Genomic DNA, 71345 nt, shown 5'->3' with positions numbered 1-71345 from the left:
ATGTTGACTGAATCCAGAGAGTTCAATCACCCAACAAGTTTCTCTTCATCGTCACAGGACCTTCAGCCTCTCCCCATGCAAGGGTCTGTAGATATCTGCAAAGTTACAAGCTAACACAGCAAGTTATTTCAGCTGTGCAGGGGCGGGGTTGGCTTCAAACATGGGTGAATACTGCAAACACTAGGTTTTCACTAGTATCCGTTTCAGTGTGCAAGTTACTCAGGGTGACCAGATGTCCCCATTTAATAGGGACAGTCCCAACATTTGGGGCTTTTTCTTACATGGATGCCTATTACCTCCACCCTCCGTCCTGATTTTTCACACTTGCTATCTGGTCATCCTAAAGTTACTTCAGCTATGTGCGTGTAACAGGTGATGGGCGAAAGTTACATACAACCACTATTGCATTCCCCTTTCCTGGATCTCAGCTCTACTCTTTGCTGAAACACAGACTAGCAGTTCTGATCTCTCAGGAGTTTTTGGAAAGTCTCACACAGGTATTGCAGGGGGATTTTGTTCATGTCCCTGAATGTAAGTGTTAGAGAGAACTTCTGATCAGTTACCAGGAGACAGCATCATAGAACTGTTCACTGAACAAAGAGTTAATAGCACAAATGCGTTGCAAACAGTACGTGGAGTTCTTCTAAAATGCTTTCTAAAGCAATACCAATTAAGCAGTAAAGTTGCTGCTGTTCTTTCCTGTAGAGATTCCAACAACTCTGCCATTGGCTTTCAATATACATGCTGTCATGAAAATTTGGTTTCTAATATTTACATAACAATGAAAAGTTTTGGCATAACATTTACACAAAAGCCATTCCGCAGGGATCATTTCTGGGTCCAGTTCTGTTCAATATCTTCACCAATGATTTAGATAATGGCATAGAGAGAATACTTATAAAGTTTTTAGATGATACCAACCTGGGAAGGGTTGCAAGTGCTTTGGAGGATAGGATTAATATTCAAAATGATCTGGACAAACTGAAGAAATGGTCTGAAGTAAATAGACAAAATTCATTAAAAACAAATGCAAAGTACTCCATTTACGAAGGAACAATCAGTTTCGCATATACAAAATGGGAAGTGACTGCCTAGGAAGGAGTACTGAGGAAAGGGATCTGGAGGTCATAGTGGACCATATTAATCAAAAGTGTAACACTGTGGCAAAAACAGTAACAATCATTCCCAGATGCATGAACAGGAATGTTGAATGCAAGACACGAGAAGTAATTCTTCCATTCTACTCTGCGCTGATTCGGTCTCAACTGGAATATTGTGTCCACTTCTGGCCGCTACATTTCAGAAGAGAAGTGGACAAATTGGAAAAAGTCCAGAGAAGAGCAACAAAAATTATTCAAGGTCTAGAAAACATGACCTATGGGGGAAGATTGGAAAAAAATGGGTTTGTTTAGTCTGGAAAAGAGAAGACTGAGAGGGGAAATGATAACAGTTTTCAAGTACATAAAAGGTTGTTACAAGGAGGAGGGAGAAATATTCTTCTTAACGTCTGAGGATAGGACAAGAAGCAATGGGCTTAAATTGCAGCAAGGGCAGTTTAGGTTGGACATTAGGAAAAACTTCCTAACTTTCAGGGTGGTTAAGCACTGGAATAAATTGCCTAGGGAGGTTGTGGAATCTCCATCATTGGAGGTTTTTAAGAGCAGGTTAGACAAACACCTGTCAGGGATGGTCTAGATAGTGCTTGGTCCTGCCATGAGTGCAGGGGATTAGACTTCATGGCCTCTCGAGGTCCCTTCCGGTTCTCTGTTTCTATAATATTATGATAAAGTTGTAAAGTTACCACTGCTCCTTCCTGTACAGAGATTTCAACAAATTTGTTGTTGGCTTTCAATATATATGCCATGTCATCAGAGTTTGGTTTCTAATGTTTGCAGTACAATGAAATGTTTTGGCCTAACCTTTACACAACTCTACTTTAGTATACACATGTCAATCCGTTAGCTCCCCTCTCGTCTACTTTCAGAGATAATTTCTCATTTTAGAGCTGGACTTAAACTGTAGTGTCTGTCATCTGGATTTCTTCAGAACTTGAAAAGATCCCAACGTTTCAGCCCTCAGTCAATCACATGTCAGCAAACAAAAGTCTAGTATCCTCTCTCCCTAGGGTAATAGCTGACTGGGTCTCCTCAGATTCTGGTATTCTGACAGACAGAGCTGAGCTGGCATAGTGAATGTGTATGTTAAACTCAATTCTTGGGATGTTTGCGTAGAGCTATATTGGGTTAACTACTGGGGTGTTTATGTTATGGCTGTATTGGGTGAAACCAGTATGTATCGTCTCAGTTTAATAGCAGGCTGCTGGAAAACAAGCAGGAAGGGAAGCAACAGCTCAGGAAAAGCCATCGCTCAGTAACCACCCCAGGGAGATTGACAGACAACACCAGAGCTACTAGCTAGGAATAGCCTATTTTGGGGCTCCAGCCACATTACACAGCTTGCATTATCAGTGCTGGGAATCTCCTCAGATGTGGGCAATTGTTGCTGAGAAGCTCTTCAGACTGACAGAGACCGACAGCAGTAGGGAAGTCTGCCTGTGTCCCCGTCAGAGTGGGAGGGCTTGGGGTAAGAGACATGGACAGACTGTTGTTTGAAAACCCTTTAAATCTCCCATGTTATGCTTTATTCCTTGTGTTCAGAATTAAAGTATTTTGGTTCAAGTAGGCTGATTACTCACCTCACAGCTAGTCACAGACTCCCAAAGGGAAGAACCACAGGTGCCAAACCCACTGGGACGTACTGGGCAAGCACAGTCCCCCGCAGTGTGCTGTAGCCCAGAGGCCAGTCTGAGGGTGGGAGGACCGCAGGATTACACCCCATGAGAGGGCAGTGTCTGAGGTCTGACATCTGGCACTCAGAGACCAGAGAGGGGGCAGAGATTTCAGGAGTCCCATAACTCTGAGGGGTATCTAAAGGCTAGAAGTGCTGCAGCCCTCAGCCAGTCAGGAAACAGAAATATGCCCTATTGGGCCTGTTACCACAGAGCAACACAGCTCTGAATTCTTGCGTTCACAATCGAGCCAGACCATAAAAGCTTTGAAAATGCATTTGCTGATTAAATTTCCGGGACCAAATAAACAGGAGGTGATTTGGGAACTAGTCACTGATATTCCAGGGAGTCTCGTCTCACTCATCTCCTCGCAGGATTGGGCACACAGCACACACCACCACCACCATCCAAAAATCCTGACTCAGAGCATTGGAGTTTTAACACTCCGATCTCGCTTTGAATGTCAGATTTCTGTGTTGCTTGCACAGCTCACCGTAGAGCATGGGAAGATGTTGGGGAGAGGTTCCTAAGCTGCCTACTGCTGCCTGACCTCCATCCCCGTCACTGAGTCACCCCGACAGCCCATGTGAGTCCTCTGCTGCTGTCCAGAACATCTGCAAATGGAAACAGCTTACAGCCTTTCCCTTTCATTTCGAATTTTAAAGATAGTGAAACCTGCCAACGTACCCTATTCCTCCTTAGAAGGGGAGCTGCTGACACCAGAGGTCTTCATCCTAAAGGACAAAGAGTCATCAGAGAGGTTGCATGGGCAGCAGGCAGCATTTGTTGAGATAGGGAGGTAACTGTCTATATGAAGCATGTCTGCACATTTCCTTGGGGGCCACTTGGCCATCAGGGAACCTCAGCTGCTTGGCTTAGTGTGCACCAGCTTTAACCCCCATCATGGCCAATGGCAAACTTCAGAGGCCAAATCACAGAGGATATGTGGTGAACCTACCCAACCGGATGGCAGCGCTAGCCCAGCTGCAGGTTCTATTCCTGGAATCTGGGATTGTTATCACTGTTTGTATGGTTCTGATTAGTCACATGGCTACCTCCTGGGCAGCTGAGTGGTAACAATGATGCTGTCTCACCTGCGATCTTGCTGAAATAAAACAAAATAAAATGGAAAATTGATAATAATATAGGACCAGATTTCTCCCTGGCAGCCCACTGTCTTGCATTACAAACCCAGGGAACAGCCAGGGAAGGGAGATTCCACAAGGCTCCATACAAGGAAATTTCTCTTGGATCATTCCAGGAGGGAGGTTCCCTTCCCTTCTCCCCGAGGAAATGAAAAGGGGGACCCGGGATCCCCAAAGTTGTGCACAGATCTCAGTGATCCACTGCTAGCTAGGCCCATCCACCCCCTAATCTCTGGGCCTCCACAACTACAATAGGACACTCTCCAGCTCCCTGCTAGCACAGGTTCATCAGAGATGTGCTACCAGGGCTTGTCACTGTAGCCATTGCCCACAGGATCTGCTGAAGCGGCCTTGTACAGGGTGGTGGGGGCTGCACAGAGATGGGAAGGCTGGTTACAGTAGCAGATAGGCACAATACCCCAGCCACGGACTGGTCAGGAGGTATTGACCTTTCTACACCCAGAGTGCAGCCATAGACTCCGTCAGTGCCACCTTCATTTATGTTACGAGGGAGAGGCAGATCAAAAGCCTCCAATTTCTCTTGGGGATCCAGGCAGCTGCAGCTGGGCAACATCATGGCAGCTGAGCTTTCATAGAACAATGATCGATTTTCTATGAAAACTCACCCCAAAAAAGGATGCAAAGGAAACATTTTAGTTTGGGTCAAAATGTTGGGTATTTTCCAGCCCAGCTCCAGCTCAAACCATGAGCCTCTGTCTCTCATGCTACAGGACCACACCACTAAGTGGAAGTAGCCCTCCATTAGCCTCCCACACTGAGTAGCCCCTTAGGGTGACTACAATTCCCAAAGAGAAAACAGGAGACCCCCCAGAAGCTCACATTAAGCCTCCCACCCCCATGAAATGCTGTTGCCTATTGCTGTAACTCTGTAGGGGCCCTGTAGAAGAGCAGACTCACCCCTGTGGCGCCTCCTGCTGGTGATCAGGAATTAACACTTCTCCAGCCTCCAGGAGCACCCTCTGCAGGCCGCTGGTCCACCTGTCCTCTGGCCCCGTGTCCCTCCAGGACCCCAGTGCCCCTTTATCTGGGGTGCTGCCCCCTGGCACTAACCCCTTTCGCTCAGGGTCTCCCCCTCCCAGGGGGAACCCCCACCCACTATTCTCACCTCGCCTCAGTATATGGCTACTGCCAGTTATCGTCTAGCCCCCATGCCCTGGGGCAGACTGCAGTAACAGCCACTCATCACCAGCAAGGTTGGGTTTGGACCTGCTGCTTTGTCCTACCCCTGGGCTGTCCTCTGCAACCCCCAGTACCTGTAGCCCTGTGCTAGGCCGCAGCCTGGGGCTTTCCAGGTGGGAGCTGCCCAGCTCCTCTACCTTTCCCCAGCCCTGCTCCACTCAGGTACTCTGTCTCTAGCTCCCTGCAGCCAGGCCCTTCTCCCGCTGCAGGCAGAGGGAGACTGACTGGGTTCCTGGCTCCCAGCCTCTTTATACAGGCCAGCTGTGGCCTGATTGGGGCACGGCCCAGCTGCAACCACTTCCCAATCAGCCCCGCTTAGCAGCTCCCAGCCACAACCTTCCCCCAGGGCTGTTTTAAGCCCTTCAGGGCAGAAGCAGGGTAACCACCCTGCTACAGGCCCCCTCATCACCAATAAACTGTTACGTTTCTGGCTGCACTTTTCCCCTCACCTCCTTCTCCATGCACTCCCTATCCGTGGCCCCACAAAGTGGCGGGACCTCCTGGTCAACCTCCTCCTCGCCCTGGCTAAAAAGGCCATCCACGCGACCAGGGAGAGGAGGTTGGCCGATGGAGACTCCTGCGACTGTGGGGCTTGTTTCCGGTCCCTCGTCCGCTCACGTCTCCGGGCGGAGTTCCTCTGGGCGGCGTCCGCTGGCTCCCTTGACGCCTTCGAGGAACAGTGGGCGCTGTCCGGGGTTCTCTGCTCGGTGTCCCCATTAGGCTCCCTCCTTATGACCCTTTGACCTCACTCCTGTCCCTGTTCTTTTATTAGTTGTCCCCCGCACTTAGTGGGTTTCCGTGGCCCTGTGGATCCTCCCCTTAGGCTGGGGGGGGGCGGGGAATCCTTTAGCTTCCGTCCGCCCACTTCCTAGAAACCCAATAGGTACAGGCCCCCTCAGGTTTCAGGAGGCTGTTTCCCCCCCACACGGCTCTACCTCATCTCTTGCGGGGTGTGACATCTCCACTCACCTCCCCCAAACATTCCTCTGCTCTCCATTTCCCCACTTTTTTGACAGAAGTGGGCATTTGTCCTGTTTGCTGTTGCCAACTGATCAAGTCAGCAAGAGCAAACAGGACAAATGCCTCCTTTTGAAAAAAAAACAAGTCTGAGATGGGACTTAAAAAGGGGATTGTCCTGGCCAAAAAGATTATCGAAAATATGCATATGTCATCCTACCATGGACGGTGGCTACGCAAGCTCTATAACAGAGAGACCTCCTGGAAAAGGCTTGTCTGAATCAAACCACCCATCAGAGGAACAGTTTTAGAACATAAGAATGACCGTATGGATTTGTTGCCGGCCCAAAGGGCCCGAGGGGGGCAATAGCGGGGTTTGTTGCCCAGTGTGCGTCGCACTAATTAGCACACCAGGGTGGAGAAGCAAACCATAGAATCATAGAATAGAATCATAGAATCTCAGGGTTGGAAGGGACCTCAGGAGGTCATCTAGTCCAACCCCCTGCTCAAAGCAGGACCAAACCCAACTAAATCATCCCAGCCAGGGCTTTGTCAAGCCTGACCTTAAAAACCTCTAAGGATGGAGATTCCACCACCTCCCTAAGGAACCCAAACCAAGTTTAATTGAGATCTCAAATAAGGATGCCAGGAGACAGACACGTCTCAAATCAAGCACACCAAATACAAGCAAGTTCCCTTTTTATATCTTAAGCTGTTTGTGTAAGCCGTTTGTTCTGTTTTCCCCCTCACCCCTCCCTTCCCAACAGCAGTTACTTTAAGCATTACATTTTAGCATGTTAGAAAAGTTCCCGTCCGCATGCTTATCTTTGGCCTTGTCGGCCCAGACGCATGTAGACTTCCCCCCTTCCTCCCCACTACCGCTTTTGCTAGTTTGAGCGAAGCTACAGCTGTTAGCTGTCTGCTAGAAAAGCTGACTGTTACACATTTTGCTTTTAGGCTGTTAGCATTTAGGTTGGTTAAAGTTCACAAGATGGAGTTGCTTTGGCTCACGTAGACCCAGAGCAGGGGGGCTTCATTGACACTCATGGTCTTCCACCCCCCCGAGTTACCTGGTAGCTATGCCCAGTGACACCAACAGATTCAAACCAATGGTCCATCTAGCCCATGTCCTGTCTTCTGACAGTGGCTAGTGAAGATGCTTCAGAGGCAATTAACAGAACAGCACAATTATTGAGTGTTTTATCCTCCCTCGTCTGCTCCCATCCTCGGACAGTCAGTGGTTTACAGACACCCAGAGCATGTGGTTTCATTCCTCACTATCCTGGCTAATAGCCACTCCTCCATGATATTACCTGGACCCAATTATACATTTGGCCTTCACAACATCACTTGGTAATGAGTTCCACAGGCTGACTGGGCGTGGTGTGAAGAAATACTTCCTTTTGTTTCTTTTAAACCTGCTGCTCATTAACTTCACGGGTGACCCCTTGTGAAGGGGTAAATAGCTCTTCCTGATTCATTACCTCCACATCACTCATGATTTTATAGCTCTCTATCATATCCCCTCTGAGTCGTCTCTTTTCCAAGCTGAAAATTCCCAGTCTTTTTCTGTCCTCATCTGGAAGCTGTTCCATACCCCTAAAGATTTTTGTCACCCTTGTCTCTACATTTTCCAAGTCTAATATATCTTTTCTGAGATGGGGCGACCAGAACTACACAAATATTCAAGGTGTGGGCATACCACAGATTTAGAGATTCATATATTTCTGTCATATTCTTTATCCTTTTCCTAATGGTTTTGAAAATGGGTGACAGGTGGAGGCACCCTTCGGGAAGGCTAGCCCCCCAGCCTCACTCCTTCTGCACGAGGCACACCCTACACCCTGCAGCCAGAAGCTGAGTGCCTCCGCCCCCATCCTGGAGATACCCAGAGCCTCCACAGCCCTCTCCCCCAGCCATGCCGCACCACCTCTCTTGAGACCCGAAGTCAACCTGGGGAAAAGTTTGTCTTTTCCCAAAGAACCTGAGCTTGTTATATGCACCATGCAGGTTCCAGGGCAGCTGAGGAGGTGGTTGTGACACTGCCCCCATATTCATCACCGCAGTATCATTGTGATGTGATTATGACATCGTTATACTGCATCTTGTACAAAATGTGTCCTGTGAGGTGTCTATGAAAAAGTTATGGTTTTCAGAATATGATGATCATATTTATATGCATGTATCATTTTTATATCTGAACTTATGAACGTTGGCTATGTATCTGTAGATAGTAGAAGTAGAATGCTTCCATTGAAGACAGCTAGTTGTGAAGGGCCAGTTCAGGTTAATGGGCCATTAGAGGAAACAATATCTGTTAGGAGAAGTTTATCCCCCACCAGGTGAGCCTTCCTGAGAATGTTCCAGACAGCCTATCGGTAATGGCTGCTATGACTCAGTAGGGCATGCAAGGGCATGTGTGATAAATGAAGGTGAGGGGGTAACTCCCTTTCAGACTGTGAAATGCACCCGCTATATTCTCAGATTCATGGGCAACCACAGATGCGTCCGAGCATGGTGTAGGAGCAGTTTTAATGCAGTAAGGACCACATCAACAATTCCATCCTGTCGTGTTTATCAGCAAAACACTTTCTTAGAGGCAAAGCCACTGGTCAGTCTCAGAGAAAGAACGTTACGCCATTGTGTATTCTCTGAAAAAGCTACGTCCATACATTTGGTGACGGCGTTTCCACCTGTAGACTGACCATGCTGCACTGAAGTGGCTTCACACCGTCAAAGAGACTAACAAAAAACTTCTTCAGTGCAGTTTAGCTCTTCAACACTTTGATTTTGAAATACAACACATTTCAGGAGCCTCTAACAAAGTGGCTGATGCACTCTCCTGGGAAGGTTTCCCAGAATCAGCTGGGTAAAAATGTCCCTGCATTCTAAGTCATTGTAGTCCTTCAAATGTAAAAAGTTCTGTTTAGTTCTTCATGTAATTATTAGTAAAATTAGCAGTGCACGTAACTTATTAACTCTGTTTCCTAAACCTGCAGGAAGAAATCCCAGCCAGTGTGGACCCGACCTGAACCAGGCTGGCCAGCACCCTCTGTGATTTGGGGGGCATGCAATAAATGAAGTGGGGGGCGGGGGTAGCTCCCTTTTATGAACATCCATCCTGCCAGTTTGCTGTAAAATCCCTCTTAGTGTTTGTTCTCTGCCTCCTTTACCTGTAAAGGGTTAAGAGGCCCACAGGTAAAAGAAAAGGAGTGGGCACCTGACCAAAAGAGCCAATAGGAAGGCCTGAACTTTCAAAATTGAGAAAGAAACTTTCCCTTTGTCTGTTGTTCTCCAGAGAAGGAGACATGAGGCAGCAATGCTATAAGCTTTTCACAGTTAGGGGTCTGAGGAGGTCCTTAGTGCCCCCGCCCCCCTTGCTATGAGGCCACAGCCTCTGACTGGGGCAGGTGGAGGGTCTGGGGTTTACCAGAGCAGCACTTGCTCCCTGGGCTCCTCTTACAATGGCCCGTCTGTGACATCCAGCCTAGTCAGTGGGCGAGGCTTGGGGAAAGACAAGGAGCAGGAGGTGGGAATTTGGGAGGAAGAAGAGGGCCAGGGGTGAGGCCATGTGGGGGCAGGGCTCCTGCATGTGTCCTGCTTTTGGCTTTTGAAAAGGTGGTTACCCTACACTGAATGGGCTGGGCTGGGACAGGAGATGACCGTGACTCTGTTGGGGAGGTGAGGCCTGTTTCCACCCCTTTGTATTACTGGGAGAGCACAAACAGAGGGGAGGAGTAGGAGGGAATATGCTTCTGTGTGCTGAGCCATCAATAAGGGGTGCGGGGTGTTACCTGAACTGCTTCTCCTGGGGATCCTGTGTTAATCACGTCTCTGACAACACTCAGTCACAAGCACCTGGCTGAGGGCGTATGGGAAGAGTGGGTGACCGTGTCCCTTGAATAGCTCATGTCCACAGCTTGTGCAGCCCAATGGATTATGCAGCTCCCAGAGTGATCATTAAGGGCCAGAACTGTGACCACAGAACAGCTCTGCAGCTTTTTTCATGACCTGTGGATGTTTAAATAGAGACGGGACGGTGTGACAGGCCAGGTGTAATGAGAAACAACATTCACATCCCTTCTCTTTATTGACTGTATCAACAGGAATTCTGAGGTCGGAGTAGCCACTGATACTGCTCTTTATGGGCCAACATTCAACCGGTCCCTGGGCTCTCCACGAACACAGTGACTTTGTAAATGCCACTGCCTGCCTTGGTCTCCTTCCCCCAGTGCCCTGTCCTCCCTCAAAGCGGGTGGGAACAGCCCCACATCCATTGCTCCAGGTTTTACACCCCATTGGAACTTCTCTCTAAAGGGTGGAAATCAGTAGCTCGTGTAGTCTTAGACATAAGGGTCCAGGATGGAATAGGTAGCCATGGCCTGTTTTTCTTAACTCTTGTATCACCAACCTTGCAGATGGATGATGAGCTGACTATTCATTTAACAAACACCTTGATTATCCTCGCACGAAGGTGTTTGCTTTTCATGCTGTACACAATTGGATTAATCAGGGGTGGGCCCAGTAGGTAGATGTAGCCGAGGAGAATTTGAAGCAAGGGAGAAGAGCTCTTCCAGAATCTGTGTATGACAGTCAGGCTGAACTCTGGCATGTAGAAGACCAGGACAGCACAGAGGTGGGAGACGCAGGTGTTCAAGGCCCTGAGGCACTCCGCGTGGGATGTGATGCTCAGCACTGCTTTGAGGATCATCACATAAGAGAGGAAGATGAGCAGCGAGTCCAACCACACCGTTATGAGTGTAATAAATAAGCCATAGATGTTATTGACTGTGATGTCTGCACAAGCCAACTTCATGATGTCCTGGTGCAGGCAGTAGGAATGGGAAAGGACATTGGATCGACAGTATCGGAACCGTTTCAGGAGAAAGGGGAATGGTAATGCTACAGCCACCCCTCTTAGCACAAACACCAACCCCATCTTGGCTATTCTCGGCAGGGTTAAGATTGAAGCATATCTCAGTGGGTTACAGATCGCAATGAAACGGTCAAAGGCCATCATCAAGAGCATGGAGGATTCAATTTTTGCAAGAAAGTGGATAAAGAACAGCTGGGTAAAACAAGCACTGAGGCTGATCTCCCTAGAGTTAAACAAGTATATGCCCAGTATCGTCGGTATGGTGGTTATCGATATGCCAAGGTCTGTGACAGCCAACATGGAAAGGAAAATGTACATGGGCTCATGGAGGCTTGGATCTGTTTTTATAATGAATAGAATGACTGAATTTCCTACTATTGAAATAAAATACACTAAGCAAAAGGGGATAGAGATCCAGAGATGGACGTCTTCCTGCCCAGGCATCCCGGTGAGAAAGAAAATGTCAGGGTTCAATTTGGTTTCGTTGACAGCTGACATAATGGACTGAGAAGGTCCTATGAGTTTTGAACTTTCCTTCCTGATAGGAAAAAGAACAAGAGACTAGATTATATTTATCGAGACATCATTCTGCTCTGAGTGCAATTCTAGAGACTCCCCTGTAACAGGTAATGCATGTAAATTACATTGAAACCACTATTATGCTCCCCTGTCATGCACCTCTGCTCTACTCTTTACTGAAACACAGACCAGTGGTTTTATTCTCCAGGACTTTTTGGAAAGTCTTGCACAGGTATTACAAAATTGTTGAGTGCACGACCCTGCATTCCTGCATTCACAATCAAACCAGACAATAAAATTGTTGACAATGCATTTGCTGATTAAATTTCCAGGAGAAAATAAACCTGGCGCGATTGGGGAACTAGTAACTGCTATTCCCTGGGGTCTCCTCTTGCTCAGCCCAGAGCATTATAGGGCCCAGAGCACACTGCATCTATAGAAATGGGAGCCTTTGAGAAATCCTGACGTGTGGCATTGGGGTTTTAATTCTCTGAGCTCGCTTTGAATGTCAGATTTCTGTGTAGCTGAAATTATTCACTGTGCAGCATGGGCAGAAGTAGGGGAGCAGGTCCCAAACAACCTAGCGCTGCCCGCCCTCCAGCCCCATCACTGCATCCTCTGCTGCTTCAGACAATATCTGCAAATATGAACAGCTCACAGCCTTTACCCTTCACTTCACATTGTAAAGATCATGAAACCTGCCAACGTACCCAATTCCTGCTCGAAGGGGAGCCACTGAAACCAGAGGTCTTCACCGTAAAGGACAAGGAACCATCAGACAGGTTGCACAGGTAGCAGGCAGTATCTGTTCAGATAGGGAGGGAATTGACTTTATGAAGCATGTTTGCACATTCCCTTGGGGGCCACTTGGCCATCAGGGAATGTCTGCTGCTTGGTTAAGTGTGCACCAGCTTTAAACCCGTCACGGCCAATGGCAAACTGCTGACGGCCAACCCACAGGGGATGCGTGGTGATGCTACCCCAATGGATTGCAGCACCAGCCCTGCTGCAGGCTCTATTCCTGGAATCCGGGTTTGTTGTCACTGTTCATATGGTTCCGATTAGTCACATGGCTACAAGTGGTAACAATGTCACAGCTGTGATCTTGCTGAAATAAAATTAATAAATAAGCGAATTAATAATAAAAATATTATTAATATAGGATCAGATTTCTCCTCAGTAGCCCCCTGTCCTGTATTACAAACTCAGGGTGCAGGCCAGGGAAGGGAGATTCCACAAGGCTCCGTACATGGAAATTTCCCTCGGATCATTCCAGGAGGAGAGGTCCCTTCCTTTCTTCCTGAGGAATGAAAAGCAGGAGCGAAGATCCAGGGATCCCCAAAGTTATGCACAGATCTCATTGACTCACTGGTAGCTAGGCCCATCTGTAGCAAGATGAAGCCCAGAAACTTAAGCCCATGCATCAGAGGCTTGGAGTGAGGCCTGAACCAAAGTAGCCACAACTTTGTTAATATAAAGCAAAGTGAAGCTGTGAGCAAGAGGCAGGCCCTCGTCACAGAATCTGGGAAGAACAGGGCTGATGTTGCAGAAACCCACATACCTAATTGGTACTAGGCACAAGCCTGTAAACACATTCCAGGGTGGAACAAGAACACCCTGATTCCAGCACTCTAGACAGGATCCTAAAGACAGGGTCAGGATGACATGATGGATAGAGATGTTTTGATTGAACCAACCTGCACAAGGTAATGGGTGGTACCTTGATATGTAGAAGGGTCGCCTCAATACGTCAGGAGTGATGTGTAACTCGTTTGTATCTGTGTATAAAGATGTATCTCAGAGGGGCTGTCTTTGACCAGACTAAGGGGCAGTGGAAAGTCCTGCCACTGACGGAGATGAGTCCATTGTCAGGGGGCATTCATGTACTAGCAGAACTGTAGACATCTGATCCGGGGAGCTAGAGACCGTGCAATAAACCTGGCCAGGTGCCTTTGTACCTTATCGGAGTCTGTGGTCATTGAGGGTTCTCTCGGGGTCTGCTGTGCCAGCAACCTGCACAGAGCCAGGGCAGCACACAGGGAGCACATGCGCGCAACCGTACGGCTATCAACATTTGACAGAGCAGAGCACCACATTGGTGACGTCTGACGACACCACCTACCCAGAAAGTCTGTGTCTCCACTCCTGCTGTGGGACCTTCTCCAGCTCTCTGCTAGCACAGGCTGATCACAGATGTGCTACCAGGGCCTGTCATAGCAGCCACAGCCTGCAGGATCTGTTGAAGGGGCCTTGTACAGGGTGCAGGGGGCTGCACAGAGATGGGAGGGCTGGTTAGAGTAGATGATGGGCACAATACCCCAGCCACAGACTGGTTGGGAGGTTTCGAGCTTTCCATACCCAGAGTGCAGCCATAGACTCTGTCAGTGCAACCTTCATTTACGTTATGAGGGAGAGGCAGATAAAAACCCCGCAGTTTCTCTTGGGGATCCAGGCAGTTATAGCTGGGCAGCTTCATGGTAGCTGAGCTTTCAGAGAAAAATGATTCATTTTCTATGAAAACTCACCCCAGAAAATGGATGAGAAGGAAATATTTTAGTTTGGATCCAAATTTTTCATCAGGGGAAAAGCTTTCTGGTTTCCAGCCCAGCTCTAGCTCAAACCATGAGGCTCTGTTCCTCATGCAACAGGATCACACCCTTAGGTGGCAGCACTTGCTCCCCATGAGCCCGCCACTCTCAGGAGCCCCTGAATGTCTGCTAGGATGGCTATGATAACTATATAGCTGATTCATCCCCTGTCACCCATTCCCAGCTTCTGGCAAACAGAGGCTAGGGACACCATCCCTATCAATCCTGGCTAATAGCCATTGATGGACCTCTCCTCCAGGAATTTCTTTTTTGAAACCTGTTATGGTCTTGGTCTTTACAACATCCTCTGTCAAGGAGTTCCACAGGTTGACTATGTGTTGTGTGAAGAAATATTTCCTTTTGTTTCTTTTAAACCTGCTGCCTATTAATTTCATTTGGTGACCCCTAGTTCTTGTGTTATGAGAAGTAGTAAACAACACTTCCTTATCTACTTTCTCCACACCAGTCGTGATTTTACAGGCCTCAATCATATCTCTCCTTAGCCATCTCTTTTCCAAGCTGAAAAGTCCCAGTCTTACTAATTTCTCCTCATACGGAAGCCGTTCCATATCCCTAATCATTTTTGTTGCTCTTTTCTGAACTTTTTCTAATTCCAACATATCTTTTTTGAGATGGGACGACCACATCTGCACACAGTTTTTAAGATGTGGGTGTACCATGGATTTATATAGAGGCAATATGATATTTTCTGTCCTATTTTCTATCCCTTTCTTATTTATTCCCAGCATTCTGTTCGCTTTTTTGACTGCCCCTGCACATTGAGTGGATGTTTTCAGAGAACTATCCACAATGACCCTGAGATCTCATTCTTGAGTGGTAACAGCTAATTTAGACCCCATCATTTTATATGTGTAGTTGGGACTATGCTTTCCAATGTGCATTGCTTTGCATTTATCAACATTAAATTTCATCTGCCATTTTGTTGCCCAGTCACCCAATTTTGAGAGATCCTTTTGTAGTTCTTTGCAGTCTGCCTGGGTCTTAAATATCTTTAGTAATTTTGTATCATCTGAAAATGTTGCCACCTCACTGTTTACCCCTTTTTCCAGATCATTCATGAATATGGTGAATAGGACTGGTCCCAGAACAGACCAATATGGGACACCACTATTTACCTCTCTCCATTCTGAAAACTGACCATTTATACCTACCCTTTTATTCTTAACTTTTAAACCAGTTACCAACCCATGAGAGCACCTTCCCTCTTATCCCATGGCAGCTTACTTTGCTTAAGAGCCTTTGGTGAGGGACCTTGCCAAAGGCTTTCTGAAAATCTAAGTACACTATATCCACTGGATCCCCTTGGCCCACATGCTTGTTGACCCCCTCAAAGAATTCTAGTAGATTGGTGAGGCATGATTTCCCTTTACTAAAACCATGTTGACTCTTTCTCAACAAATTACGTTCATCTATATGTCTGACAATATTGTTCTTTATTATAGTTTCAGCCAGTTTTCCCGGTACTGAAGTCAGGCTTACAGGCCTGTAATTGCCAGGATCACCCATGGAGCCCTTTTTAAAAATTGGCATCACATTAGCTATCCTCCAGTCATCTGGTACAGAGGCTGATTTAAATGATAGGTTACATACCACAGTTAGTAGTTCTGCAATTTGATATTTGAGTTCCTTCAGAATCCCATCTGGCCCTGGTGACATATTGCTGTTTAATTTATCAGTTTGTTCCAAAACTCCTCTAATGACACCTCCATCTGGGACAGTTCCTCAGATCTGTCACCTAAAAAGAATGGCTCAGGTTTGGGAATCTCCCTCATATCCTCAGCCATGAAGACCGATGCAAAGAATTGATTTAGTCTTTCCACAACAGCATCATCTTACACGAATGATCCTTTAGCATTTCAGGCTGAGAGTAAGTCATTGCAAGGACCTTAGAGGGAAGGACAGGGCACCTGCAGGGCTACCTCTGGCCCCAAGGGGGCACTCCGGGTAGCACTGATCCTCAGGGACTTGGTCAGAGTAGGCTGGGCTCTTTGAAGGTGTTATTGGGGAGAGGTCAGCCCAGTCCTCAGGCTGCTCTAAACTCCACTGAGGCAGGGGGAGAACAGGCCATCGAATAAAATCACTGTAACTGGCTCCTTGCCATCCCCACTCTCTGTAGCTCAGGGGGTGGGGGAGCTCTGCTGACACAGCAGGAAATCCAGCTGCGCCTGTCAGTGCTCAGATGGCAGGAAGGCCTCGTCCTGTGGTCTGGACACTGCTCTGCGACCCAAGACAGCTGGGTTTGAGTCCATTGCCCTGTGTACATAGCAGAGGGGCATTGCTGGCATATGATGGCATATATTACATTGGTAATATACCAATGCATCCACCAAGCATTCTCAAGACTACAGTACCCACACGAGGAAATAAGGAAACAGATCAACAGAGCCAGACGTGTACCCAGAAGCCTCCTACTGGAAGACAAACCCAAGAAAGAAACCAACAGGACTCCACTGGCCATCACATACAGTCCCCAGCTAAAACCCCTACAACGCATCATCAGGGATCTACAACCCATCCTGGACAATGATCCCACACTTTCACAGGCCTTGGGTGGCAGACCAGTTCTCGCCCACAGACAACCTGCCAACCTGAAGCATATTCTCACCAGCAACTGTACACCGCACCATAGTAACTCTAGCTCAGGAACCAATCCATGCAACAAACCTCGATGCCAACTCTGCCCACATATCTACACCAGCAACACCATCACAGGACCAAACCAGATCAGCCACAACATCACCGGTTCATTCACCTGCACTTCCACCAATGTAATATATGCCATCATACGCCAGCAATGCCCCTCTGCTATGTACATCGGCCAAACTGGACAGTCTCTAAGGAAAAGGATAAATGGACACAAATCAGACATTAGGAATGGCAATATACAAAAACCTGTAGGAGAAAACTTCAACCTCCCTGGCCACACAATAGCAGATCTTAAGGTGGCCATCCTACAGCAAAAAAACTTTAGGACCAGACTTCAAAGAGAAACTGCTGAGCTCCAGTTCATCTGCAAATTTGACACCATCAGCTCAGGACTAAACAAAGACTGTGAATGGCTTGCCAATTACAGAACCAGTTTCTCCTCCTTTGGTTTTCACACCTCAACTGCTAGAACAGAGCCTCATCCACCCCGATTGATCTAACCTCGTTATCTCTAGCTTGCTTCTTGCTTGCTTATATATACACCTGCCCCAGGAAATTTCCACCACTTGCATCCGAAGAAGTGGGTATTCACCCACGAAAGCTCATGCTGCAAAACGTCTGTTAGTCTATAAGTTGCCACAGGATTCTTTGCTGCTTCTGAGTACTACGGTGACTCGCCCAGGCTCACACAGGTTTCAGCACAGGCTGCTTCCTCAAGAAAGGGGGCAAACAAATGGGAAGATGCTCTCAGAGACACAGGGAAACTAGGCTGGGTCCCAAGAGCTCCTTGGCATCCCAAAAGAATGTAATTTCGGCCAGTTCTGTTCCTCTATCTCCAGAGCAAAGCCTGTCTAACTTAGCTTGTAGTGAGATGTGAGATAGACAAGTATAGACGTGTGGCAGCTGCTTGTTATTTTAAAACCATTTTCTCTAATGCTTTGTGATATTTGGCAATAAAAATACTACTTTTAAGGAGGCTGGGGGTGACTGTATAGCTCTGGTCACAAGCACCCAAAGGGAAGAGATTGAGGTGTCCAATCGGACCTGCTTGGTGATAAGCATTTAGCATAGATGGGGTGTTGTTCCCAGTTGAGTGGGATAATTGTGAGACTCACTAAGACAGGAAAGTACTTGTTTTAGAAGGTAAAAAGGCCATATTTCCAGGTTTTACTCTGAAAGTCCCGATTATTCTTCACCAGTGTATATTACTGTTGAGTGCCTATTCACAGTAGAAATGTATTCATGTTGCATCCAAGATAATGAACCACTCAAGAAAATGATTCATAGAATTGAAGGCCAGAGGGGACCATTAGATCATCTAGTGTAGAGGTTCTCAAACTGGGGAGACAGGCACCCCTGGTAGGGGGGCAGAATGTATTTGGTTGGGGTAATGAGAACATTTAGGGGGAAAAAAACCTTCCTGTGCACATTTTCCTCACAGCTAAGCTGATTCCTCCAGACAGATCTGGTCCTCCTTCAGAGCTGTGCATTTGACTGTAGGTGGCGCTGTGCAGTTAGACGGGTTTCTGTTAAGCTCGCGCAGCATGATACAAAGTCGATGCCATCTGTACATGGATCCATTTGCTATGGTGCGGTGTGCACATTTCATTGTAAGCAGGGACCACATTTGCAGTTTTGCTTTTGCTCTTATTCCAGTGGATCATTGCCTCATTCGTACAACAACAACAAAAAATCAAGTGAAAAACAAAGAAGCCGAAACTGATTCAATTGAAGCCCCGCCCCTGCATTTGTCAGTATATGTATTTGTCTGGCTTGGAGTGGGGAGATACAAAGAAGGGGGGTATGATCAAAAGAGTTTGAGAACCACTGATCTACTCTAACCTCCTGTATAGCAAAGGCTGCAGAATTTCACCCATTAGCCCTGTATTGAGCCCAATGACTTGAGTTTGACTAACTCATAACTTGTGTCTCTCTAAAGTGTATTTTCCACATATGCATCCAGTCTTGGTTTGGAGGTATCAGGAGAAACAACCACCTCCCTTGGGTGTTTGTACCCCTGATTAACCACCCTCACTGTTAAAAATGTGTGTCTCATTTCCAAATTTAATTTGTCTGGCTTCAGTTTCCAGCCATTGGTTCATGTTACACTTTCCCCTGCTAGATTAAAGAGCCTGTGATTACCCGGTATTTCAACTCTGTGAAAGTGCTTGCACAGAGTCATCAAGTCAGTTCTCAATCTTCTCTACTTCTACTCACTACGTCCCAGTTCATACACTAAGGGTAAGTTGGAAACGAAAAGGGAGGAGAAGTAAATCTGTCAGCAGGACACCCACCCCAGAGTGTGTGGGGCAGTGTCTTCTGACTCATGTTCTTGAGTTTTACAACCAAAAGTTCTTTTACTCTGCTCCCCCACCACACCCCACTCACTGTGGTTGCCCTTGGTCAGTGAGGACCCAGGGTTCCGAGGTGTATCTGTGTGAGTTCACCTGGGAAAGAAGGCCCCTTGCTTACTCTGCCATCTGAGCACTCTCCCCTGGCCACTCCCCTAGCTGATATTGCTCTCCTCTAACTGCCCTGCCAGCCGTGGTGTCTCTCCGCTTGCCACCCCAACAGTCACAGTTCCTCTCCACTGGACAACCTGCCAACTGCTGCTCCTGCCAGCTGAGTGTCAGTTACCATCCACTACCACCTTCATCTCGGCAGTGATGTCTGCAGATCAGTCTCTTAGTCACTGTCCACTCTTAGTGATTGCCAGCTTGTAGCAGACGGGGAAGAAATGCTGTCATACCACCAGTGATTTCAGCTCCCCTTGGAGCATTTAAAATAACAAGAGGTTCCTAATGGAGACTATTTAGCTCTATCAGTGGGGAGGAACAGATTAAACCAGACTGGAGATCCTTAAGGAGAGTCCACACCTACTGGCTGGGATATCTATCTGCATCTCTCTTACTCTAACAGAGAGTCAGGCGTTTGAGCCTGTCATAGGGTTCACCCCCACTCTGAACCTTAGAGTATAGATGTGGGGACCTGCATGTGAACCTCCTAGCTTAATTACCAGCTTAGATCAATGGGCTGCCACCATCCAAATGTTTGAGTCATTTGGAAAACTCTGTCTTCCCCCAAAAAACCTTCCCATCCCTGGGTAGCCTTGAGAGACTCCTCCACCAATTCCTGGGTGAACACTGATCCAAACCCCTTGGATCTTAAAACAAGGAAGAATTACTCATTCCCCCTCCTTTCCCCACCCCGACCAATCCCTGGTGAGTCCAGATCCAATCCCCTTGGATCTAAAAAAAAAACCAGGGAAAAAATCAATTAGGTTCTTAAAAAGAAGGCTTTTAATTAAAGAAAAGAAAGGTAAAAGAAAAAAACCTCTGGGAGACAGCATACAAGCTGATCTCACAGACAAAAGATTCAAAACATAGAGGATGTTCCCCTGGGCAAAATTTAGTACACAAAACAATTCCCAATTTGATTATTCCTCTAACTGCACAAAGACAAAGTCACAAAAAGAAAATAAACATAAAACAATTTATTCTTTTCTAAAACTTACTACTCTGATAAGAGGCTGATTCCTTGATCTTTTCCACTCCAGCTGAAACTGAAACTGACTCTAAACAAAGGAAACTTCCCTCCTTCCTTTTGAAACATCTTGTTCCCCCATTGGTTCCTCTGGCCACTCCATGAGCAGTGAGAGCCACTCTAGCACTGGAGATAGACCTCACACCCTGCATCCAAATTTCCATCATCACTGAGTTTGGAGGGAGCTGAATCTGGGGGAGGAGATTGTTTGGGTCCAATGAAAAGCTAGCAGCAGGCATTTGGAGCTATGCTTGGGTCATACCCCTTTCTGTTAAGAATGTGTACTGTCTTGCTTATTCGGTATATGCATGTCTCATTCCTGAGAAAGGGGAGAAGACCCTCTGAGCTGTGCATAAGATACCCAGTAACTCTGCGAGTCAGTCACTCTTATGTCTGGTTGTCTGTGGCCCAACCGTATTCCTTACAACAGGAAGCTCTGTATCCCAGTGCAGATTCATTTTATTTCAGCAAGATCAAAGTGTGACAGCATCATCAATACCATTTGGTTACCATTCCCCCGAGGTAGCTAATCAGAACCATACGGACAGTGATGACAAGCCCGGATTCCAGGAATAGAGCCTGCATCAGGGATTGCACTACAGTCCAGATGGGTAAGATCACCACACATCACCTGTGATTTGCCCTCCTGCTGTTTGCCGTTGGTAGCAACAGGGGTTAAAGTTGGTGCACACTGTGCCAAGCAGCTGAGATTCCCTGGGGCCAAGTGGCCCCCAAGGAAATATGGAAGCATGCTTTATAAAGACAACTGCCTCCCTATCTGAACAGATTCTGCCTTTGCAACCTCTCCAATGACTCTTTGTCCTTTAGGGTGAAGATCTCTGGTGTCAGCAGCTCCTCTGTTAGCAGGAATTGGGTACGTTGGCAGGTTTCACCATCTTTAAAATGCGAAGTGAAGGGGAATTGGCTGCAAGCTGTTTATATTTGGAAATGTTCTGTGCTGGGGCAGAGGACTCAGCTGGGCTGTCGGGGTGACTCAGTGAAGGGGCTGGAGGACAGGCAGCACTAGGTAGCTTGGGAACCCCTCCCCTACATCTGCCCATGCTCCACAGTGAGCTACTCAATGTACACAGAAATCTGACATTCAAAGTGAGTTCAGAGTGTTAAAACCCCAATGCCCTGTGTCAGGATTTCTCCAAGGCTGTGGCTACACTTAGCACTTCAAAGCGCTGCTGCGGTAGCGCTGCCGCGGCAGCGCTTTGAAGCGCTAAGTGTAGTCAAAGCGCCAGCGCTGGGAGAGAGCTCTCCCAGCGCTGTCCATACTCCACCTCCCTGTGGGGAATAACGGACAGTGCTGGGAGCCGCGCTCCCAGCGCTGGGGCTTTGACCACACTGGCACTTTGCAGCGCCGCAATTTGCAGCACTGGAGAGGGTGTGTTTTCACACCCTGCTGCAGCGCTGCAAATTTGTAAGTGTAGACAAGCCCCAAGGGTCCTGTTTCTAGAAGTGCCGTGTGCTCTGGGCCCGATCCTGCTGGGGACTGAACTAAAGGAAACCCCCACATAGTATCAGTGACTTGTTCCTAAATTGCCTGAGGTTTATTTCTTCCTAGAAATTTAATCAGCAAATGTATTTTCATTTGAAAAGTTTTTATTCTTTGGATTGATTGTGAAGGCAGGAATTCAGAGCCATGTTGCTCTGTGGTAACAGGTCCGATAGGGCATATTTCTGTTTCCTGACCGGCTGAGTGCTCTAGAATCTCTGCACTGCAGAGACCCCTCAGAGTAACAGGGCAACCAGCATCGCTGCCCCCTCCCTGGTCTCTGAGTGCCAGGTGACCACCTTGTAGCCTTCCCTCTCATAGGGTGCAATCCCGTGATCTTCCCACCCTCAGACGGGGCCCTGGGCTACAGCACACGGCTTAATGACTGTGCTGCCGAGCAGGTCTGAGTGGGTTCGGCTCCTGTGGTTCTTCCCTTTGGGAGCCTGTGAGTAGTGGAGAGCCGAGTGACCAGCCAGCCTTCTAGACCCAAAATACTGTTGAGTCTGAAGAGTAGGAATAAAGCAGAACATATGAGAATAAGAAGGGTTTAAATAGGGCTGTCAGGCTAAAGGTCTGTCTAGCCCAGTTTCCTGTCTACCAAAAGTGGCCAATGTCAGATGCCGCAGAGGGAATTGACAAAACAGGCAATCATCCCCTGTCGCCCATTCCCAGCTTCTGGCAGACAGAGGCTAGGGACACCACCCCTGCCCATCTGAACTAATAACCATTGATGGACCTATCCTCCATGAATTTATCTATTTCTATTTTGAACCCACTTATAATCTTGGCCTTCATAACATCCTGTGGCAAAGATTTCCACAGGCTGACTGTGTGTTGTGTGAAGAAATACTGCCTTTGGTTTGTTTTAAACCTAGTGCCTATTAATTTCATTTGGTGACCCCTACTTCTTGTGTTTTGAGAAGGAGTAAATAACACTTCCTAATTCACTTTCTCCACACCAGTCATGATTTTATACACCTCGATCCTGTCCCCCCTTAGTCATTTCTTTTCCAAGCTAAAAAGTCCCAATCTTATTAATCTCTCTTCATGCGGAATCTGTTCCATATCCCTAATCATTTTTGTTGCCCTTTTCAGAACATTTTCAAATACCAATATATCTTTTTTGAGATTGAGTGACCACATCCGCACACAGTATTCAAAATGTGGGTGTACTATGGATTTATATAGAGGCAATATGATATTTTCTGGTTTATTATCTATCCCGTTCTTAATGATTCCAAACATTCTGTTAGCTTTTTTAACTACCGCTTCACATTCAATCGGTATTTTCAGAGAACTATCCACAATGACTCCAAGATCTCTCTTTTGCGTGGTAACAGCTAATTTAGACCCTATAATTTTATATGTACAGCTGGGATTATGTTTTCCAATGTATATTACTTTGCATTTATCAACATTGAATTTTATGTGCCATTTTGTTGCCCAGTCACCAAGTTTTGTGAGATCCCTTTGTAACTCTTCACAGCCTGCTTTGGACTTCACTATCTTGAGTAGTTTTGTATCATCTGCAAATTTTGACATGACACTGTTTACCCCTTTGTCCACATCACTTATGAATATGTTGAATAGTACTGGTCCCAGTACAGACTCTGGGGGACACCACTACTTACTTGTCTCCATTCTGAAAACTGACCGTTTATTCCTACCCTTTGTTTCCTATCTTTTAATCAGTTACTGATCCATGAGAGGACCTTCCCCCTTATCCCCCGACTGATTACTTTACTTAAGAGCCTTTGGTGAGGGACCTTGTCAAAGGCTTTCTGAAAATCTAAGTACACTATACCCACTGGTCCCCCTTGTCCCCATGCTTGTTGACCCCATCAAAGAATTCTAGTAGATTGCTGAGGCATGATTTTGTTGACTCTTCCCCATCAAATTATGTTCATCTATGTGTCTGACAATTCTTTTCTTCACTACAGTTTCAATCAGTTTTCCAGGTACTGAAGTCAGGCTTACCAGCCTGTAATTGCCAGGATCACTTCTGGAGCCATTTTTTTTAAATGGCATCACATTAGCTATCCTCCAATTATTTGGTACAGAAGCTGATTTAAACGATAGGTTACAAACCACAGTTAGTAGTTCTGCAACTTCACATTTGGCTTCCTTCAGAATTCTTGGGTGACTACCATCTTGTCCTGGTGACTTATTACTGTTTAGTTTATCAATTTATTCCAAAACATCCCCTGATGACACTTGAATGTGGGACATTTCCTCATAGTTGTCACTTAAAAAGAATGTCTCAGGTTTGGGAATCTCCCTCACATCCTCAGCCATGAAGACCAATGCAAAGAATTCATTTCATTTCCCCGCAATTGGCTTCTCATCCTTGAGTGCTCCTCTGGCAACTTGATCATCCAGTGGCCCCATTGGTTAGCCGGCTTCCTGCTTCAAATTTACTTAAAGAATTTTTTGCTATTACTTTTTGAGTCTTTGGCCAGCTGTTCTTGAAATTTTTTGGCCTTCCTAATTATATTTTTACACTTTACTTGCCAGGTTTTATGCGCCTTTCTATTTTCTTCACTAGGATTTAACTTCGACTTTTTAAAGGATGCCATTTTGTCTCTGATTGCTTCTTTTACTTTGTTGTTTAGCCACGGTGGCACTTCTTTGGTTCTCTCTCGATGTTTTTTTAAAATGGGGGTATACATTCAAGCTGAGCCTCTATTATGTTGTCTTTAAAAAGCTTCCATGCAGCTTGGAAGAATTTCATTTTTGGCCCTGTGACTTTTCATTTCTGTTGAACTAACTTCTTCATTTTTGTGTAGTTCCCCTTTCTGAAATGAAATGCTACAGTGTTGGGCAGCTGTGGTGTTTCCCCTGCCACAGAGATGTTAAATCTAATTATATTATGGTCACTATTCCCAAGTGGTCCAGCTATATTTACATCTTGGACCAGATCCTGTGTTCCACTTAGGACTACATCGAGAACTGCCTCTCTTCATGTAGGTTCCAGGACTATCTTCTCCAAGAAGCAGTCCTTTAAGGTGTCAGAAAAATTGATCACTGCATCCCATCCTGAGGTGACTTGTATCCAGTGAATGTGGGGATAGTTGAAATCTCCCATTATTATTGAGGGTTTTTTTATTTTTATTGCCTCTCTGATCTCTCTGAGCATTTCACAATCACTATCACTATATCCTGGACAGGCAGTGGTTGGTATGTTTCCTACTGCTATATTCTTATTATTCGAGCATGGAATTACTATCCATAGAAATTCTATGGTCCAATTTGGTTCATTTAAGATTATTACTTCATTTGATTCAACCCTTTCCTTCACATATAGCGCCATTCCCCCAGCAGCAAGACCTGATCTGTCCTTCCGATATTTTTTATATCCTGGAATTACTGTGTCCCATTAATTGTACTCATTCCATCTAGCTTCAGTGATGCCTATTATATCAATATCCTAATTTGATATGAGGAATTTGCTTCACTCATTTTATTATTTAGATTTCTAGCTCTTGTATATAAGCACTTAAAATGGTCACTTTTTAGCTGTCTGCCATTACATGACGTAATTGACTGTTTCTCATCAGATCCTACCCATATTTTATCATCGTCCATCTTCTCCTCCTTACTATGACATAGGGAATCTCCTTTAATAGATCCTCCCCCAACAGATATCTCTGTCTAAACCACGTGCTCCTGCACACCTGTCATCATATCCTTAGCCCTCAGTTCAAAAACTGCTCCACAACCTTTTTAATTTTAAGTGTCAGGAATCTGGTTCCATTTTTGGTTTAGGAGGAGCCCATCCTTCCTGTATAGGCTCCCCACTTTCCCAACAGTTTCCCCAGTTATTAATAAATCTAAGTCCCTCCTCCCTACACCATTGTCTCATCCTCGCATTGAGACCCTGCAGTTCTGCCTGTACACCTGGTTCTGCGGGAGGAACGGGAATCATTTCAGAGAATGAAATCCAGGACCTCCATGGCAGCAATCTCTAATCTAGCATTCAATCCCTCTGCAATACCTGTGCAAGACTTTCCAAAATGTCATGAAACTACAGAACCGCTGGTCTGTGTTTCAGCAAAGTGTAGAGCTGAGGTGCAAGAAAGGGGAGGGTAATAGTGGTTGCATGTAACTTATGCATGTCACCTCCCTGCGAGAATGAAGAGAAGCCTGTAGGATGATTGAACTCTCTAGATTCAGTCAACGTTGGTCGGGCAAAGCACATCAGCTTCTCTTGGAGGGATTCTTGGGGGTCAGAGGGTATCACCAGGAGTATTTGGTAAGGAAATGTTAATAGAGCCTGGTTCTGATCGAATTTACACATGTAAATCTGGAGTGACGCAGTTGACGTCACTGTTGTTAAAATCAGAACCCGACCCTGAGAATTTATCCAGTGTGCTGCAGAGAGGCAGTGTCATCTAGTCTCCTCTTGTTTTTCCCTTCAGGAGGAAAGGTTCAAAACTACTCGGACTTCCCAGTACATTATGTCAGCTGTCAATGACACTAAATTCAGCTCTGCAGTGTTCCTCCTCACCGGGATACATGGGCAGGAAGACATCTATCTCTGGATCTCTGTCCCCTTCTGCTTAATGTATGTTATTTCGCTAGTGGGAAATTCAGTCATTCTGTTCATTATAAAAACAGATCCAAGCCTCCATGAGCCCATGTACATTTTCCTTTCCATGTTGGCCATCACGGACCTTGGCTTATCGATAGTCACCATACCAACAACACTGGGTATATTCTTGTTTAACTCTAGGGAGATCAGCCTCGATATTTGTTTTGCCCAGCTGTTCTTCATCCACTCGCTTACATTCATTGAATCCTCAGTACTCTTGTTGATGGCCTTTGACCGTTTCATCGCAATCTGTAACCCGCTGAGATATGCTTCCATATTAACCCTGCCGAGAATAGCCAAGATGGGACTCGTGTGTGTGCTAAGAGGGGTGGCCGTAGTGTTCCCACTGCCCTTTCTCCTGAAACGGTTCCAATACTGTCAAGCCAATGTCCTCTCCCATTCCTACTGCCTGCACCAAGAGGTCATGAAGTTGGCTTGTTCGGATATCAGAGTCAACAGCATCTATGGCTTGTTTGTCACAATCTCTACAGTGTTGTTGGACTCGCTGCTCATCCTCCTATCTTATGTGATGATTCTGAAAACAGTGCTGAGCATTGCCTCCCATGCGGAGTGTGTCAGGGCACTGAGCACCTGTGTCTCCCACCTCTGTGCTGTCCTCCTCTTCTACATACCAGGGATTGGCTTGTCTGTAGTACAGAGATTCGGGAATAGCTCTTCTCCTTTGGTTCAGATTCTCATGGGCTATGTCTACTTGCTGGTCCCGCCCATGATGAACCCAATTGTGTACAGCTTGAAAAGCAAACACCTTCGTGCAAGGATAATCAGGGCATTCAAAAAGTGAAGGGTCAGTTCATCAACTGGCTCCAGTGCTGGTGAAAGAAGAAATGTTCAGGGTATAAGGCCTCTAGCAATGGGACAGGGCCTGGTGAGGGAGTACAGTGCACTGGGAGAAAGAGACCAAGGCAGCAGCAGAATTTACAGAGTGACTGTGTCAGTGGAGAGCCAGGGGACTGGTTGCATGTTGGCCCATAAACATCTGAATCGGTGGCTGCTCTGACCTCAGATTCCTGTCGATACAGTCAATAAAGAGAAGGGATATAAGTGTTGTTTCCCATTACACATAACCTGTCAATGTCCCATTGTCTTTGGTTAAATATCCATGGACCACGACAAAAGCTGCAGAGCTAGTCTGTAGTCGCAGTCCTGGCGCTTCCCCCTTTGGGTGCGGCATGATCCATGAGCGCTGCACCAGCTGTGGACAGGGGCTATTGAAAGGGAATGGTCACGCATCCTTCCCTACCTCCTCAGCCAGGTGCTTGTGATTGAGTCATATCAGACACATGATTAATGGAGGAGATCCAGGTGAACCTATTCAGGCACCTTGCCCTCATCCTCCAGCCCCGTTGATGGCTCTGCACACCACACACGTGCTGAACCCCCTACTCACTGAGGCAGAGCAGAGCTGCGTGTGCGAGTGAGGGTCTGACACACAGGAGTCCTGGAAAGAGCCTCCAGCCCAGATTCCCTTCTCCCGCCATCCATTTGTGCTGCAATGAAAACGGTTGGAAATGGTCCTCAATTCCCCCGCAGAGGAACGTCTCGCTCCAGTCCCAGCCCAGCCCGTTCAGTGCAGAGTGACCATCTTTTCAAAAGGCAAAAGCAGGACACATGCAGGAGCACCATCCCCACTGCCTCTTTACTTCTTCCTTAATGCCCCGCCCGCTACTCTTCTTCTTCCCACGACGACCCCTCCCTCTGCCCCATCTCTTCACCCAACACCCCACCCCCTGGTCCTCCTCCCTGGTGAAAGCTTCACACCCTCTCCAGACCAGAAGCCAGATCTGGGCCATGGTGAGAGTTGCCCAGGGATCTAGAGCCACTCTGAGGAGCCCCAAACCCTCCACCTGCCCTGGGCAGTTCACTGGGGGACAGAAGGAAAGACCTCAGCCTGTGTCCCTGTTGGTGTCCCTAGGCCTAAGTGAACCAAAGTTGTGTCTCTAGGCCTAGGTGAACCAAAGTTCTTCCATGCTGTGAACTTTAACCAGCCTAAAATGCTAACAAACAGCAAGCAAAATTTGTAACTGTCAGCTTTCTTAGCTTGCAGCTGCAGTACAGCTCGAAACAGCAAAAAGCGGCAGTAAGACGAGGGAGAAGGGGGAGGAAAGTCTGCATGCGTCTGTGCTGTGAAGGCCATAGATAAACATGCGAATGAGAACAGTTCTAACAAGCTACAATATAGTGTTTAGTGTAACTGTTGCAAGGGGGAGGGAGGAAGGGGGAAAAACAGGGAGAAACAAAGGCTTGTACAGACAGCTTGAAATATAAAAGGGAAACTTGCTTGTAATTAGTGTGCTTGATTTGAGCCGTGTCTGTCTCCTGGCATCGCTTTGAGATCTCAAATAAACTTGGTTTGCTTCTCCACCCTGGTGTGTTAATTAGTGCGACGCACACCGGGCAACGAACCCTGCTGTTGCCCCCTCGGGCCCTTTGGGCCGGCAACATCCCCACCCCTCAGAATTTAAAATCCAGGAAAGGTGGAGCGTCCGGGGCTCCCCACAGGGGCCTGGGCTCCCTGAGCAGCTCTTACCACAATCTAGCTCTGAGGTGGTTGGGGCTGGAGCCTCAGGGGAAGAGGAGGAACAAGGGGCAGGTCCTTCTGAGAAGAGGTGGGGTAGGAGGCAGGGCCTCAAGAAAAGAGATGGGGTAGGGGGTGTGGCAAGCCTGAACCAGTGCTGACCCCAGCAAGCAGGGCGTGTGGGGGGGGGTCCTGAGTAAAGGAGGAGCATGGGGCTGTAGGGTAGGAGAGCCTGTGTTTTGGAGGAGTCTGAATTAATGTGACCCCACAAAGAGGGCTCAGGTATTTCAGGCTGAGAGTCAGTCATTGCTATGACCTTAGAGGGAAGGGTAGGGTTCCTGCAGGGCCACCTCAGGCCCCAAGGGGGCACTCTGGGGTGATACCATCTGCTGGGATGTGCCAGAATGTGCTGTGCTCTTGGAAGCTGTTACCACCGGGCAGAGGTCAGCACAGCCCCCAGGCTGCTCTATACTCCTCTGATGAAGGGGAGAGAACAGGCCAGTGAATCAATCACTGTAACTGTCTCCTTGCCATCCCCGCTCTCTGCAGCACAGGGGGAGCTCTGCTGGCACAGAAGAGAATCCAGCTGGGCCTGTCACCATTCAGATGGCTGGAAGGCTGGTCCTGTGGTCCGGGCACTGCTCTGTGACTCAGGAGAGCTCGGTTTGATTCCCTTTCCATGTGTGACTGTGGGCAAGCCATTGGCAACAATTCTTACAATTGTCTATAGAAGCCCTCTTACCACAGCCCCTGTGACAGCTGCTTCTGGGAAGCCCCAGGACTCCAGCACATTGGTGTGTGTGGCAGATGTAGGGGTGCTTGGTGGTGACAGTGAGGGTTACGTAGTGGATTTCTGAGGCGAGTGTAGGATCATCACTGGGATGCCTGGGCGTTTCAGCACAGTCACCAGATTGGTGCTTGCAAGCCTGTAGCGGGGTGGTCACCCGCTTCGGCTCAGAAAGGGATAAAGCCAGCGCTGGGAGAGGGCTGGGGCTGCGAAATAAAGGCTCGCTGAGCCACGTCCCAATCAGGCTGCAGCTGGCCCTATAAAGGGGATGCTGGGCTGGAGCTCAGAGAGTCTCTCTCTAGAGGTTGAGAGGGATGGGCCTGGTTGCTGGGAGCTGAGCAAAGTACCTAAAGTGGAGCAGGGCTGGGGAAAGGCCAGAGGAGCTGGGGAGCTCCAGCCTGGAAAACTCCCAGGCTGCAGGCCTTGTTAAAGGCCCAGAAAAGGTACTGGGGTTGCAATGAGGCAGCCCAAGGGTAAGCAGAGGCAGCAGGTCCAAACCCTCCTTGCCGATGATGAGTGGCCATTATGCTGCAGTTTGCCCCAGTGAGCGGGGGCTAGACGGGGACTGGCAGTAGCCAAAGACTGAGGCGAGGTGGGGATAGAGGGATGGGGGTTCCTCGGGGAGGGGAGACCCAGCAAGACTGCAGGTGGCAGAACCCTGAGAGAAGAGGCACTGGGGTCCAGTGGGTATTCATTCACACCGGGACCAGTGGCTAGCTGAGACATCGGCCTGCAGAGGGTGCTCCGGAAGCTGGCGAGCTAATTCCCTGGACGACCAGCAGGAGGCGCCGTGCCAGGGAGTCGCCACACCGGTACAAAGCCATTGAGGCTGAATGGGTGTAACTATCAAAGAACTGAGCAACAGCCATGGGGCCCTCATCACAGATGGTATGATGGGGGAAAGCAGTCTGAGGGTGAAGATCAATTTCACACCTTGGCCCTGAAACATGGACACAGCTGAGCGCTATGGCGATTGGGCCCAGGCTCACACACAGGGCCGGCTCCAGGCACCAGCTAAAGAAGCAGGTGCTTGGGGCAGCTAATACCAAGGGGCGGCACTCCAGTTGGGGCGGCACATCTGGGTCTTTGGCGGCAATTCGGCAGTGGGTCCTTCAGTCCCTCTCGGAGTGAAGGACGTGGTGCTGAATTGCCACTGAAGAGTGAAGCGGCGCGATTGCGCTGCCGCGGCTTTTTTTTTTTTTGTTTGTTTGTTCTTTGCCGCTTGGGGTGGCAGAAAACCGGGAGCCGGCCCTGCTCTCACAGGGAGGCTTTGAGAAAAGGCTGCTTCACAAGAAAGGGGCTGTAGGCTGCTTCCCGTCCCTCCTTCTCAGTCTTCCCTCTCCCGCATACCTGTAAAGGGGAGCTCAAAATGTGGGGAATAACCTACACCTTGTGTTCCAGGCCTATGGCCAAGCAGAACAGTACAGCAGCCAACAGGTGGTAGGCTATGACTTGCAAGCTAGACAGAGCAATTAATTAGCCTTTGAGCCCCAGGACCTCACCCAGAGTGGGGCAGGAACTAATGAGTGGAGTCCACTCTGCAATCAGGGCAGAGCAGCTAAGCCATCCATGAGCCCCAGGCCCAGTAGAGAGAGATACACACTTATCTTCTAGAACTGGAAGGGACCTTGAAATATCATTGAGTCCTGCCCCCTGCCTTCACTAGCAGAACCAAGTGCTGATTTTTGTCCCAGATCCCTAGGTGGCCCCCTCAAGGAATGAACTCACAACCCTGGGTTTAGCAGGTCAATGCTCAAACCACCGAGCTATCCCTTTTATAGACAAACCCTGTAAGGGCAGGAGAGCCAATGGGTCGGCTCTGGCCAGCAATCAAGGCAGGTGGCCTAAGCAGTCTAGTGGTGCAGGTAAGGGTGAGCACCAATAAAGTCTAGGGGCTAGAGACTGTGGGAATGGGGTGCAGGGTGGATGTGGGTCTGCCCAACTCCTGTGTCCCAGCCAAGGGCCTGAACACTGATCTTGTATCAGGCCACTTCCCAGATGGTTCCCTGAGCTGCTTCCTACTCTCCTACTCGTGTGTACCTGTGCCCATCATCTCAGGGAATGCTGGCCAGGCCATAGGCAGCAACCCCAAAAACTCCTCAGCATCTCAGTTTGCCGGCTGCCCAGGGAACTGAGTCCAGTCCTCAGAAGGCAGCCCCGGAAGCTCCTCTGCAGGCTCCAGCAGCAGGCGGGATGCTTCTGTCTCCTGTGGTGGCTCCAGACCAATTGAGCTGCAGGGCCCGCCTATCATCCTTCCCCTTCCTGTCCTGCCCTTCCGCTTCCAGCACGGCAGACGTGCCCCTTGTTTGGCCCACTAGCAGGTGTGTTGTGGTCCCTCCTTGTCACTCTCTGAGGGAGGCCATACCTCCCTGCTACAGGTGCAAACAGATGAAAAGATCCTCTCAGAGACAGAGGGAAACTAGGATGTGCCCCAAGAGCTCCTTGGCTTCCCAAAGGAATGTAAGTTGGGCCAGTTCTGTTCCTCTATCTCCAGAGCAAAACCGGTCTAGCTTAGCTTGTAGTGATACGTGAGATAGATGAGTGTAGACTTGTGACAGCTGCCTGGTATTTTAAAACCATTTTCTTTAGTGCTTTGTGCTGTTTGCTAATAAACCTAATAGTTTTAAGGAGGCTGGTGGTGACTGTATAGCTCTGGTCATAAGCACCCAAAGGGAAGAGACTGAGGTGTCCAGTTGGGCCTACTTGGTGATAAGCATTTAGCATAGAGGGGGTGGTGTTCCCAGCTGGAAGAGTGGGACAATTGTGAGATTCCCCAAAGACAGGAAAGGACCTGGTTTAGAGGGTAGGAAGACGATATATCCTGGATTTATTGTGACAATCTTGATTCTTCTTGGCCAGCATCTATCCTTGTTGAGTATCTGTCAGCTTTCAGAGGAGCAACTTGTTCAAGTTTCATGCAAAATAACCACAGGGAGCCTGGGGGAGGGGGCAGCACAGGTGCAACACACACAAAAACACACGTCTTCCCCAGGGATTTCCTGGCTGCCCACAGACAGTTCAACACACTCCCCACAATGGAGCCTATGCAGCTCTAGTTTTGAACAGCGAGGAGAAAAGTTAAACCAGACTTAGGACACTGATGTTAAACCTGTCCCCACCCCTCTTATTTTCACAGGACTCTGGCATTTGAGCCCCTGGCTTAACGAGTTATTTGAAGCTGAGGGTGATCTCTTTATTTGGGACAGGTTAAGCACAGTTTCTCTCCCCTTCGTTCATACAATAAAGACAATAACATTGATAACATTTCACTACTCCTGCATTCAGCACTGCAGTGATTTGTAACCTAAGAGCAGCCAAAGTTGATCACTTTGAGCAACACTGCTCTATCTGCTGGACGCCTAGGCAGACTAGGTGTGTTTATGTAAATACAGTTTGCTCCTGAGGTCTCTCCTCCTCTCAGCCTGCTGTCAGGGGAGAACTCATTCAGACCCTGCTTACAAAGGCTTACAAAGAACAGTATGCTGGGGTCACATGACATAGAAGGAGACTGTGATCATTGAACCAAGTGGTCATTTCCAGGACTATGTCCCCATGAGTCACATTTGCCCATTTTACATCACACCAGGAGATCACATGGAGTTGCTTGTCAACTGTGACCCTGCTCTGTGCCCTGGATGATGGATTTGCCCCTACATCGATTCAGGGGAAAGCATGACGCTGTGTTATCATCTGGAAAAGGAATTGTTTTGGTGCTCCCTTTTCATGATGTCAAGGAGTTTAGTTCCCTGGGTTCCTGGTAATCTCAGCGTGCTGAGCTGCCAGCTGCCGCCTCCCCAGCCATTACCCCCAGGGAGGAAGGATGATTCAGGGCTTAAAGTGCCAAACTGGGACTCAGAAGATCTGACTTCAGTTCCAGGGTCTTCCACAGACTTCTTCTGTGACCCTGGGCAACTCTCTTAGTCCCTCTGTGCCTCAACAAGACGTGTTGTTGTTTTTTTAGTACGGCTCAATGTAAAGGTGTACATCTAGGAACAAGGGATGCAGGCCATCCTTACCAGATGGGGGACCCAATTCTGGGAAGCAGTGACTCTGAAAAAGACTTGGGGATCATAGTGGATAATCAGCTGAACATGAGCTCTTAGTGGTGTGCTATGGCTGAAAAAGCCAGTACAATCCAGGAAGTAGAAACAGGGGAGTCTCGAGTAGGAGCAGAGAGGATATCTTGCCTCGGTCTTTAGCACATGTGGAAATACTTCTGGGATATTGTGCCCAATATTGGCGTCTGCAGTTCAAGAAGGACATTGATAAATTGGAAAGAGTTCAGAGAAGAGCCACAGGAATGATGAAAGGATTAGAAAACCTGCCTTAGAGTGATAGACTGAAGGATCTCAGTCTATTTAGCTTAATGAAGAGAAGGTTAAGGGGTGACTTGATCACAGTTTGTAAGTACTTACATGAGGCATAAACATTTAACAACGGGCTCTTCAGTCTAGCAGATAAAGTTATAACAGATCCAAGGGCTGGAAGATGAATCTAGACACATTCAGACAGGAACTAAGGTATAATTTTTTATTTTTTTTTAACAATGAGGGTAATTAACCATGGGAACAATTTACCAAGGGCCGTGGTTGATTCTCCATCACTGACAATTGTTAAATCAAGACAAGAGGTTGTTCTAACAACTGTCCTTTAGGAGTTATTTCAGGGGAGGTCTGGCCTGTTCTATACAGGGGGTCAGACTAGGTGATCACAATGGTGCCTTCTGGCCTTGGGAACTTCTTAGTGGTGTTAGTAGCATGGCCCTGCCTCACGGGGAGTTGTACTGATAAATATATTACAGATTGAGAGGTACTCAGATGGTACAGTAATTTGGGCCATAGCTAAGTGCCTCTCCTACCCTCCAGCCCCATCCTCCTCCTTTACTCAGGAATTCCCCATGACCTCCTTGGTGGAGTCTGCATTGGTTCAGGCTTGCCACATCCCCTGCTCATTTCCCCCATAGATCCAGCCACCCCATTTCCTCCCCTTCTCCTGAGGCCCTTCCCCCTTTTCCTCCTCTTTACCTCAGGCCTTGCTGTGGTAAGAGCTGGCCAGTGAGCCCAGGTCACTGTGGGGAGCCCCGGAATCTCCACCTTCAATGTGTGGCGTGTCCTGGTGGGTGGGAACACAGGCTAGGGGATGCTCCTGGGTCCCCTCACCCTCCTGCCCAGGGAAGGTGAAACATCAGGACTCTCTGGACATCTTGTTAAGTCCTTGGGGCAGCCGGTGTAGGAAACAATCACTTGAGGCCAGAGAGCAGACAGCTAACCAAAACCTCCATTTTATTTACAGATATACAGAGAGCTCACTCAGCCGGTTGAAACCGGCTGAGCTATCCCTTAATAGTCTAACTCAGTTGCCATAGTAACAAAACCCATGACAACCAAATACATAACATATTCCTCCCCCCCTAATAAGAACATCCCCTAAATAAAACACACACTAAACTAGAGAAGGAGGGTAGACTGCCTCCATTCCCGGCTAAACCCTGGGGATTATTTTGCCCCATAACCGTGGGTTTGCCTTAAATAAAGATCCAGCCGATGAGGAGGCCTTCTGTCTCTAGGTGGATTACGGCGAACTTCTGGTGTTGTTGCACCCGAAAGTACTAGGGGCTCAAGGTCCGCAGCACGAATAGGTGAGGAGGTGGTATCAGCTCGTGCTGGGCAAAGGGGTATCTCAGCTGCCGGCAGTAATGGAGGAGAACAGTCAGGAACAGGTGACTCATGATTCGGTGTCTCACCAGGAGGGGTGAAGTCAGACCCCTCTACTGCAGATGGGTCCTGAAGACTGGCATGACCTGGCAACAGCTGATCTACATGTCGCCGCCAGGTAAGATTCTCTGCAGTCCGGACTGTATAGGAAACAGGTCCTGTTTGAGTGATGACTGTGGCCGGAACCCATTTAGCTCTGGAAGTATAATTCCGAGCCAAAACTGGCTGTCCTGGGCTAAAGGTTCGGTCTTTTGCTCTGGGTGCCCGTCTGATGACTTGATATTGCTGCTAACGTTGCACAGTTTGTCTGGGTTCAGAAGGTTTCAGCAGATCAAAGCAAGTGCGCAGCTGTCGTCCCATCATTAGAAAGGCTGGGGAAGCCTGGGTTGTAGCATGAGGTGTGTTTCTATAGGAATGTAAGAAGGTATCCAGACGCTTTTGAATGGAGTGTTGTCCCTTTGCTGATTTCAAAGCGTTTTTCATTGTCTGCACAAATCTTTCAGCTAATCCGTTGGTGGACGGATGATATGGTGCTGACGTGATGTGGTGTATCCCATTTGCCTTCATAAAATTTTGAAACTCCTGAGAGACGAACTGCGGTCCGTTGTCGCTCACAAGTTGTTCTGGCAGACCAAAACGACTAAAGAGTCCTCGTAGTTTTGGATAGTACTCTCTGCAGTAGTGGACTGCATTATAGAGACTTCTGGCCATTTAGAATGGGCATCTACTGCCACCAAGAACATGCTTCCTTCAAGGGGGCCAGCAAAGTCAACGTGAATACGTTGCCACGGGTTTTCAGGCCAGTCCCATGGGTGTAGGGGTGCCCACTGGGGTGCATTTCTTACACCCTGACATGACATACAAGCTTTTGCCTTCTCTTCAATAGCACTGTCCAATCTAGGCCACCAAAAATAGCTTCGTGCAATTTCCTTCATGCGCACTATTCCACAGTGACCGGAATGTAGCTGTTCTAACATCTGTGATCTCAGGGGTGGTGGAATAATGACACACCTCCCCCACAACAAACAACCAGATTGGACCGATAACTCCGTCCGCCTGGACATGTAGGGAACAAGGTCGGGTGAGACCGGAGAGGTTTGTCGATATTTTCCATGCATCACCAGGTCCATAACTTGGGATAATACTGGGTCAACGCGGGTTGCCTTCTTTATCTGAGTAGCAGTGATGGGTGTATTCTCTACCTGTTCAAAGTAGAAGATTTCCTTTTGGGCACTATCTTGATGTTTGACCGGTAAAGGCAACCTTGAGAGGCCATCTGCATTGCCGTGCAGAGTGGATTTCCGATATTTGATTTCATATGTGTGTGCAGAAAGTATCAATGCCCAACGTTGCATACGACTAGCAGCTAATGGGGGAATGCCTCTGTAGGGTCCAAAAATTGATGTCAGAGGTCGATGGTCTGTAAGAAGAGTAAACTTTCGCCCAAACAGGCACTGATGAAACTTCCTAATTCCAAAAACAATTCCTAATGCCTCACGTTCGATTTGGGCGTAGTTAGTTTCTGCTTTGTTTAGAGTGCGTGAAGCAAAAGCAATAGGTCTTTCTTCTCCCGAAGGCATAATGTGTGACACGACCGCTCCCACTCCATAAGGGGAAGCATCGCAGGCCAATTGCAGGGGTAAGGATGGATCAAAGTGCGTTAGAACTTCAGAATTTAACAATGCATCCTTAGCTTTGTTAAATGCAACATCACAGGCTTCAGTCCACTTCCAGGCCTTGTTCTGCCCAAGGAGCTCATGAAGTGGTTTTAGCAGTGTGGCTAACTGTGAGATGAACTTCCCGTAATAGTTCAGTAGTCCTAGAAACGAGCGCAGCTGGCTTACATTTCGAGGTGGGGGAGCCTCCACAATAGCTTTAACTTTTGCAGGGGCCTTATGAAGACCTGCAGAATCGATGATGTGTCCCAAATATTCAACAGAGGGCTTGAAGAATTCACACTTGTCTTTGCGAACTCGTAGGTGAGAGACAGCCTGCAGTTTGATTATGAGCAAGAACTGGCAGAAATTCGAATGGAGAAAGAGGCTGATGAGAGAAAGAAAGAAGTTGCTAAGAGAGAAGAAAAAGCTCGTAAGAGGCGTCTGGAGCTGCTGGCCGCTGAGGAGAAAACTCGACAGATGCAACAGGAGTGATAGCTGGCGTCAGGAAGTTATTGCCTAAAGATCTTTTAATTGGGGAAAATGTGAAAGCTTTGTTCAGTCCAGGTAGCCAGTCACAGGAGAGGAATAATCTTAAACCTGTGTCTAGTGTGAGCAATGATTTGCCTGAGGAGGGTTGCTCCAAAGGTTTGTCTGTGCAAAAAAGCAGTGTGTCTGGGAATGAAGTTTCTGAATGTCTGTCTGATGTCTCAGAAGGAAATCTGGAGTTAGATCAAGAGCAGAAAGATCTCATTGGTGAGGAAAATGTTTCTCAGGAGCAGATTAAAGTAGATGGTCAGGTTAAATCCCTAACTGAGGAAGGAAAGGGTAAATTTGTAATGGGTAATGGATTGGTGGCTAGTGCAGCTTGTAGAAGTGAACCTGAAATGGGTAAATGTGATTTGCTAAAAGTAGCTCAGTGTAGTGAAAAAAGCAGCAGCTTATCTGTTGGGAGAGGCAATGTGCCTGGTAGGGAAAGTTTGGAGGAGCCTAGGCAGCCTTGTGAGCTGATGGCTTTGTCTAATCAGCAGTTTGGGAAGGGAGGGATAGTGGAAGATGAGTGTCCCTATCCCTTACCTGTTTCCTGTGTGGAGAAATGTGACAGTGAAGGGAATGTGCCTGTCTCGGTCAGGGGTATTGACTTGCCTATGAAGGAAGCTACCCCAGTCTCCAAGCAGTTGTCTGTGAACAGCCCTGTGTGCTGGGACAAGGGAAGTGAAATCCCAAGCTGTGTGTCTGGTGAAGGAGAATGTGTCTCCGGCTCTTCTGTGTCTGTGGAGCAGACAGAAGGTGCCTGTCAGCCTGTGATGGTTGAGGGTGATTCAGTTGTCTCAAAGTTGGTTGTAAATACAGCTAAAGCCCAGGAAGGGAATGGTCCTAAGTTTGTGTCTGCTGGGGAGAATGGCACTGTGACTAGGTTGCATCCAGTTAGTGTCTTAGCAAAATCCCAGAGAACAGACAATTCTGGTGCTTGTAGTTTGCCAGTTGCTAAGGTGTGGTTGGAAAAGGGTGTTGCAACTCTGTCTAATCAGGGTGATACCCTAGCCAGGGCACAAGGAGAGCATGAAGGTGATTTAATTGTGTTACCTACTGACAGTTTGACAACTTGTAGCAAGAAGGAAAAGATTCCTGCACTTGTTCATGGCCAAGGGAAGGAGACTGCTTCTAACCTGTTATCTAGAAAGTCTGTAGGTGTGCCTAAAAGGGGATTGTGTAGAAATCCGCCTGTTGGGCCTAAGGTGATTCTGAATGTAAGTGAGACCCAGAAAGCATCTGTGGTTGCTCAGGGAAGTGTTCCTGCAAGCAGTTTACTGCAACTGAAGGGTGTAAAAGTGATTTAATCAAGAAAGTTTCAGTTCCTAACAGCCAGAAATTTTCTGTTGTGAATGGATCCACTGACTTTCCTTTTGAGAGATCCAGTGTGGGCAGCTTTGAAAAGGTCTCAGGTGGAGTAGAAGCTGTTAAGGAAGTTGAGCAGCCCTATAACCACCTGGCTGTGTGTAGCCAGCTTGTTGGGGAGACAATGGTGTTGGGACAGGAATGTCTCCATGCTGCATCTGTAAGTGAGCAGTCTGTGCTTCAGGATCTGAGGACAGATTCAGTTACTGGTGTTTCAAAGCAGAACAGTTTTATGGCTGAACGCTTGAGGAGGCAGGGGAGAGCAAGCCAGCTCTCACCCTCAGACTCTTTGGATTTGTGTGGTATCTCTGTAAGACAAAGTCCAGCCTTGGAATCCATAGCAGCTAAAAAGTTAAAAGCTAGTGTCTGTGTTGATGCGAATTACTTGGCTGGCAGGGAGAAGAAAGACTTGCTAATAGCTGTTAGCACAGAGGGCCCACCCCATCAGCCAGTGATCTCTGTTAAGCAAGAGAAATCAGGGTTTAATCCTGAAGGACAAGAAGGAAAGAGAAGACTGAATTTTGCAAAGGGAACCCACAGGTTAACCCTAAAAGGCCCAAACTCCAATGGTATTGAGCCAAGGGTGTGGCATGACAAACATGTTTGTAGATGGACACTTGCAATCAATTTGTTGTTATTGCTAATGCTAACTGTAACAATGTATAATGTGCCTAATCTTTTGGAAAATCCCTTGAACATGTTGAAAGGAATACATGAAAACACACTTTATGTTAAAGGGCCTTGCTATACTGATGTTTCACAGTTAATGCCTGTAAACAGTGTTGGAACTTTTCACAGGGGAAAATACATTCCAGACCTGATGGGCTGTATGAAAGGGGAAACTGAGGCACACTACCATATTGCTTTCATGGCTAAATGCCAAGAGTCCTGTACTATGAACAACATCAATATCTACATTGGTTTAATGTTAATTGGGTTCAAAACATTGGCCAAAGCTGGTATGGATAAAGTAGCTGTTTTCTTTAGCTCGTGGCAAGATCACATGAAACATACAGGAACCATGCTGCAAAAGCTAACCAAGTTATACCTTAAGTTTGTAAAGAGATTCATTCATGTTATTGAACATGACTTTGATAAACCATTTCGGTTATACACTGGTATGGCCTCTAGCCCAACACTAGCTGTAGTGAGACAGACCCAAGGAAAGGGGGCTCTTGGGATGCAGTCAGCGATGTTTTGTCATCCCTTCCTGCATCAATTTTGCGTTGGGGGTGTGACGTTATTGATATAAATGGGAACCATATAGAACATGGGTTGCAACCAAGGTCCTGTGGTGGCACCAAATCCTAAGTAAAGGGGGTCATATAAGGTGTCTAAGACCAGGTTCTGGGTTGCTGGTTATGATTATGCTGTCTGTATGTCTGTGTATCATTTTGTAGTTTAAGTATAAGTATTGGCTCTATACTGTCTATATTTTGTATTATGCTCTGCCTCTGGGAAGTGTCCCAGACAAAGCTGATGTTAGCCCGGCATAGCTGGCTTGATGGCCCATTAGAGGGCCATCAGCTACACAATTGACCAATGGAGAGAAGGCAGACACGCCTTGTGACTCAGCAAAGTATGCAGAAACTTGTCCATGTGACTGCAAACTCCATTTTATTTTGCTGTAAGTTTCCACCGTGAGGACAAAGGGATTCTTACACCTGGAAAAGTCTATATAAGGCTGATGCATCATCTCCATCTTGTCTTCAATCCTGCTTCTGACCTCTGGAAGGACTTTGCTACAAACTGAAGCTCTGCACGAAGGACTGTTGACCCATCCCAGCGGGGGATGTTCCAGAGACTTAATCTGAACCTGCAGTTTACTCCAGCACTGCTGCAAGCCTGAACTAAGAACTTTGCCATTACTGTATGTAATTGATTCCATTTAACCAATTCTACCTCTCATCTCTACCTTTTTCCCTTTGTAAATAAACCTTTAGATTTTAGATTCTAAAGGATTGGCAACAGCGTGATTTGTGGGTAAGATCTGATGTGTATATTGACCTGGGTCTGGGGCTTGGTCCTTTGGGACCGAGGGAACCTTTTTCTTTTATTGGGGTGTTGGTTTTCATAACCATTCATCCCCAGGACGAGTGCACTGGTGGTGATACTGGGAGACTGGAGTGTCTAAGGAAATTGCTTGTGTGACTTGTGGTTAGCCAGTGGGGTGAGACCAAAGTCCTTTTTGTCTGGCTGGTTTGGTTTGCCTTAGAGGTGGAAAAACCCCAGCCTAGGGCTGTGACTGCCCTGTTTGAGCAATTGGTCCTGATTTGGCACTCTCAGTTGGGTCCCGCCAGAATCGCTCCGTCACACCAGGATATCATCCAGATAGCACTGAACTCCAGACAAGCCACACAAGATCTGGTCCATAGCCCTCTGGAACAGGGCGGGAGCCGATGTGATTCCGAAGGGTAGGCGACAGTATCGATAAAGCCCCTTATGAGTCACAATAGTCAACAGCTCTTGGGACTTTTCATCGACGTGCATCTGTAAATATGCTTGACTCAGATCAATCTTACTGAACTTTTGTCCCCCAGCCAGGCCTGCGAAGAGGTCATCGATGCGGGGAAGCGGGTATTGCTCTGCACACAACACTGGGTTGACAGTGACTTTAAAATCACCGCAAATCCGGAGAGAGCCATCTTTCTTCACTATTGGAACGATAGGAGTGGCCCATGAGCTATGGGTAACTGGTATTAGGACTCCATTGGTGACCAGGCGCTCCAGGTCTGCTTCAACTTTTGGCCTGATGGCATATGGCACAGTTCGGGCTTTCAGATATTTTGGTGGACTGCCAGGTTTAATGTTCAATGTCACAGTGATTCCCTTCATACTTCCCAAATCATCTCCAAAAACAGCAGCATGTTTCCTTAGTATAGGGGTTAGACTGGTTTCTTCTTTAGTCATCCGGTGCACTTCTTCCCAGTTCAGCTGAATCTTCCCAAGCCAAGACCTACCCATTAAGGCTGGGTAGTCACCTCTCACCACAAACAGTGGCAATTTAGCCGCCCGTCCATTGAGCTCCACCTTAACATCAATAGTGCCCAACATGGGCACAGCTTCACCTGTATACGTCTTCAGAACAGTTTTTGTTGCCTTAAGCGGAAGATGCTGTAGCTTTTCCTTATACACAGTCTCAGGAACCAGCGAGACAGCTGCACCGGTGTCTAGTTCCATGTGTATAGGTTTGCCCTCCAATAAGGGCGTTACCCAGTATTCATGTGAGCCCGCTGCCAAAGACAAAACATGCAGTGGCACTTCCTCTTGTGAGGAGGTGTCACCTTGATCATCCTGGGTCTGCTCTAGGGTATGTAAGGTTCCTCTTTTTGTCGGCCAGACCACAGGCCTCTTTTTCTTTTGTTTACAGGCATACTCAATGTGTCCCTTTTTGCCACAGTGTCGACACACCAGGTCCTTACACCAGCATTCTGATGCCTGGTGACCCAGCTTACCACAGCGGTAACATTCTTGACTCTGCACCGTTTTGTGGGTCAGTTCTTGTGACACTTTTTGCACCCTAGGGGATACACCGATCTATTGTGCCTCCCTTGTAGCCAGTTCCATGGAGACAGCAATATCAACAGCCTTCTGTAATGTAAGCTGAGCCTCTGTCAGTAGGCGCTTCCGTATAGCTTCACTGCAGAGGCCACACACTAACCTGTCACGCAGGGCATCATTTAACATCTCTTTAAATTCACAGTGTTCTGCTAGCTTTTTTAAAATGGCTACAAATTGTACAACTGTTTCATCTTCCTTTTGGTCTCTTTTGTGGAACCTATATCTTTCAGCAATTACCAGTGGTTTTGGGGAGAAATGAGACCCCAGGATTTCCACAATGTCACTGTAAAATTTAGTCTCAGGCTTAACAGGGTGTAGTAAGCTGCGTAGCAGAGAGTAGGTTTTAGCCCCTACAACAGCTAAGAATATTGGCACCTTCTTCGCTTCTGTAATGTCATTTGCAATACCAAAAAGCTCAAAACGCTCAGTATACACATGCCACTGCTCTGTATTCTCATCAAAAGGCTCCAGGGGCCTGGTCAGAGTAGCCATGATTTTTAGTTTCACTTTCACAGTCAGTGCAAACAAGCAGCTTTTTTTCTTTGTTTGGTCTTTACCTTGACTTCTACTTCCTTCTGTTACTGGAGCTTCACCAGGATCCCATCCTCGTCGCCAGTGTTAAGTCCTTGGGGCAGCCGGTGTAGGAAACAATCACTTGAGGCCAGAGAGCAGACAGCTAACCAAAACCTCCATTTTATTTACAGATATACAGAGAGCTCACTCAGCCGGTTGAAACCGGCTGAGCTATCCCTTAATAGTCTAACTCAGTTGCCATAGTAACAAAACCCATGACAACCAAATACATAACACATCTCTTACCACGGCAAGGCTCCAGCTTCCAGCCTGGGTAGGGTCGGGGCCATGGAGGAAGAGAAAAAGCAGGGTGTGGGGCCGCAGGTGGCAGAAGAGAGGCAGGGGTGGTGCCACTGAAGGGGGACAGGGCTCCTCCATGTGTCCCATTTTGATGTTTGAAATGGTGGTCATCCTACTCCGAATAGGCTGAACTGGCATAGGAACTAGCCGGGCCTTGATGGAGGAGCTGAGGTCATTTCCAAACCTTTGCATTACTGGGGCAGTACAAATGGAGGAGAGGGGGAGAGAATCTGGGCCTGAGTCTCTTTCGAGGACTCCTGTGCATCAGACCGTCACTCGCACACACAGCTCTGGGCTCAGCGGGTGCGCGGCGTGCACAGCCATCAATGCAGGGGCAGCGGGTTGCTTGAATGGCCACTTATGGGGCTCCTGCATTAATCATGTGTTAGATACAACTCAGTCACAAGCACACTGCTGAGGGTGTAGGGGAAGGGTGGGTGTCCGTGCCCCTTGAATAGCCCGTCCATGGGTGCTGAAGCACTGCTGGATCACGCAGCACCCAGAGCGCTCAGAAAGAGCCAAGACTGCAATTGCAGAAAAGCTGTGCAACTTTTTTCACAGCCCATAGATTTTTGACCGGAGATGGGACAGGAACAGGCCACGTGCAAGGGAAACAACATCCACACCCCTTCTCTTTATTAATTGTATCAACGGGAATTCTGAAGTCTGAGCAGCCACCAATATGGCTCCACTGCTCCCCTGGCTCTCCACAAACACAATCCCCTTGTAAACGCCACTGCCTGCCTAGCTCTCCTTCCTCCCTGGTATTTACAATGAAATGTGCACACAGCACCATAGCAAATGGATCCATGTACAGACAGCAACAATTTTTTATCATGTTGTGCAAGCTTAACAGAAATCCATCAAAATGCACAGCACCATTTAAAGTCAAATCCACAGCACCAGCTGAGGACTGGATCCTTCTGGAGGAATCAGCTTGGCTGGTTATTCATTGCTGGGGGTAAAATGTGCACAGAAAGATTTTTCCCTAAAGCTTCTAACTCCCCTCCCCGCAATACTTCCACACACACCCCAGCATGGCACACAGCCCCGTTTGACAACATCTGAACCAGATGATCTAGTGGCTCCTTCTGGCCTTAAACTCTATGACTCTATGAATCATTGTCTTGAGTGGATCATTATCTTGGATACAACATGAACAAGTTGCTCCTCTGAATGCGACAGCCACTCAACAAGGGTAGATGTTGGTCAAGAAGAATCAGAATTGTCACAGGATCTTCTCATCCGTTTGCCCCTTTTATGTGGAAGCAGCCTGTGCTGAAACCTGCGTGAGCCTGGGCCCAGTCACCGTACTGCTCAGCCGTGTCCATGTTACAGAGCCAAGGTGTGAAGTTGACCTTTTCCCTCAGACTGCTTTCTCCAGCAGGATGTCTAAGATGATACCTCCATGGCTGTTGTTCCATTGTTTGGCAGTTAGACCCAACACACCCCTCAGAAATCCTTTCCTTCATTGCCTGTCAGTTAGACCCATTCTACTTCAGTGGCTTGGAAACACCAGTCCAGTGACTGTGCTGAAACTCCCAGCATCCCAATGATGCTCCAACGCTTGCCTCATAAAACCACTACCTACCCCATTATTGTCACACCCCCACATCCCCCACAGACTACGCATAGCCAAGAGTGGTCAGCTCCTATTGTCTAACCTAAAGAAAACCCTTGAGTCATCAGTTTACCTATAAACAAATCGAGTGTAATGAATAACTAGCCAAGCTGATTCCTCCAGACTGATCAATACTTTCACACACACACCCACAGACACCAAGGGACCGGAGTCACAGGGCTTCCCAGAAGGAGCTGTCACAGGAGGCTGTGGTAAGAGGCCTTTCATACACAAATGTCAGGGACGTTGCTCTGTGGAACCCTGACATAGCCCTGATCTTAGGATCTCAGAGCACTTTGAATTTATTTATTCTCCCGCCACTTCTGTGAGGCAAGGAAGGGCTATTATCCACCTGTGCAGAGGCTCCCATGGCTTTCCCATGGCCACACAGGGGAAGGAAATCAAACCCAGCTTATGAATATGATGTAACTGGAATATGCTTTATGTAAAAGGTCTCTTGTATGGTGTCATTAGAAAGCTTGTAATCTACTAAGTGTGTTCATCCCATTTGTTTGTATGTATTAGTTCTATGTTTGAAGTTAGGAGAATGAGATATAAACCTGTATCTCTGATGTAAACATATTAAGTGGAAGCCATGAAGGTTGCTTCAGAAATCAATGAACTGTGAATGGCTCTGTTTACTTGCAAGCCTTCCTGTGTACATGAGGGCCAGCCCAGGAGGAATCCAGACTAGAGGTCTCAGAGACATGTGACCATGTCACATGACACTGGAATCCATCTTAATCCTTGTACTTTTCCATGAAGGAGGCAGGAGTGGGGACGAGCACAGACAAAAGGTTCCTGCCTTGTGCCAAAGCTATAAAAGCGGACAAAGGAGGCTGCCAGTCATGAGAAAACTTCTGTTTATCACCTGAGATGTATGCTAGAACTAAGAAAGACTGTACCTGGGAAAGGATTGGGCCCAGACTAGGAGAGAGTCCAGTCTGTAAAGTAAGCTTATTGGAACATCTTTGAGGGTGACACATTACCTGTCATCAGTTTCTGAAGGTATTAGGCTTAGACTTGCAAATTTGTTTTATTTTGCTTTTGTGACTTACTTTGTTCTGTCTGTTATTACTTGAAACCACTTAAATCCTACTTTTTATACTTAATAAAATCACTTTTGTTCATTAATAAACCCAGTGTAAGTGATTAATACTTGGGGGAGCAAACAGCTGTGCATATCTCTCTATCAGTGTTTTAGGGGGGCGGACAATTTACGAATTTACCCTATATAAGCATTATACAGAGTAAAACTGATTTATTTCGGGTTTGGATCCCATTGGGAACTGGGTGTCTGGGTGCTGGAGAAAGGAAACCTGCTAATCAGTTTTCAGATAAAACCTGGTTCAGAGGTAATGATACCAGTCAGCTCTGTGTTCTTGGGGAACTAGGGTGCAGTATCCAGCCTGTATGACTCATGAAAGATACCCCCCAGCCTCTGCTTAAACCAAAACCCATCAGAGAAAAGACTTGCAGAGAGCAATGAAGGGCAGATGGGAGACACACCTAGATCCCTCCTGACAAGGGTGACAAGATTAAGACATCTCCATTAGCATACAGAATGAAGCACAGAGACAACTCCCCTAGCCCCATCTGCATGAAAGGGAGACATCTCAATTTGCATACAGAATGGAGAACAGAGAACCGCACTGAACTCTGGGACCAGAGAAAGCAAGGAAGCACTGCATCATGGGAATCTCTGCTCCAGATGTTAATGAACCTACGCCTGCCCACACCCAGCTCAGCAGTTATCAGACCAATTCTAGTAATAAATCCTTGATTGATATCCAAAATACTGAAGCAGCCTAATTGCATTGTGAGCTCCCTGGAAGAAAACACCACCCATAGCCAAGAGTGATCAGCTCCTATTGTCTAGCCTAAAGAAAACCCTTGAATCATCGGTTTCCCTATAAACAAATCTAGTGTTCTCCCTTGAACCATTCTATTTTCTCTACAAAAATCCCTACTCACCTTCCAGTCAGTGTTCTGATGCTTAGATTCAAACTCTGCATCAGTTCCACTGGGACTCCATCTTCTCCTGACTGATCGTGCTGGGGGCTCTGCCTGTCTTCTGCCCTCAGGACCCTGAGCTACCACCATCACCTGGGAATCCCGACCAGTTCAAGCCTCATGGAGTGGGTGAGATCCCCACTCTTTCTCTCTCTCTGTTTTCCTTTCTACCTTAGGTATTAACCTGTAATAATGTAGGTTATGTTGGTTTAGGCTCCATGTGTAGTTATCACTAGTATTCAATAAATAACTTTTATGGTTATCTGGTTGCTTCTCTCTCTCTTGCTGAACTCTACTCTTTTGTGTTTTTAGCTTCCCTCTACAGTGTCCTCTTCTCATTCCCCCACGACCCCCTGTTCTGATAAGTTTGTAACTGTAAAGCCATAAGTTTTGTTTCACTACTTTCTTTCTTCTGGTCTATGCAAGCAGTACAATGATTGGCAACTGTCACCAATTCGGAAAGGGGTTTAGTTTGCCAGCCAATACAAATAGTTCTTAATGGTTGCTGAACTTTTGGCAAGAGTCCCTGAACAAAAGCAGCTCCTACCGCTTCCCTGGCATTATCAGCTGGATCAGTAATTCCCGAATGCTGTTCAAAGACCTTTGTTAGTCGATCAAGATAATCAGCAGGGGATTCTCCCTTATTCTGTTTACAATTCGCAATCTTAGTCCAATCTGTTTTCTTAGGACAAACTTCTGAAATAGAGGTCAAGAGACGATTCCTAGCCTCTGTCAAATCATCCCCAATACCAGGGTCGGCATCAGGCCAAGCTGCCTGTCTGTTAAGCCGTTGCTGAACTTCAGCTGGCAGTACAGCTCGTAAAAGTTGATTAATATCTGCCCAAGATGGATTATAGCACTGAATCACTGTCTGGAGCTCTTCTCTAAACTTTACTGGCTCCTCCCTGATTTTAGGAAATTCTTTCACCAAGTTTCTAAGATCGCCAGGTGTCCAAGGGGCATGTACCTTAACTAACCCCCCTACAGCTCCAGCTCCAGGCAAGTCTCTTAAAGGAGCCTGGAGTGCCTGTGTCGTGCTTCTAAGAAAGTAGCCGGCATTATTGTCAGCAGAGGCAGGGTTAACCAGACTACTGGTGTCAGTCAGTAGGGAAGAAGATAATTCCTCCGAAGAAGGAGAATGAACAATTTGTGCAGTTGATATTTGCGGCGGCGAGACAACCACTGCCTGCACAGTCCGAGAAGGGGGAGTAGTGGGAGGAACGGGCTGCGGCTGTGGAATGCTGCTAAAAAAATCCACTATGTCTTCTGCAGTCTCCTCCTCACTTTCAGGCTTAACTAATTGAGGATAAAGAGAAGCAGAGGGCTGCACTGGAGCAGGAAGACATTTGGATGTCTTACATTGAAGTTTTAAATCCTGTACTTCAGTTTTTAATTTCTCCTGGGAGTCCTTCAGACTCCGCACCCGAGACTCATGGAGTCTCTTTGTTGCTTCCTCCCACCAAGACAGAAACTGCTCGCACTGCGCAGCAGAGGCGTGTGATTTAAGGGTTTCTCTGAGGTATGTAAGTTTATCTAACTCAAAGGTACCTTCTAATGGGCATTGTTTAAATGAATTGTCACGCGTGTACAGATTCCAATCATTTAAATACCTGCAGGTTTTAGGACCATAATGTACGTACATGTAATATGCTGGGGTACCCTTAGGGGGTAAAGTGGAAAGTTTAGACTGTCCCCCCCCCATTTTCCAGTCACACCAACTGAGGGGGTGTCCTGTCCGCGCTAGCGGATCAGAATCTAAGAATCCCTCCCTACAGGGTACTCACATACAGGAGAGACTCACAAGAAAGACTACGACCCTCGTACACCCGCTTTCAGCAAAGAGCGTCGGCTAGTCTCTGGGAGATAAAGCCGCGTACTCTAATTGCTTCCAGGGAGACGATCAGATTGTCAGTAGCCCACACAGAAGGGAAAGGGGAGGGAAGATGGGTTCACACACTCCTAGACCCAGGCAGCTTCCTCGCCGGACTATGCCAAGCTGAGTCAGCCCACCGTGGGTCGGATCTCCTAAAGATCCACTAGTTACCGGGCTTGCGTTAGAGCAGTCCTGATCATTAGCTTCCGCTTCACAGGGCAGTCTGGGCGTCTTCCGATAACGATCACTCACACAGGTGTACACACACACACACACCAAGGCCCCTATTCCTCTATTTAACCCTTTTTTAACCTTTTTATCTCTTTAAAAAATTTTTTTTTTTTTTTTTTTAACCAAGATGCATCGTTACCTGGTCCGGACCAATACCATGAGGCGGTATGACAACCCCTCTTGAGGCAGTAAAAAAAACCCTCAGCACCGGTGCATTCTAATGCATTACCTATGCATTACCTGTTGGCCAACTCAGCAGTTCCTAGTACTGCTATAAACTAACCTTATTGGGGCCTCTCCCCAATACCACTCTGCATTTGATCCTGCTGCACAGTCAATAAGTTCAGATGGCGTGAGCCCAGCAGAAACAGACGTCCCCCACAGACAGTCCTCCTCCGATACCCCAATAGAGATTTCAAAAGGTCTCTTACCTCTATTGTGGCGCCATGGGGTTCGAAGGGGAACGATCCGTAGCAGCCGTCTGTGTGTCCGTGGGCGTTGCCATCCCGGACGAGCCCCCAAATTGTCGAAGAAAAACTAAGTTCTCGCTTTTTGTTTGGGTGCAGCAAAATCAAAATACTTTATTTATTTCTCTAGTGAACACAAGAGGGAGAGAGTGTCAGGAACTGGGTTGCCCCTTGTCCTGGACGGATCTCTCTCAATTAGTAAACAATCATAACAATTTTTATACCTTTTTTACAGACAGTGGCTAGCAAACCTGGAGACAGTAAAAGTAAACATTTGCATTTGTTTATACATAAGCCTATTCGTTATCTTATTTGTCTGCAATACTAGAACAGAAAACAAGACTGCAATTCACAAGGTTGTAACGACTCTTCACACAATTCTCTCTGTACCACATATCTCACAGCATGCAGGGTCACATCTTAACTTCTGCTATATTAGCTAACATACATTAAGATCCCTTCAAACCTTTATTAATTAATTCTTGGCCTCCACAACAGCAACGCTTCTTTTACCTAAGCTAAAGATCCCTGCAGCGCCCAATATACTGTGGGGTTTGCTCATCCAGTAGGTCACTGCCAGTACAATGGTGATGTGAGAGTGGGGATAGGGACATGCTGAATCTGGGACACATAAGGGTGACAGCTTGAAAGTGCTGCTTGACCCAGTCCATGGAGCCCAGGGGCATATAATGGGGAGGCTGCTTGAAAGTGCTGCTTCCCCCAGCCCAGTGAGTCCAGGGACATATAAGGGGTGAGCTTGACAGTGCTGAGTGACACAGTCTGCTCAGACTTGCTCCGTTACTGTATGTGTGTGTGTTCATCAGGAACCCAGCCCTAGGGAAACTAGGTCCTGCAGGATCGCTCCATGGGGAGGGGACTTGTATAAGGGAGAAGTAGAGCTCCATATGAAAACACACATGACACAAGCAGCACATTGGTAGAATTACAGAACTCCCCCCCGTCCAAGAAGAGTAACCCAAATAAATGAGCATACCCCAAAATAATGGGCAAATCTGGTAACGGTAATTTCAGCACATCAGGCGACAGTCCCAAGGGGATCTCTGTAACTGAACCCATCACAGTAGTCTTGAGGGAAGAGATGGGGCAGAGGAGGGGGTGGGGCCTCAGGGGAAGAGAAGGAGCAGAGTATAGGGTCTCAAGGGGGAAGAAAAAGGGATGGGGCAGGATCACAGAGGGGAAGTGGCTTCTGCATGTATCTGGGCTGCGTAAGGAGCTAGCTGTCCCTCTGTGAAGGGGCTGAGGACCATTTCCACCCCTTTATAAGCAGTTGGGGCAGCACAAACCAAGGGGAGGAGAAGGAAATATGGACCTGAGTCGCTTCCTAGGATTCCCGTGGTTCAGACCCTCAATTATACACTGCCCTGCCTTGGTGGGGAGTGAGCTCAGCAGGTGTGCTGTGGGCAGAGCTGTCAATGGGGGAACGGGGTGTTGCCTGAATGGCTCTTCCTCGGTCCCCTGTGTTAGTCATATCTCTGAAACAACTCAGTCACAAGCAACTGGCTAAGAGTACAGGGAAATGGTGGGTGACTGTGCTCATTGAATTGCCCCTGTCCACAGTTTGTGCAACCCCCATGGATCACGCAGCACCCAAAACACTAAAGAAGGGCCTGGACTGTGACTGCAGAACAGCTCTGCAGGTTTTTTTCCTGGCCCCTGGATGTTTAACCAGAGACGGGACAGTGACAGGCCAGGTGTAATGGGAAACAGCATCCACATCCCTTCTCTTTATTGATTGTATCAACAGAAATTTTGAGGTCGGAGCAGCCACTGATAAGACTCTTTATAGGCCAACATCCCACTGGTCTCCTGGCTCTCCGTGAACACGGTCACTTTGTAAATGCTGCTGCCTGCCTTGGTCTCCTTCCCCCAGTGCCCTGCCCTCCCTCACCAGCCAGTGGAGACAGCCACTCTCCCATTGCTCCAAGCCTTAGATCCCATCTGAACCTCTCTCTATAAGGTGGTAATCATCAGTATGTCATGTTGTCTCAGTTGGAAGGGTCCAGGATGGAAAGGGTGACAGTAGCTGGAGATGGGTGATGAACTGATTCTTCACTTGACAAACACCCGGATTATCCTAACACGAAGGTGTTTGCTTTTCACGCTATATACGATTGGGTTCATCAGGGGTGGAACAAGCAGGGAGACATAGCCCAGGAGAATTGGAGGCAAGTGAGAAGAGCTCTCCCCAAATCTGTGTATCATAGACAAGCCGATCTCTGGTGTGTAGAAGATCAGGACGGCACAGAGGTGAGAGACGCAGGTATTCAGGGCCCTGAGGCACTCTGCGTGGGATGCAACACTTAGCGCTGTTTTGAGGATCATCACATAAGATAGGAGGATAAGTAGTGAGTCCAAACCCACTGTTAAGAGTGTAATAAACAAGCCATAGATGCTGTTGACTGTTATATCTGAACAAGCCATTTTCATGACCTCCGAGTGCAGGCAGTAGGAATGGGAGAGGACATTGGCTCGACAGTATCGGAACCGTTTGAGGAGAAAGGGGAGTGGAAACATTGCAGCCATACCTCTTAGCACACACACCAGTCCCATCTTGGCTGCTCTTGGCAGGGTTAAGATGGAGGCATATCTCAGTGGGTTACAGATTGCGATGAAGCGGTCAAAGGCCATCAACAAAAGTATGGAGGATTCAATGCATTGAAGCGAGTGGATGAAGAACAGCTGGGCAAAACAGGCATTGAGGCTGATCTCCCTAGAGTTAAACAAGTACATGCCCAGTATCGTCGGTATAGTGGCTATTGATATGCCAAGGTCTGTGATGCCCAACATGGAAAGGAAAATGTACATGGGCTCATGGAGGCTTGAATCTATTTTTATAATGAACAGAATGACTGAATTTCCTACTATCGATATAACATACATTAAGCAGAAGGGGATAGAGATCCAGAGATAAACATTTTCCTGCCCAGGTATCCCTGTAAGAAGTAACACTGCATATGTGAATTGGGTGTCATTGACAGCTGACATAATGTACTGGGAAGGTCCAAGGAATTTTGACCTTTCCTTCCTGTAAGGAAAAAGAACAGGAGATTAGATGATATTTTATGAGACATCATTCTGCTCTCAGTGCAAGTCTAATGCCTCCCAGGAGCTCAAAGAAGATCAGCAAAAACATAGTCTTGGATTTATGCCACTGATAGGAAGATAGGCACTGCCTGACTCGATTAGACCTGCAGTCCAGCTAAGCCAGTATCCAGTGGTCAGTTCCAGATGCTGCAAAGGAAGGAGCTCTGAAATAGGCAGCTATAACCTGTTCCCAGGGAGCAGTGCTCAAGCAGGCTGCAGAACTCCCATCCACAAGATATAAAGGGGCCAAAAACTTAGCAGGATTCAAAGGGGGACTGCATATTTTTTATGGGTAACCAGAAAATCCAATAACAGTGCTGAGGATTTTTTTTAAGTCTTGGAAGGGCTCTAAACCTTCCTGATATATACCATAAATATGTCTAACTAGTGGTCTAGTTGTGACCTTCCCACAGACACCCTTTCTGGCCCTCTACTTCTCAGTGTGGCCCATTGTATCACGATTTGTTAAAACACATGGGAAGTGCATGGAGAAAATGTCCACTGAAGCTATTTATAGACATGTGTCGTTGCCTCATTACATATGTTGGTTTATTTTCTCCACTACTGAGGTTATACCACTCCCTCTTTGCAGTAGATGAGATAAATTCTAAGGGCCAGGTTCTTAATTCAAGAATAGTGACTTCAACTACGTCACCGTCACTTCAGATTTACGTGTGTAAATTCGATCAGAACCAACCCTTACCAAAAGCTCCCGATGATGCACTTTGACCCCCCCAAAATCCCTCAAAGAGAAGCTGAAGTGCCCGGCCAATATTGACCGAATCCAGGGAGTTCTATCATCCTACAGGCTTCTGTCCATTCTCACAGGACCTGCAGCCTCTCCTCAGGTAAGGGTCTCTGGGTATCTGGCAAGCTAGGAGCGAACACTGACAGTTACTTCAGCTGGGTGAGGGAGGGGATGATGTCGAAAATGGGTGAATAATGTAAAAAACCCTAATGTCCACTTGTGTAAGAGGTGATTCAAGTCAATTATATAGAACCACTATTACACTCCCCTTTCCTGCCCCTCAGCTCTACACTTTGCTGAAACACACACCAGTGGTTCTGTTCTCCCACAATGTTTTGGAAAGTCTTGCACAGGTATTGCAGAGGGATTGTGTTCATGCCTCTCGATGTAAGTGTCACAAACAGCTTCTGGTCAGTTACTAGGGGACAGACTCATACAGCTATTCACTGAACAGAGAGTTAATAGCACAAACCCATTGCAAACAGTATGTGGAACACTTCTGAAATATTTTATGAAACAAAAGCCATTAAGCAGTAACGTTACCACTGCTCCTTCCTGTAGAGATTCCACCAACTCTGCTGCTGGCTTTCAATATGCAGGCATGGCATGAAATTTTGTCTGGAATATTTTTATGATCAAGTAAAGTTTTGGCATAACATTTACACATCATCTGTACTCTAGCACACACATGTCAACCCATTCTTTCCCCTTAGATCTTCTTTCTGCAATCTTTTCTCTGGGACTTAAAATATAGCATCTGTCAGCTGGATTTCTTCAGAATCTGAAAAGATCCCAGCATCTCAGCCCTCAGTTAGTTGCTTGTCAGCAAACAAAAGTCTAAAAGCTCCTCTGTCTCTGGGTTAATAGCTGACTGGTTCTCCTCAGGTTCTCTTCTGCCAGTCTGTAGCCTGTATCCAGAGAGGTAACAGCCACTGGGGTCAGGATATGAAATATTCATTCCCTGAGCTCTCACCTCTAGTACATAATAACCCCAGCACCTGGTATTCAGCCAAAATGAGGGTTTGCAAGAGGTGGATTTCAATTTCAAATGCATGAGTATTCATGGAATTGGAACTTCATTTCACACATGAGAGCAGTCTATTGCTCTCCCTCTCTCTCTTTTGCTGCTTATGTCCTATATTAATAAAATACAGAGCACCCAGGAATGGCATCGTGTCAGACATGGTCCTGACCTGCAATACTGAATGTGCCTGTTAAACCCAGTTCTGGGGATGTTTGCTGTAGAGCTACATTGGGTTAACTATTGGGATGTTTACTTCATGGCTATATTGGCTCATCTTAGTTTAATTGCAGGCTGCTGGAAAAAAAGCAGTACGGGAAGCAACAGCTCAAATAAGCCATCTCTCAGTCAGCACTTCCAAGAGATTGAGAGACTTCACGGGAGCTACAAGCTGGGAAGAGCCTATTTCTGGGCTCCAGCCACATTATGCAGCATGTTTTGCCAGTTCTGTGAGTCTGTGCAGAGCTGGGGCAGCTGTTGCTGAGAAGCTCTTCAAACTGACAGGCACAGAGAGCGCTTGGGACATCAGAAGGGCCTGGGCCTGCCTGTGTCCCTATCAGAGTGGGAGGGCTTGGGGGTCAGAGACAGATTGTTGTTTGAAAACCCTTCAATTCTCCCATGTTACACTTTATTCCTCCTGTTCATATTAAACGGTGTTTTGGGTTCCAGAAGACTGGCTGGTCACTCGTCTCACCACGAGTCACAGGTGCCAAACCCACTCGAATCTGCTGGGCAAGCACAGTTGACCAACACTGCTGTAGCCACAGCCCTGTCTGAGGGTGGGAGGATCGCGGGATTCCACCCCAGGAGAGGGCAGGGTACAAGGAACTCAGAGACCATAGCGGGGGCAGATGTGCAAGTAGTCCTGTAAATGTGAGTAGAATCTACGGGGTAGAAACGTGGAGCCCTCAGCCAGTCAGAAACATTAATAGCCCTATCGGACCTGTTACCAACAGCAACGCAGCTCTGAATTGAGGAGCAAATAAACCTGGAGTGATTTGGCAGCAAGTCACTGATATACGATGGGGTCTCGTCTTGCTCAGCTCCTGGCAGACTCGGGCCCAGAGCACATGGCACCTCTAGAAACGGGAGCCCTTGAGAAATCCTGACTTGGGGCATTGGGGTTTTAACTCCGAGCTCGCTTTGGATTTCAGATTTCTGTGTAGCTTGAATAACCAACCGTGGAGCATGGGCAGATGTAGGGGAGGGGTTCCCAAGCTACCTAGTGCTGCCTGTCCCCCAGCCCTGTCACTGAGTCACCCCGACAGCCCAGCTGAGTCCTCTGCTGCTGCACAGAACATCTGCAAATGGAAACAGCTCACAGCCTTTCCCCTTCACTGTGCATTTTAAAGATACTGAAACCTGCCAACATACCCAGTTACAGCTAGACGTGGAGCCGCTGAAACCAGAGATCTTCACCATAAAGGACAAGGAGTCATCAGAGAGGTTGCACAGGCAGCAGGCAGTGTCTGTTCAGATACAGAGGGAACTGTGTTTATGAAGCATGTTTGCATATTCCCTTGGGGGCCACTTGGCCATTAGGGAATGTCTGCTGCTTGGTTTAGTGTGCTCAAGCTTTACCCCCATCACGACCAATGGCAAACTGCAGGAGGCCAAATCACAGGGGATCAGAGGTAACTCTACCAAAGTGTAGGGGTAGCTCAGTGGTTTGGGCAGTGGCTTGCTACGTGCAGGGTTGTGAGTTTAATCCTCGAGGGAGCCACTTAGGGATCTGGAGTAAAATCAGTACTTGGTCCTGCTAGAGGGGGCAGGACTCCATGACCTTTTGGGGTCCCTTCCAATTCTATGAGATAGATAGGTATATCTCCATTGCAGCATCAGCCCTGCTGCAGGCTCTATTCCTGGGATGTGGGCTTGTCATCACTGTTCATATGATTCCGATTAGTCACATGACTACCTCAGAGGCAGCCAAGTGCTAACGATGATGCTGTCACATCTGTGATCTTGCTGAAATGAAATAACATAGAATAATAATTATAAATAGGACAGGATTTCTCCCCAGCAGCCCCCTTTTCTTCATTACAAACCCAAGTTGCAAGTCAGGGAAGGGAGAGTCCACAAGACTCCTTACATGCAAATTTCCCTCAGATCATTCCAGGAGGGGTGGTCCCTTCCCTTCTCCCTGAGGACTGAAAGGGGACCCAGGATTCAGGGATCCCCAAAGTTATGAACAGATTGCAGTGACTGACTGGTTGCTAGGCCCCTCCACCCACAATCTCTGGGCCTCCACAACTGCTGTAGGATCCTCTCCAGCTCCCTGCTAGCACAGGTTCATCAGAGATGTGCCACCAGGGCCTGTCACAGTAGCCACTGCCTGCAGGTGAAGGGCCCTTGTACAGGGCAGAGGGGGCTGCACAGACATGGGAGGGCTTGTTAGAGTAGCTGATGGACACAATACCCCAGCCATAGACTGGTCGGGAGGTTTTGACCTTTCCATACCCAGAGTTCAGCCACAGACTCCGTCCGTGCAACCTTTATTTATGCTACGAGGATGAGGCAGATGAAAAGTTGCCAATTTCTCTTAGGGATCCAGATAGCTTCAGCTAGGCAGCATCATGGCAGCTGAGCTTTCAGAGAAAAATGAACCATTTTCTATGAAATGTCCCCCAAAAAAATTTTAGTTTGGGTCAATATTTTCTCCTGGGAGGGGAAAAAAACTGTTTTCCAGCCCAGCTCTAGCTGAAACCATGAGCCTCTGTCCCTCGTGCCACAGGACCACACCCCTAGGTGGCAGCACTCGCCTCCTCTCAGCCTCCCACATTGAGCTGCTTCTGGATATCTACTAGGATGGCTATGGTAGCTGTATAAGAGAGAAAGCCCCTAGAAATGGCTTGTCTGCAGCAACACATCCAGCAGTAGAACAATTTGAGAATATAAGAATGTCCTTGTTGGGTCAGACCAATGGTCCATTTAGCCCAGTGTCCTGTCTTCTCACAGGGACCAGTGCAGCTAAATTAGAGCAAATGAACAAAGCAAGGCAATTATCGAGTGATCCATCCTGTGTCATCTGCTCCCTACTTCTAGCAGTCAGAGGTTTATTGACACCCAGAGAATGGAGCTGCGTTCTTGACCATGTTGGCTAATAGCCGCTGTTGGACCTAACCTCCATGAACTTATCCAATTCTTTTTTGGACTTGTTTTACTTTTGGCCTTTGCACCGTCCCCTGGCAATGAGTTTCTCAGGCTGACTGTGTGTTGTGTGAAAAAGTACTTTCTTTTGTTTGTTTTAAACCTGCTGCCTACTAACTGCAGTTGGCGACCCCTGGTTCTTGTGAATGGGTAAATAACACTTCCTTATTCACTTACTACACTCGGGATTTTATAGACCTCTGTCATATCCCCCGTTAGTCGTCCCTTTTCAAGCTGAACAGTCCCAGTCTTTTTAGTCTCTCTTCATCCTGAAGTGGTTCCATACCCCTGAACATTTTGACGCCCTGCTCTGTACTTTTTCCTATTCAAATATATCATTTTTGAGATGGGGCAACCAGAACTTTATGCAATATTCAAGGTGTGAGTATTCCATGGATTTCTATAGAGGCAATATGATATTTTCTCTCTCGTTAATGTAGCTATGTAGTTAATGTAGTTAATGTAGTGCTATGTATGAGGGATTGCACGATCATTTCCTTGTACAGTTGAACACCAGATATACTCCTTATGATAAATGATGTGTGTATACCGTGGATAAATGGTATGCAAACATAGATATATATGTGAATAATGTGCACAGGTGTATATATGAGTATATACATGTTTGTACCTCGAGTATTCCTGATAGGACACTGTATTGGACCCTCGCTCTCCTGTGAGGAGAGAGGCCACTCAGTGTGCTTGCCTCTGGGCTTGCCACGTCATCCCGCAGTCACTTTGGCAAGGCCCAAGGTGTGGGCTGTCTCTTTATTGGGGCTTGCCTGGCCACAGCAAGCGTCCCAGCAACCACCTAGACCAGGGATGGCCAACCTGTGGCTACGGAGCCACAGGAGGCGGTTCAGAAGTAATATGCGGCTCCTTGTATAAGCACCGACTCTGGGGCTGGAGCTACAGGCACCAATTTTCCAATGTGCCCGAGGTGCTCACCACTCAACTCCTGGCTCTGCCCTCCTCCACCCCTTCCTGGTCCCTCCCCTCGGCCTGCCGTGCCCTCACTCCTCCCCCCCCGAGCCTCCTGCACGCCACGAAACAGCTGATCTGGAGGTGTGGGGAGGGAGGGGGAGGCACTGATTGGCGGGGCTGCCGGTGGGCAGGAGGCGCTGGGAGATGGGGCAGGCAGCTGAAGGGGGGGCTGATGAGTTATTATTGTGGCTCTTTGGCAATGTAAATTGGTAAATTCTGGCTCCTTCTCAGGCTCAGGTTGGCCACCCCTGGTCTAGGGTCTTTGTCTCCGCCCGAAGGCCGGTCAAAGCCCTGTGTGTCTTCTAGTTCCCAGCCCCACAATAGGGCTGGGTGATAAACAGTCTCCTACAGGCTCTGGCCTGGGCTTGACGAGGCTCAGGCTGCCAGCAACAAACAGTCTCAGGGCTGTCTTTAGCCTGGGCGGGTAGACAGGCAGCCAGCAAAGCAAGAGTCTATGAGTGGGCTGGTAAGGGAGGTTACTTCTCCAGAGCAGGAACTTGCCGGTGAAGTGTAAGAAGTCGGCCACCCTGGGACGGGGTGGCAGGGGGATGTGGGCCCACCCTACTCCACTGCGTTCCAGCCCAGGGCCCTGGCAATAGCAGGATTGGCTTTTCCTGTATCAGCAGGGATCCAGCCGCAACACGCCAACTGAGCCACGTCTGGCTTGGCAGCCAGCTGCTCTGTGGCTGCCCCTGGGCTACTTTCTGCCTCCCCAGGGCTTGGTACCCCTGGCCTCCAGGCCTCCTCTGGCTCCTTGGGGTACACAGCGGCAGGTAGTCCCAGCCAGCCAGTCCCATCCTTCCTCTCTGGGGCTAGGAGGGGGCAGCTGGCAGCTCAGTATACTGAGATTACTAGAAACTCCGGGAATGAATCTCCTGTGACATCACTAAACAGGAACCCAAGGACAATTCTTTTTCCAGACGAAAATGCTGAATCATGATTTCTCCTGAATCTATTGAGGGACAGAGCCATTGGCCAGGGACCAAAGCAGCGTCATAGTGACACCACATGAGCTCCCAGTGTGATGCAAAATAGGTGAATGTGACCCATAGGGGCCTAGACCTTGAAAGGACCTCCTGGGTCACTGTGTCCAGACCCCTGCTATGGCAGGCAGCACCGGCACATCGTCCGGTGCAGAAAACTGTCTACCTCCATCCTAAAATGAGCTGATTTGTTTGCCCCACCCCCAACTGCTCCTGTTGGGAGGCTGTTCCAGAATTCTCCCTTCTTGGATGGTCAGAAACCCTCTTCTCCTTCCCATCCTCAGTTAACTCCTGGCCAGTTTGTCCCCGTTTGTTCTTGTGTCAACACTGTCCTTTAGCTTCAGGAGTTTATCTCCAGCCTTGGTGTTCACCACCCCCCTTACCCCAATGTATTTATAGAGCAATCTGATCCCCACAGAGCCTTGCGTTGTGCTACGCTAAACTAGCCAAGCTCTTCAAGCCTCCTTGTAAGCCAGGCCCTCCATTGCCCTGACCATCCTTGGAGCCTTTCTCTGCACCAGTTACAGACTGAATTCTCCTTTCTGGAATATGAGTGACCCCTATTTTACAAAAGCAGCAAAGAGTCCTGTGGCACCTTATAGACTAACAGACGTATTGGAGCATGAGCTTTCGTGGGTGAGATTTCCAGAAGAGTTCTCAGCAATGCCTGGTATAAGGATATTAACAATTCTCTATCTCGCTGAAACATTCTAGTATCTCCTTTGCCTTGTTCACAGGCGCATCACATCTTTGGCTCACAGTTATCCTAGGACTGACTAATACAGCCAGGACTTTCTCAACCTCTGTTTTTTCCAACTTACCCTTGGCTTTATAAATTGGGACATAGTGAGCAGAAGTAAAGAAGATTGAAAGCTGACTTGATGGCAGTGTACAAGCACTTTTTCAGGGATGAAATGCCGGGTAGTAATGGACTCTTTAAACTAGCAGGGAAAGCTATAACAAGAACCAATGGCTGGAAACTGAAGCCAGATAAATTACATTTGGAAATGAGGCACATATTTTTAACAATGAGCTTGCTTAAACAGTGGGACAAACTCCCAAAAGAGGTAATGGATTTTCCTGATATCTCTGAACCAAGACTGGATGCCTTCCCGGAAGATGAACACAAGTTATGCATTAGTCAGACACAACTCATTGGGCTCAATACAGTGGTAACTGGGTGGCGTTCTGCAGGAGTTCAGATTAGATGACCTCATAGTTCCATCTGGCCTTAAATTCCATGAATCTATGAATCATTGTCTGGAGTAGACCTCCATCTTGGATGCAACTTCAACAAGTTGCTATCTGAATTCAAGAGAAAAAAAAACCTAGATAAATTAATGGAGAATAGGTACATCAATGGCTATTAGCCAGGATGAGCAGGGATGGTGTTCCTAGACTTTTTTATTTCTTTTGCCAGAATCTGGGAATGGGTGACAGGGTCTGGATCACTTTTTGATTGCCTGTTCTGTTCATTCATCTGGGGCACATGGCACTGGCCACTGTGGGAAGACAGGATACTGGGCTAGATGGAACATTGGTCTGATTTGGTATGGCTGTTCTTAGGTTTCTATGATCCTAATTGTCCCACTCTTCAAGCTGGGAACAACACCCCTTCTACGCTAAATGCTTATCACCGAGCAGGACTAACAGGACACCTCAGTTTCTTCCCTTCGAGTGCTTGTGACCAGAGCTATACAGTCACCCCCAGCCTCCTTAAGCCAAAGAGGTTTATACAAAGCATTAGAGAAAATGGTTTTAAAACAGCAGGCAGCTGTCACACGTCCTCATTCTTCTATTTCATGTATCACTACAAGCTAATTTAGACAGCCTTTGCTCTGGAGATAGAGGAACAGAACTGGCCCAACTTACATTCTTTTTGGAAGCGAAGGAGCTCTTGGGACAAAGTCTACTTTCCCTGTGTCTCTGAGACAATCTTCCCCCTCTGTTTGCCACTTCCTTGTGGAAGCAGCCTGTGCTGAAACCTGTGTGAGCCTGGGCGGAGCCACTGTAGTGCTCAGCCGTGTCTGTGTTACAGGGCCAAGGTCAAGGTATGAAGCTGACTTTTGCCCTCAGACTGCTTTCTCCCAGCCAGACCGTCTAAGATGAAGCCCCTGTGGCTGTTGCTCTGTTGTTTGGCAGTTAGACCCATTCAGTCTCAATGACTGGCAAACACCGCTTTGGTGACTATGCTGAAACTCCCAATGACCCCGTGACACTCCAACACTCTCCTCAGAAACCAACTACCTATCCCTCACTCTCACCCCAAGCACTCCAATATCTGCTCCAGACGCCAAGGGTCTGGAGTCACGGGGCTTCCCAGAAGCAGCTGTCACAGGACACTGTGGTAAGAGGCCTTTTATAGAGAAATGTCAGAGGTGTTGCTCTGTGGAAACCTGACACAGCCCTGATCTTAGGGTCTCAGAGTCTCTGAGCATCTGGAATGCATTTATCATCCCATCAATGTTGTGAAGCAAGGCAGGGCTACTAAGCACCTGTACAGAGGCTCAGAGACAGCCAGGGGCTTGCCCATGGTCAAACACAGCAAGAGAATCAAACTCAGCTGTCTTGAGGCATAGAGCCGTGCCCAGACCACAGGACCAGCCTTCCAGCCATCTGAGCAGTGACAGGCCCAGCTGGATTCTCTGCTGTTCCAGCAACGCTCCCCCCTGTGCTGCAGAGTGGGGATGGCAAGGAGCCAGTTACAGTGGTTTGATTGTCTGGTCTGTTCTCCCCCTACCTGAGTGGAGTTTAGAGCGGCCTGAGGGCTGGGCTGATCTCTGCCTAATGGTAACAGCTTCCAAGAGCACATCCCACTCTGACTAAGTCTCTGCAGACAGCGGCCACTCCAGAGTGCCCCCACTGGGACCTGAGGTGGCCTGGCAGGCACCGTGCCCTTCCCTCTAAGGTCCTTGCAATGACTTACTCTCAGCCTGGGATACTTAATACAAGAGCCTCTTTGTGGGTCACATTTATTCAGAATTCTCCAAAACACAGGCTCTCCTACCCTCCGGCCCCACCCTGCTCCTTTACTCTGGAGCCCCTCCCGTTTGCTCAGGTCTTCATCTGATCCGCATCCCTTACTGCTTCTTTTCCCATGAGGTCCCATCTACTGCCCTATCTCTTCCCACTAGGCCTTGAACCCTGTTCCATCACTTCCCCCAAGGCTCCACCCCACAGCCAGGCCAGATTCAGGCCATGGTACCAGCTGCCCCAGGAGCCCAGGCTGCTGCGGGGAGCCCCAGACTCTCGACCTTCCCTGGGTTGTACATCCTGGGAGGTAAAACGTAGAGGGTCTGGGGATCCTCAATGTGGCTGACTTCCTGAGCAGCTGTTACCATCACCTGGCTTCTAGCTTCTAGCCTGAAGAGGAGGAGGAGCCTTGGGTAAGGAGGAGGAGCAGGGGCTAAGTCTTGTGGGAAGAGATGGGGCACAGGAAGGTGCAGAGGGGGAAGAGGATCCAGGATGGAATAAATGATCGTGGCCATCGCTCATGTTTTTTGTCTCAGAGACAGGTGATGAACTGACCCTTCACTTCACAAATGCCCTGATTATCCTCGCACGAAGGTGTTTGCTTTTCACACTGTACACGATTGGATTTATCAGGGGTGGGATCATCATGTAGACATAGCCCAGAAGAATCTGAAGAAAGTGAGAAGAGCTGTTCCCGAATCTGTGTATCAGAGCCAGCCCAATCTCTGGTATGTAGAACAGCAGGACGGCACAGAGGTGAGAGACACAGGTGTTCAGGGCTGTGAAGCACTCTGTGGAGGATGCGATGCTCAATACTGTTTTGAGGATCAGCACATAAGAGAGGAAGATGAGCAGTGAATCCAACCCCATTGTTAAGAGTGCAACAGACAAGCCATAGATGTTGTTTACTGTGATATCCGCACAGGCCATCTTCATGACATCCTGGTGCAGGCAGTAGGAATGGGAGAGGACATTGGCTCGACAGTATCGGAACCGTTTCACGAGAAAAGGGAGTGGGAATATTAGGCCTACTCCCCTTAGCACAAACACCAGTCCCGTTTTGGCAATTCTCGGCAGGGTTAAGATGGAAGCATATCTCAGTGGGTTACAGATCGCGATGAAGCGGTCAAAGGCCATCAGCAAGAGCACGGAAGATTCGATGCATTGAAGCGTGTGGATGAAGAACAGCTGGGCAAAACAGGCATCGAGGCTGATTTCCCTAGAGTCAAACCAGAATACGCCCAGTATCGTCGGCATGGTGGCTATTGATAAGCCAAGGTCTGTGACAGCCAACATGGAAAGGAAAATATACATGGGCTCATGGAGGCTTGGATCTGTTTTTATAATGAACAGAATGACTGCATTTCCTACTATAGAAATAACATACATTAAGCAGAAGGGGACAGAGATCCAGAGATATGCGTCTTCCTGCCCAGGTATCCCGGTGAGAAGGAACACTGCAAATTTGAATTTGGTGTCATTGACAGCTGACATAATGTACTGGGTAGGTCTGAGGAGTTTTGAGCTTTCCTTCCTGAAAGGAAAAAAAGGAGACTAGATTACATTTAATGAGACATATTTCGCTCTGAGTGCCTGTCTAGAGACTCCCACAAGCTCAAGGATGATCAGCAAAAATATTTACACCACTGATTGGAAGATAGGCATGGCCAGACTGGATCAGACTTGTAGTCCATTTAGCTCAGTATTTAGTGGCCAGGTCTAGATTCTTCATAGTAAGATGGAAAGAGCTCTGCAATAGGCAGCTATGAGATAACTTGCTCCCAGGGAAATTTTCCACTGACATCCACTAGTTAGACATATTTTTAGTGTAAATCAGGAAAGTTTAGGATCCTTCCCTGACTTTTTAAAAACAATTCTCACTACTGTATTTGGATTTTCTGGTTACCCATATAAACATCCAGTCCTTCTTTGAATCCTGCTAAGCTCTTGGCCCCATAGAGATCTTGTGGCTGGTAGTTCCACAGCCTGCTTGAGCACTGTGTGATTTTACATTTGTGACCTTTCCAGACACCCTTTCTGGCCCTCCACTTCTGAGTGTGGCGAATTGTATCATGATGTGTGCAAGTACATGGGAGGGCTATATATATTATTTTCTCCACTTCTGAGCCTTCAAATTCTGCCATTGCCTCTTTACAGTACATGGGATAAATTCTTAGGGCCAGATTCTGAATTCAATAACATTGATATCAACTGCATCATTCCAGATTTACATGTATCAATTTGATCAGAACTGGGCTCTCTTCACTTTCCCTAACCAAATGCTCCCGGGGATACACTCTGACCGCCAAGAAACCCTCCAAGAGAAGCTGAAGTGCTTTTTCTGACCAATGTTGATTGAATCCAGAGAGTTCAATCATCCTATAGGCTTCTTTTCATCTTTGCAAGATCTGCAGCCTATTCCCATTCAATAGTCTGCAGATATTTGGCAAAGTAAAAGAAGCTAATGCAGACAGTTACTTAGCTGGGTGAAGGAGGGTTTGGGGTCAGAAAGGAGTAAATAGTTCAAACACTAGGTTTGCACTAATATCCATTTGAGTGCAAGTTACTTCAGCCATGCATACAAGCACTATGACACTCCCCTTTCCTGCACCTCAGCTCTATTCTTTGTTGAAACACAAACCAGCGGTTCTGTTCTGTCAGGATATTTTGGGAAGCCTTGCCCAGGTATTGCAGAAGGATTGTGTTCATGACCCTGAATGTAAGTGCTACAAACAGCTTTTGGTCAGTTACCAGGGGACAGTATCATACAACTGTTCGCTGAACAAAGAGTTAATAGCACAAACCCATTGCAAACAGTATGTGGAGTTTTTCTAAAATGCTTTCTAAAGCAATGCCAATTAAGCAGTAAAGTTACCACTGCTCCTTCCTGTAGGGATTCCAACAACTCTGCTGCTGGCTTTCAACATAAAATCATGTCATGAAAGTTTGGTTTCTCATATTTATATAACAATGAAAAAGTTATGGCATAACATTTACACATCTGTATTTTCGTACACACATGTGAACCCATTCTTTCCCGCTGATCTTCTTTCAGAGATGATTTCTAAGGTTACAGTGGGACCTAAAATGTGGCGTGTTTCATCAGCCCTCATTCAGTTGGTTGTCAGCAAACAAAAGTCTAGAAGCTCCTCTCTCCCTGGGTTAATAGCTGACTGGTTCCCCTCAGGTTCTGTTCTGTCCTGTCAGTCTGCAGCCTCTATCTGGAATGGTAACAGGCATTAGGATCAGTATATCAAATATTCATTCCCTCAGCTCTCACTCTCTAATATATAGTAACCTCAGCATCTGTTATTCAGCCAGGACGAGGGTTTGCAGGGAGTGGATTTGAAAGTCAAATGCATGAGTATTCATAGAAATGAAACTTCTTTTCACACATGAAAGTAGTCTATTATTCTCTGTCTCTCTCTCTCTCTCTGACTGTCTATTTTCTGTATTCTTAAAATCCGTAGCACCCGGGAACAGCATTGGGACAGACATGGAGCTGAGCTGCAATAATGAATGTGTATGTTAAACACAGTTCTTGGGATGTTTGCTGTATGGCTATATTGGATTAACAATTGGATTGTTTATGTTATGGCTGTATAAGGCAAAACTAGTGTGGTTCATCTTAGTTCAATAGCAGGCTGCTGGAAAACAAGAAGGAAGGGGAGGAATAGTTCAAGAAAAGCCATCGCTTAGTAACCACCCCAGGGAGGTTGAGAGACAACACTGGAGCTACAAGCTGGGAAGATCTTATTCCAGCCACATTACACAGCTTGTTTTGCCAGTGCTGGGAGTCTGTCCAGAGGTGGGGCAGCTGTTGCTCAGAAGCTCTTCAGACTGACAGGCACAGACAACGCTCGTGAAGTCTGAAAGTGCACGGCCTGCCTGGGTCCCCGTCAGAGCGGGAAGGCTTGGGATCAGAAACAGGTGAAGCCTGTTGTTTGAAAACCCTCCTATTCTCCCATGTTACACTTTATTCCTTCTTTATTGCATCCGACAAAGTGGGTATTCACCCACGAAAGCTCATGCTCCAATACGTCTGTTAGTCTATAAGGTGCCACAGGACTCTTTGCTGCTTTTACAGATCCAGACTAACACTGCTACCCCTCTGATACTTTATTCCTTCTGTTCATATTAAACAGTACTTTGTTTCAAGAAGGCTGGCTGGTCATTAGTCTCATCAATACTCCCACAGTCCCAGAGGGAACAATCACAGGTGCCGAACCCACACAGACCTGCTCAGCATCCACAGTGAGCCCGCAGTGTGCTGTAGCCCAGGGCACAGTCTGAGGGTGGGAGGATCGTGGGATTCCACCCCGTGTAAGGGAAGACTACGAGGCCTGACATGTGGCCCTCAGAGACCAAAGAGGAGTCAGATATGGGTAGCCTCTAACTTTGACGGGTATCTACAGGGTGGAAGTGCTGGCGCCCTCAGCTGCTAAGGAAGCAGAAATATGCCCTATTGGACCTGTTACCACAGAGCAACATGGCTCTGAATTCCTGCCTTCACAATCGAGCCAGAGAATAAACCCTTTGAAAATGCATTTGCTGATTAAATTTTCAGGAGTAAATAAACCTGAGGTGATTTAGGAACTAGTCACACATATTCTGTGGGATCTCCTCTCCCTCAGCCCCTGGCAGGATTAGGCCCAGAGCACACAGCACCAGTAGAAATGGGAGTCCTTGAAAAATCCTGACTCGGGGCATCAGGGTTTTTACACTCTGAGCTCGCTTTGAATGTCTAGCTTTCTGCGTAGCGTGAACAGCCCACCATGAAGCATGAGCAGATGTAGGGGAGGGGTTCCCAAGCTACCTTCTGTTGCCTGCCCTACAGCCCTGTCACTGAGTCACCCCAATAGCCCAGTTGAATCCTCTGCTGCTGCACAGAACATCTGCAAATGTGAACAGCTAGCAACCTTTCCCCTTCACTTTGCATTTTAAAGATAGTGAAACCTGCCAACGTACCCAATTCCTGCTAGAAGAGGAGCCACTGACACCAGAGGTCTTCACCCTGAAGGACAAGGAGTCATCGGCGAAGTTGCACAGGCAGCAGGCAGTATCTGTTCAGACAGGGAGGCAGGTGTCTTTATGAAGCCTGTCTGCACATTCCCTTGGGGGCCACTTGGCCATCAGGGAACCTCAGCTGCTTGCCTTTAACTCCTGCTACAGCCAATGGCAAACTACCAGAGGCCAAATCACAGGGGATGTGTGGTGATGCCCTGCTGCAGGATCTATTTGTGGAATCTGGGCTTGTCATCACTGTTCATATTGTTCTGATTAGTTACCTGGCTACCTCGGGGATGACCGAGGGGTAACGATGATGCTGTCACACCTGTAATCTTGCTGAAATAAAATAATTATAATATAGGACCAGATTTCTTCCTGTCAGCACTTTTTCCTGCATTACAAACCCAGCGTGCAGGGGCAGGGAAATTACATAGATCCTCAAAGTTATGTACAGATCTCAGCAATCTACTGGTAGCTCCCCGCCCCCACACACCCCCGACAGTCTCTGTGCCTCCCAAGCTACTCTAGGACCCTCTCTAGCTCTCTGCTAACACAGGTTCATCAGAGGTGTGATACCAGGGCCTGTGGCAGTAGTTAGCAAACTGGTTTTATGCTTTATCTTTACCAGCGTGTTTGGGGTAAACTGTCTGAGGAAAATCTCAGCTCTGTGTACAAAGGCTGTTGCATATCCTTCCCATGCCAAGGGCAAAGCGACCTGTGTTAGTGAGCTTACGCTGTAAAGACCCCTGTGCAGTGCAAGGCAGTATAATTCTGGGTTTATATGCCAGCAACGGTGCAAGGAGGGGGAGCTGGGAAATTGGCTGTTGTGTCCTGCCTGTGTTTGAGTGGCTTAGGTAAAGCACTCAGGTAGCTCAGTTGGGTGTATGGCACTCCCTGCTGTCATGGTTGATAACAAGGCTTGCAGAGGCTGGCTGTGTCACCAACAAAGCAGTGTAACATTGGCAAGCCCAGCTGGAGGGTTAAGGGGCACAGCGGTTCCCACAGCTCCCAGACTGCACCCCGGGGTTGACAATCTGTCACAGCGGCCTGTGTTACTCAGCCTCCTGGTTTCATCAGTAATCTCCATGGAATCCAGGGAGATCACTGATGAACCCAGGAATCGAGTACCACATACTGCCTCCCCAGCCACACTGGAACCTGCATGGTGCATAATAATAAGCAACAACTTCTCGGTGCAAACACTGCAACCAATGGCCGGTGGCCACATATGCGCCAGGGAAGTCTTACCCTTCCTGGACTATTCCCTCTTACTGCCTGGACATATATATATATATACACCTCTACCCCGATATAACGCGACCCCATATAACGCGGGTTTGCTTACAAGGTGGTAAAGCTCTGACACGCTGCTCTGAGCGGTGTGTTAAGGGTGCCAGGCCAGGCTGGGGACAAGGGGTTCAATAAGGGGACGTTTTGCACTGATACCTCAATGTGGGACAGTTCCTTGGATTTGTCACTGAAAAGGAATGGCTGAGATGTGGGAATCTCTCTGTAGTGGGGCATACTGATGACTCTAAAGATAAGACAGGCACCATTGACATTGGCTCAACAGTATTGGAACCGTTTCCCATAGACTCTACCAGACATACTACCGGACATACATACCATTGACATACTACTGGACATACTACAAATATTTGTCCCCTGACAATGGACCAGCTCAGTCAGTGGCGGGATTTTCCACTTCCCCCTAGGCCAGACAAAGACAACCCCTCAGAGGTGCATTTTTAAACACAGATACAAACAAGTTACACATCACTCCCAACATAGTGAGGTACAACCCCTCTACGTATTAAGGTGCCACCTATTACCTTGTACATATAGGTTCCATAAAAACAACTCTGTCCATCTTATTATCCTGTTGCCCCTGTCTTTAGGATGGGTCAGCATGTTCCTTGTTATCTATGTGGAATGTGCTAGTACCGTAATGTTCTGGTACCATCCTAGCACATGTTTATATTACTAGTACTCAGTACATTTTAGGTATGTGTATATTTGCAACATCAGCCCTCTTCTTGCCAGCTTCTGTGATCAGGGCCTGCTTTTTGCTCACAACTTAACTTTGCTTTATATTAGCAAAGTCTTGACCATTATTTTAATTCAGGTCTTAGGCCTCATACCAGGCCTCTGATGCAAGAGTTTATGTTTCAGGGCCTCATCTTACTACACTGACAAGCAGTCAACAAGGATAGAGGCTGGCCAAGAAAAATCAGGATTGTCACAGTAAAACCAGGATATATGAGCTCCTTACCCTTTAAACAAGGTTATTTCCTGTCTTCAGATGAATCTCACAATTCTCTCACTCTTTGAGTTGGAAACACAAACCCAACTACGCTAAATGCTTATCGCCAAGAAGGTCCGACTGGAAACCTTAGTCTCTTCCATTCGAGGTTTGTGACCAGAGCTAAACAGTCACCCCCAGCTTCCTTAAAACTAATAGTTTTATTAGCAAACAATAGAAAGCATCAGAGAAAAAGGTTTTAAAATAAAAGACAGCGGTCACACATCTACACTCATTTATCTCATGTGTCACAACAACCTAAGTTAGACAGGGTTTGCTTTGGAGATATAGAAACAGAACTGGCCCAACTTACATTCTTTTGGGAAACCAAGGAACTCTTGGGACACAGCCTAGTTTCCATGTGTCTCTGAGAGCATCTTCCCATCTGTTTGCCCCTTTCTTGTGGAAGCAGCCTGTGATGTTGCACTCCATGTGCCTGGGGAGGTATGCTTGCGAGTGTGAGTGTGATGTGGCTGGAATGTGCTTTACGCGAGAGATCTCTTGTGTGATGTCATTGGAAAGCTTGTCGTCTGCTGGGTGTGCTCATCCTATTTGTTTGCATGTGTTGTTTCTGTGTCTGGAATTGGGGAGAAGGGATGTGGACTTGTGTCACTGTTGTGGTCACGCCGGATGGGGGCCATCAATGGGCATTGGGAGCTTGATGGCTCCCATTGGTTGGGACAGTTGATGGTGGACGGTTTGTTTGCCTGCAGGACTTCCTGTGTGCATGGGGGCCAGCCCGGGGGGGTGGGAGGCGTGAAGACTGGAAGTGTTGGAGACATGTGGCCATGTTGCATGGTGGTGAAATCCATCTTAGATCTGGTACTTTACCATTTAGCATGGGGGGCGGGTACCCAGAGAGATGGGGGATTCCCGCCTTTTACCAAGGTTATAAAAGAGGGTGGAGCAGGAAGGGGGGGCTGCCAGTCATGAGAAAACCCCTGCTTATCACCTGAGATGTCTGCTGGATCTAACAAAGACAGTACCAGGGGAAAGGATTTGGCCCAGATTAGGAAAGAGTCCAGTCTGTGAAGTAAGCTTATTGGAACATCTCTGAGGGTGAGATATAACCTGTAATCAGTTTCTTATTGTTTTAGGCTTAGACATGAGTGTTTTGTTTCATTTTGTTTGTGACTTACTTTGTTCTGTCTGTTATTACTTGAAACCACTGAAATCCTACTTTTTATACTTAATAAAATCACTTTTGTTTATTAATAAACCCAGAGTAAATGATTAATACCTGGGGGAGCAAATAGCTGTGCATATCTCTCTATCAGTGTTATAGGGGGTGGACGGTTTATTAATTTGCCCTACATAAACATTATATAGAGTAAAACGGATTTATTTGGGGTTTGGATCCCATTGGGAACTGGGTGTCTGGGGGCTGGAGACAGGTAACCTGCTGAGCAGTTTTCAGCTAAAACCTGCAGTTTGGGGAGCGTATCCCAGACCCCAGGTCTCTAG

General features: G+C 47.5%; 4 protein-coding genes across 4 annotated transcripts; 1 reads left to right on the top strand and 3 right to left on the bottom strand.

Annotated features, from left to right (window-relative positions):
- Positions 1–10528: 10528 nt before the first annotated feature.
- On the bottom strand, positions 10529–11464 carry LOC123361785 (olfactory receptor 51G2-like). The gene has a single exon (XM_045001921.1). It carries the CDS (start codon positions 11462–11464, stop codon positions 10529–10531), a length of 936 nt encoding a protein of 311 aa, XP_044857856.1.
- A 14756-nt stretch (positions 11465–26220) lies between these two features.
- Positions 26221–27177, top strand: LOC123374279 (olfactory receptor 51G2-like). Its single transcript, XM_045024069.1, has one exon. The coding sequence runs from the start codon at positions 26242–26244 to the stop codon at positions 27175–27177; it is 936 nt and encodes a 311-aa protein (XP_044880004.1). The 5' UTR covers positions 26221–26241.
- A 24498-nt stretch (positions 27178–51675) lies between these two features.
- On the bottom strand, positions 51676–52611 carry LOC123374273 (olfactory receptor 51G2-like). The gene has a single exon (XM_045024056.1). The coding sequence runs from the start codon at positions 52609–52611 to the stop codon at positions 51676–51678; it is 936 nt and encodes a 311-aa protein (XP_044879991.1).
- A 10516-nt stretch (positions 52612–63127) lies between these two features.
- LOC123374267 (olfactory receptor 51G2-like) lies at positions 63128–64063 on the bottom strand. Its single transcript, XM_045024044.1, has one exon. The coding sequence runs from the start codon at positions 64061–64063 to the stop codon at positions 63128–63130; it is 936 nt and encodes a 311-aa protein (XP_044879979.1).
- Between the last annotated feature and the right edge of the window lie 7282 nt (positions 64064–71345).

This window comes from Mauremys mutica, chromosome 1, assembly GCF_020497125.1.
Source record: "Mauremys mutica isolate MM-2020 ecotype Southern chromosome 1, ASM2049712v1, whole genome shotgun sequence".
Classification (NCBI taxonomy): Eukaryota; Metazoa; Chordata; order Testudines; family Geoemydidae; genus Mauremys; species Mauremys mutica.
The sequence above is the reverse complement of the archived record's forward strand: the minus strand, read 5'-3'. Positions and strand labels throughout refer to the sequence as shown.

What these genes read in the sequence shown, in the direction of transcription:
- LOC123361785 (XM_045001921.1), bottom strand. Translation starts at nt 11,464, where the DNA reads ATGTCAGCTGTCAACGAAACCAAATTGAACCCTGACATTTTCTTTCTC.
- LOC123374279 (XM_045024069.1), top strand. Translation starts at nt 26,242, where the DNA reads ATGTCAGCTGTCAATGACACTAAATTCAGCTCTGCAGTGTTCCTCCTC.
- LOC123374273 (XM_045024056.1), bottom strand. Translation starts at nt 52,611, where the DNA reads ATGTCAGCTGTCAATGACACCCAATTCACATATGCAGTGTTACTTCTT.
- LOC123374267 (XM_045024044.1), bottom strand. Translation starts at nt 64,063, where the DNA reads ATGTCAGCTGTCAATGACACCAAATTCAAATTTGCAGTGTTCCTTCTC.